Below are 53060 nucleotides of genomic sequence, written 5' to 3' on the forward strand. Positions count from 1 at the left end.
GGGGGCAAAGAATGTGGTGGTTTTTGTGCGATTTTTAGTTTTGAAAAAAATTATGTACACTGTAATGAAGATTATGTTGTGTAACACATGGTGCAAGTTACAATTTCAAAATATTACATATATTGCGTCCCAGTTGGTAGTCATTTTTCACCCCAAAAAATCAATTTTTTTAATCTTTATTTCACTATTACAGTCGTTATTTTTTACTTCTTCATTCACAAGTGAGATTCATTTTTCTCTTTAACGGTCAAAAAATCAATTCTTATAATCATTACTGAACGGATCCATTAACAAAATCAATCTTCGTAATTTATTAAATGTAGGATTTTTCAAATCCGCCGTACAAAAAATTACATAAACTACACATATCATAAAAAAAGTTATATACATGTCAAAAAATTACATTAGATACTATGTAATTTCTTTTGAGCGTGAATTTTTGTAGCAAATTCAAAACATTATTTAACAAAATTCTATGTTTTTCATTGCCAAACCCTATTTTTTCTGTACATGTAGCAGAATTCTCACTCTTTCAGCATTAACATCTACTTATGGAACATGTTTCACGTATGTTTGAAACGTAATTAGCACAGATTTATGTTAATTTGCATTTTGCAGTTCTACTTAAGAGTAGTATTCATAGTATGTAATTGCAGATAAGCAACTATGAGAAAGAAGTCGAGGAGATGAAACATATGACTGGATAAGAATTGGGGTGTGCTATTTGCACAGGGTCCTGCACAGGGTGTGCACAGGGTGTGAGATATGGGGGTGGACCCCACATGCACAGGACCCTGTGCATGTGGGGTCCACCCCCATATCTCACACCCTGTGCACAGGACCCTGTGCAAGGAGAAATATCCATAAGAATTTGTAGCCTCTATTTGAAGGCAAGAACAAAATATTATTTTTTAAATTACATTTTTCTACTCATTTATTTTCTTGAAAGTCAATCAAATTACCTTTTAGAAAAAGCTACTTTCTAGATGGGTGGGTGTACTCAAAGTAGATATTCCATGACCTTGCACTATGTCAAGTTGGAGCTTTAAGTGCTATAAAGATGAAGTTTCGTATGTTATAATGATGAAAAATTATAAGAAATTATCAAAATTAATTGTATTATACTTTTTTCTACCCCTACACATGTACACAAGTCGACTTCATTTTATAAGAGCCGACATATTTTGTTATAATGTAATTTTGTCTCAACATATTATGGTTCATGATATTGGGTTTCATCACTAATTCACAACAATCATGACGCCTTTTCGAATTTGAAAACATGAGTAATTATTTGAATTCTTTGAAGCAATATTTATATGCATAGGGAGATAAATCAAGAGTTGATGACAGAGTTGGCCCATGATTTTTGTTTGGTCCAACTATTTAGATATGATGGTTTGGCTTTTGTTTGGACATATCTAAATCAAAAGATGTTGTGTATTGAATTGTCCTATCATGAAAGACAAATTAAGAGGGATTTAAATATTTTGTAAAACTACTACTTAAGAGCTTGTTTGGTAAGAATTTTGATAATTAATTTTTTGACTGTTGGAGATGAAGTAGGTCCTATCTATGAGAGAAGAATTCAAAAATAACGACTGAAATAGTGAAATAACTATAAAAAAATTGATTTTAATTGACTTTTAATCTGTAACAAACGAACACTAAGAGCCCGTTTGAGCCACATTATTTGTAAAATGAGAATGAAAAATAGAGCCGTTATGAACCCCACACAAGAGATAGAAATTCAAAAATGATGGCTTGATGTGATAGATAACGGTCATATTTTTCATTTTAATGAGGTAAAAATGAGGCTCAAACAGGACCTAAATTTAAAATTTTGTAACCAAAATAACAAAAAAATAGAAAGTGGAAAGTCTTGATGGTGTAACCCTTCAAAGACCACACATTTTCTAGATGGGACATTGTGTTATGGATTAAATGTCTAATCTTGCACTATCGAAAGCAATATATGATGACAAGAATAAAAGAATCAAATGCGAGTAAAATATAAATAATCTAGTTTCCGTTTGACAGGTGTATAGTATAAATGATTTATAAAAATGAATAATTGTGGGTCTCACAAAATATTTGAATAATAATGAGTAATATTTATGAATATGAGGTTGAAATTAATATATGAACTGAAATTAAAAATCACTTATAAATTTGTATTTAAATAGACACTAAATATAATTCATTCTTAACGTGAGAGTTATGTGCATTTGCTGGAATATCGCTACAAGAAAGAAGATTACTATTCGTGTCTTTTTCTTCTTCTTTTTTTTTCCTTTTAACACAAAAAGATTTGTCCTAAGAAAAGAGGAAATTTAGACCCACCACATGTACTAATTACTCGATATATTTTTATAATAATAAATAGGATTAATAGTAGAAAACTCCAAAAAAATGTTTTCATGTACAATATACAATCCTATTTATTGAAAATCACATAAACTCCTCTGTTTGAAACCTTTTGTGCGAAAATATTCCTATCATAAAAATATTTCAGATTTGCTGTTAAATCCTAGGAAAAGGGGAAAATGAATAAATTAAAAGGGACAAATGCATCATTTCTTATTTCTCTCTTTAATAAAACCCACCAAAAACTAGTAGGAAGTTTTGTGGAAGACATGTATGACATACATTCTGCAGACAATGGTTTATGATAGACAGTGAGCATTTTTCTTTATCCCTACTATATAAAAAGGCGAATGAGGGAACACTGTAGAAAGTAACAGTGTTTTGATCCATCTTTACTGTAGCATTTTTTTTTTCAATTGGGGGCCAAAAACGACGCCGTTTGCTTGATATATATTTTATTTTATTATACACTACCTCCAAATTTATTGCAACACGCAATTTCCATTCCTCCCCCACTCCGATATAAATATATATAGTAGGGATATAAGAAAAAATCACTTTTATATAAAAAAAAAAAGAAAAAGAAAAGATAGAGATATAATATGCGACAGAAATTTTTTTACAACATATTACTTGTAAGTAAAAAATTTGAAAAAAAAAGAATTAAAGAAAATTTTAAATTGAAAAAAAAATTATAACGTAAAATTACACAGTAAAAAAAATAAAAAATTAATCTCTCCGCGCACGGAGCAAAAGCCTTTGTGCACGGTGACATTAGTCTCCATGCACGGAGACATTGTCTTCGTGCACGAAGGAGGAAAAAAAAAGGAAGGTAGGACTCCGTGCACGGAGGCCCAAAGGCTCCATGCACGGAGACCATGGCTCTCCGTGCAAGGAGACCTTTTGGTCTCCGTGCACGGAGAAAGAAATAATTTTATTTTATTTTTACTTATGTTTTTGTATTCATTTTCAGGTTCATTACGAGATATTAAACGAAGTCGAAATATTACATTCTTAATATCGTTTTGAAATACTCGCGGCATAGTATTGCACGTTGTTAACGGTGCATGAAACGATCAATCATAATAAATGTTATGGGACGTCAAAGTAGGCATTTTCAAACTATATTTCAAAATTTTCGATAACAAGCTAACTTTAAAAATTTATCGACGATTGTACGATAGTCGAATATATAAATGTTTTACATTCTCTCGAAACTCATTTTGAGAACTATATCGTAGAGATATCGAATGATCTAAATAGATATCAAAAATAGTTAAACGGACGTATGTGTTAAAAAATACGCATAAGTCGTTTTTCTTTAAAAAATCAATTATTTTATTACTATGCTAACTTTAAAAATTCATCGACGATTGTACGATAGTCGAATCGATAAATGTTTTACATTCTCTCGAAACTCATTTTGAGAACTATATCATAGAGATATCAGATGATCTAAATAAATATCGAAAATAGTTAAATAGAGATTAAACTTATGTGTTAAAAATACGTATACGTCGTTTTTTCTTAAAAAAATCAATTATTTTATTATTATTTATTTTTTTTCGCAAAAATTTTCTCAATGCATCATTTTGCTCAAAAAAAATTATGTGGTATGACAGAAATTTTTTTCTCCATGCACGGAGTGAATATGTTTTTTTTTCATCATTTATATATTGAATTATTACTAGAAAACTAAATTTTATCTTAAACTATTAAAAAATACTGATTAATAATAAAAAATTTGAAGAAAAAAATTAAAAAGAATTCTAAATTGAAAAAACTATTATTTATAACGTAAAACTACACAGAAAAAAAATTCTCAAATCTAAGTTTCTATTTGGAATTATTAAGAGAAAAGAATTATAAATTGAAAAAAAAAATATTATAATGTGAACAACAAAAATTAAAATTCTTTTTAATTCTTTTTTCTTGAAATTTTTTTACTTAAAAGTAACTTTTTGTAAAATATTTTTTTATTTTTCTTATATAAAAGTAATTTTTTTCTTATATCCCTACTATATATATCTATATAAGAGTGGTTGAGTATGGAGTAGTGGGAGGTATAAAAATTACGTGTTGTAGCAGTTTTTCTTACAGTATAATAAAATTTTTTAAAGTAAAATTTTTTTTATATATTTTATTACTATAAAATTAAATATTATCTGAAATTATTAAAAAATAAAAATACTAATATAAGATAGAAAATATTTTGAAGATGTAAAAAGTTACTTGTGAGTAAAAAAATTAAAGAGAAAGAAATTTAAAAAGAATTTTAAGTTGAAAAGAAAAATTATTTATAATACAAATCAAAACAAGTTTCTGTTTGGAATTATGAAAAGAAAAGAATTTTAAATTGAAAAAAAAATTTATAATGTAAACAACACAAATATTTTAAAAAAAATAAAAAATAGTTAAACGGATATTAAACATATGTGTTAAAAAATGCGCATAGTCATTTTTTCTTAAAAAATCAATTATTTTATTATTATTTTGAAATTTTCGATAACAAGCTAACTTTAAAAATTCGTCGACGATTGTACGAATCATAAATGTTTTACATTTTCTCGAAACTCATTTTGAGAACTATATCGTGATCTAAATAAATATCGAAAATAGTTAAACGGACATTAAATGTATGTGTTAAAAAAATAATTTATTACTATTTATTATTTTTTCGCAACATTTTTCTCAATACATCATTTTGTTGAAAAAAAATTATGCGGTATGACGTAAATTTTTTTTCAATTATTTCAAATTTCATTTTTTCTAAGTGGGGAGCAAAAACGACGTGTTCCTTCGTGCACGGAGGATTATTCAATTTTTTTTTTTGTACTTTTTCGTTCTCTATTTTCATATGCTATGGCCACGCCTTTTCAAATCAACTCATTTGCTTATATTATTATATTATATATATAGTGTAAGAGAGGCAATGTGAATCTATGTAACACGCAACTTTCCATACCTCCCGCCTTACTCCGTGCTGACCACTTTTATAAGTAAAAAAAAAAAATCACTTTTAGTAAAAAAAATTTAAAATAAACATATTAATAAAAAATATTTCTAATATATGTAAAAATTACTTATATAAGTAAAAAAATTCGTTTAAAATTATTTAGAAGTAAAAAATAAAATAAAGTTTTGAAAATTAAATGAAGAATATATAAATATTATTTAATTAAGCTTGAAAAATTTACTTTATAAATAATTGGTTTTTTTTATCAATTTATTTAAATTTCTTTTTAATTCTTTTCTCTTTCAAAAAAAAATTATTAATTTTTTTTTAAAATTCTTTTACCCTACCAACCTTGGAGTGACTGTTGTATTATCCGAAGAATAGGCATGCTGTTAGGATTCTAATTCTTACACCAACAAGGGAGTTGGCTATCCAATAAGTGCCACTTCAAGTTATTTTACGTGCGAACCTGAGTTTGTTATTTAAATGTTTGTGTGTGGATATTCTCTTTCAATTTACAACTGCATGGGTTATTTTTGAACTACAAGTATAGTGTCTCGAATCGAAATTGCTAAAGAAAAGCATTTTACAAAATTCAATTTACACCTTATTTGCAATATCAGAAAAAAAATATCTTCATCTACATTAAACAAAAAATACAAAAAATAATTAAAAATAAATTATCGTTGACATATATACAATCACAACATTCATTATACTTATTTATAAGAATAAAAATAAATTATCGTGACATAAAATATACAGTCGACCAAAAGATGAGAATCAAACAAACATTTTTTATTTCCAAATACTTTTTGTACAATCTATAAATTTTACGCTAATAAAACCAAAATAAATACAAAATTCGTGTAACGCACGAGACGTGGACTAGTAATACGAATAAAGCTGAACATAGACGGTGGGTTCGCCAGGTAGTTTACAAATATTAATTGCTGACGTGACATCAATGAAATAAAGAAAGGAAAATGCTGAAGAAATAGCTATAGTCCTGAATGTTATAATATTAAGGTGGTAAATGTAGGAGCTATGGAGGCTCGACCAATTTAAGATTATAAAAGCCCAAGCCTGAGGTTATTTAGAAGTCTAAAAATTTAAGACATTAAGCCTCAATTTTGTGCGGATTTTTCAAGTCAAAAAATTAATTTTCTGATCGTTATTTAACATAGTCAATCGTCTTTTTTGACCTCTTCACTCACAAGCGCGACCCACCTTTCAAACTAACGGTCAAAAAATTAATTTTCAAAATAGCATCAAACAGCCTATAAGTTTAAATGAATTTTATTACAAAAATAAAATGAATAACTGGATTGTCACAGTGGTCATATATATGGTATTTCACAAATGTTCATTTTACACATTAAAAACAATTATATCAAATTAATTGGATGGAATAATTATTTATTAGTGGACATTCATAGAGATAGGTTACAAATCATATAAATAGTTTATTTCCCTGTATTTTTCATTACGTAAATATTTTATAAAACTTTTTATACGAATTATTTTTTTATGAGTTTAAAACTTTTTAAATTCCTAGTTAAATATTTAAGTTTAACAAGTTTATTAATAATATAACTTTCCAATTTAATTTTTTACTAAAAATGGAGGTTACAAGAAGAGAAAAGTTACTTTTTTACTATACATATCCACGAATCCTAATTTGCTTTTATTTTCAAGATTATATTTTATGTTATGTTAAGTTTAAATGAATAGCAAGAACGTGAAGGACAAAAGTTTTTACACATTTTGTTCTTTTATATTTCAAGAAAATCAATGTAGGTGGTGCTAAGTATATACTCCTTTTGTTCATTGTGTGTGTGTGTGTCTATAGTCTTGTGATGTGTGTTAGAAGTTTTGAAGTTATGAACAAAGAAGTTTATATATGATCATAATCGGGTTCTTCAACCCAAGGGATTCTTCGAAATCACGAATTTGTTGGTATTCATCTGCGTGAAATGTTAAATTCTTTTTTATCGCTCGTATATATGTTTATGATCAAAAGGGTACATCATGTGATATTAGTTTTATTGAGCTTAAAACTCACACCTTCTATGCTAACACACTTTTCAATTTAATGGATGGTTGAGGAAGTGGGACATAAGTGGATTACGGAGGATCTAAAAGGAGAAATGTGCCTCATTTGTGTAATTAGTCCCATTTGAAGAGTTTTTAGTTCTTACTAGTTATGTAACTTATGTTTAATTTCTAAAATATATTAGTTTATATTTTATTTTATTTTAATTTTTTAAAATATAGTTCTTTTTCTTGTTGTAAATAGTTATATTGTTATTTGGTTTAAGTATGCATATAATTAAAGTCGTTAAAGAAGTTAAAATTAAACATTAGACTTGTAAACAAAAATTTTCAGCTTACTGCTTAAACTTCGTTGCATCATCTCGAACAGAATTTTTTGAATTTTTGGACAAGACTAGTGGGGATTGATAACCCTAGCTTTTGGAATCAAGTCAATTGAGGGTTAATAGGATAAGTTATGCCCTTTTTCGTGTGTTGTGTTCAGTGTACCAAAGAATAGTTTTTCTTTTTAAGTGTATATTTGAGTCCTTAAATGATATTAGGAAATTCTGAAATTTTACTATATTGTACTCGAACGAGTTTAAAAAATACTGTAAAAATTTCATAAAATTATGAATTCGATAAATGATCCAACTAAGATTGATAGTTGGGTAATGCGTTGCTAAATTTAACTTCGTTAATACATGCTAACATTCATTTTAATCCTCTATTTTAGTTTTGTTGGTGTCAAAACTCACAAAATTAGCTTGGGTTTACCTTAATTTAAGAATGAGAGCCTATGAATATTCAGTAGTCACGTCAAAGAGGATGGGCAAAAAGATCACCAAGTCATTTCGACCTATGAGCTCTACCAATTCAGGCCAGCTCTCCAAGTTAGGTCAGCTCGGCCAGTAACATGTCAGCTTGGTCTATGAAAAGGTGCGCTCTCCATGTTAGGCCAACTCGATTTAGGACAGGGTCTGCTTTTCAAGTTAGTTCAGATGGGCCAGAAATATGTTAGCTCGGTTTATGACGGGTCCGTTCTCCATGTTAGGTCAGTTCGACTAGTAACATGTCAGCTCGACCTATGACTGTAACACAGCTCGACCTATAACAGGTCAGCTCGGCCATACTGCTGTCATTTAGAAAACACCATCATTGCTTTACGACACTTGTGCCTTATCCATGACATCATTGCCTCCTATACAACTATTCTCATAACAACACGTGGCACTCATGATAATTTTGCCTTACTTTCAACCGATCAAAAGCTTGTAATGATTACTCACCACCCCAACATCATTATGAGCTGAGCATACCGACCTCAAAGGACCAATCAAGAGCTAAGGAAGGCATGGACAATGGCACGCAAATCAAGGAATTCATTGTAGATAACCTATTTTTGGAGTCCAATTGGCTGCTTTGGGAGCCTATAAATATAACCAAATGGTTTCCCAATGGAAGAGGGAAGGACATACAATACACATTCTATAAGCTTTCTTTTTTATACAAATCTCTCTCTTTTTTCTACTATTTCAACAATTTACCTCATACAAATCATTAATTAAATTGACAAAAATTAATTTGATAATTTTTTGACGTCAACAAGTTTCATTATTTAACAAATCAAAGTTATCCACTTTAAATCATTTGTTTCCAATAAAGTTTTAAAATTAGTAATAGAACACAATGGTAATTACGAAGTTAACAGAAATTTAAAAAAATTTCAGTTTAACACGAATTTTTGAAAGAAAAAGAACATTGTTATTTATGTTCTAATTTCAAATTTCAAGATTTAGATTGTTACAAAAGCGATTAGAGAGAAATAAAATTAGAAACACGGTTTTGGAGACAAATTGAACCCCAAATTGTTGAATACTCAATTTCTTCAATCATGAAATCTGACAATTACTTTGCCTCTCACCCAGGCAACTTCTCTACCTTTGGGTATTTCCCACGCGAGCCATATTTCCAACAACGGTGTTGGGAATTTTACGCCAATTCCCTTTATTTCTATTTATCCGCAGGACCTTTTGTTGTTCAGAAAAATATTAGAAAATAGAAAAATAACAAACGTTAAAACTTTTCACTATATGAAAATTGTTACAACCATATAGAATTTCACTCACCAACCCAATTTTCAAGTATCACAAAGAAAAAAATAAACTCGAACTTTAACACATCTACTTTTCTACCCTTTGTATGAAAAGTCTCAAGATGCTAGGCTCACAATATTTTTCTCTCAGATCAATTCGCTGGCCACACCCAAAATAATGAAATACATCCACTATTTATAAGATAAATAATCAAGTAGAAGAGTTTAATTTAAACTCAAATAACACTCATTTAACTCAACAAGAATTTCTTCATGTGCAAAACTCCAAAATCGACTGTAAATTGGAGACCAAATTCTGTAAGGATTCTGCTCTCAACTTTAATTAGAAGTCTTTCATACGATAATTATATTTTATTATTCACAATAGAAGTCTTTCAACTTTTGACTTTTGAGGCAATTATCCAACAATCTCCACCTCGCTGAAAACGAATCAAAATCTTGTCATCTCTTCTACAACTTTTAATCACAATACTTGAAAAAAATAGATAAGCCTTTGACATATTTTAACGGTCTCATATTCCACAATATGAGTATAACCACTCAGAATTATTCGAGAACTTCGAGCATTTTATCTGCTACATGTCGAAACAACCCTGCTGAAAGTTATGGTGCAACTCTCCCACTGACTTTCCCAAAAAGCTCATCAGCCATCGACATCACAACACTACCACATACCTACACATCTTGCATCAAATGTTCAGTTAATGTTATGTGCAGATATGTTGACCGCGCCAGTAAGAACACATCTTCTATCATGGCAATTGGCGACATGTCATGAGGATGTTCTCATCTTACTTTACAACACCACATCTACGTCCTCCTCCGCCAAGAGAGACGCATTGTTATTTCCCAAGTAGCTAGCCAACCCTGCTCCACCTTTTAGACAATTTCTCTTCATGTAGCCAGTTTAATCACAGTTTTAACAAGTTGTTTTTTCCTCATAGAGCTACCTTTCTTCCCCTTTTCAGTTACATGCACTGCATCGTCAAATGGAATATTCTATCCCCCTAATCTTCTTTATTCAGAGATCAAGTTGCTTGTTACTTCTGCGAAACTCACGATTTCTTTCCCATATATCAAGATTGGCTTGATACATTCATAGATAGATGGAAGAGACCAAATAAGTCGTAGTGCCTTACCCTCATCATCTATCTTCTCTCCAATAGACTCCAATTCTGAAACAATCTTGTTGAGAACACTCAGATGGTCTAAGATTTTCGTACATGCCTCCATGCGCATGAATGAAATTGCTCTTTCAGGTATAACTGATTTGAGAGACTCTTCATTTGATATAGTTCTTCTAACTTCTCCCCTAGTTCCTTTGCAACAAATATTTCATGAATATTTGTAAGATTTTTTAGCTAGACAAAGATGTATTATGCTTCCGGCCTTCAAATCCAATCTTCCCAATCCTTATTGCACATACTGGATTCAACTTCCTTGCCAAAACTCTTGGTTGATTTTCCTTTCAAAGCCTTGTACAATCTAGCTTGAATAAATAAATCCCTAATTTGTACTTTCTACAAGCCAACATTGATTCTCCCGTGAAATTTCTTCACGTCATATTTTTCTGTTGCTCCAATACTCCAAACCACCTGACGCTCTGATATCACTTGATGAAAATCTTACGTCCATTCCCTTTATTTCTATTTATCCTCAGGATATTTTGTTATTCAGAAGAATATTAACAAATAGGAAAAATAAAGAACATAATGCACAAATTAAACAGATCGTCAAAACTTTTTACTGTATGAAAATTGTTATAACTATATAAAATTTCACTTACCAACCCAATTCCCAAGTACTACAAAGAAAAATAAACCCAAATTTCACCACACCTATTTCTCTACTCTTTGTACGAAAAGTCTCAAGATGCTAGGCTCACAATATTTTCCTCTCAGATCAACTCGTTGGCCACACCCAAAATAATGAAATACATCCATTATTTATAGGATCAATAACCAAGTAGAAGAGTTTAATTTAAATTCAAACAAGACTCCTTTAATTCAACAAGGATTCTTTTGTGTGCAAAACTCCAAAATCAGCTATAAATTGGAGACCAAATTCTACAAGGATTCTGCTCTTGACTTCCATTAGAAGTCTTCCATACAATAACTACATTTTATTATTTGCAATAAGTCTTCTAATTTTTGACTTTTGAGACAATTACCCAACAAATGGCTCATTGCAAAGAAGAAGAAGAAAGATCGACTTTTTTCGAAAGGCAAAAACCCCTCTAAGCTGTGACTATGCTCCTTCTTTTCAATCCATATTTCCCATCTTCTCGCTATAAGTCGTGAGTTAGTTCGAAAGGCAAAAAACCATCAAAGAAGAGTTTGCCTGTGTTTTGTTCTTGTTATGAAGTGAAGGGAAGAGATCGTTTTTGAGAGGATTTCAAGGGTTTTAGAGAGTGGGAAACAGTGGATTACTTTGATACCAAATTGAAAGAGAATGGGGGTCGAGATACCTAATTGTTTTGTGAAAACACTGCTTATGATTAGATTATTCATGTGATTTTGCTGTTGAAAACGAAAGAGAAATTGGGAATTGAACCCTTGCTTGTCTTGTATAGAACCCCCTACAGATTTTGGGAGGGTTTTATTAAAGAGGAAATTTAACAAAATGTCCATTTTTACCTAATCATTTGTAAAAATGTCCACAATTACAAAAATGTCTAATTTGGAAGAATTTAGACCAAAATACCCTTATTAACAATTTATAATTCCATAGTAAGACAAAAAAATGGATATTTTTGCAATATTGTTATTAGCCAATAAAATCTTGACACATATCCTGTCCTATTTATTTCAAAAAGTATACATGTCGAATCACAATAAATGCTATGTTTTTCATTGATTTATAAATGTCGAGACGATATTTTTAAATGTGGAGAAATGTCATGTTCAAAATGAAATGTCATTCTAGACAAATGAAACAGTGTTTAAATGTCGAGAAACATTATTTTAATGTAACTTCTCATGGAAGCCGCTTCTCAAAATTGGTGACAAATTGATAAAAAAATCAAATGTGATAATATCATTTCAAAATATAGCTTTTCATTAAGGGAATAATAGACAAATTAGTACTAAATTCAAATGAGTTGACACTTTTCAATTATACCCTTAAAATTGGACATTCTTAAAAATGCCTCTTTATTAAAAAGAGAAATAAGAAATGATGTATTTGCTTTTTCTAATTTATCAATTTTCTCCATTTTTATTGGGATTTAACAGCAAATTTGATGGATCTTAACGATAGGGATTTTTCTCACAAAAATGTTTTCATGATTTTAAATAGGTACAGTGGTATAATGCATATGAAAACATTTATAGGGAATTTTTTTTTATTAATTCTAATAAGAGGGTGTTTGACATCAATTTTTACGGGAGAATAAATTTTAGAATAGTAGATTTATGGAGGATGTGCGGATGAAAAATAAGGAATTTTTTTATTTATGTGTAATATTATTTTAATGAAGAATTTGTGGTTAAAAAAAAGAAAAATATATTTTGATAAAAATGAGAATCAAATGGAGTCTAAGCCGATGTTTGAGCCCCATTTTTTTGAAAAAATATATTCTTAAACAGTATTTTGACATCATTTCAACACACATTCTTCAATAAAATAATATTACAGGAAAATCTAAAAATTTTTCTTATTTTTTAACCACATATTTCACATCATTACACTATTCAAAAACACATTTTCTTGACAAAAATGGAGCTCAAACAAGGGCTAAAGAATATAAATAAGCTCGACCCGGTTCAACCGCTTGTCCGGTTTTGCAAGAGCTCGTCCATGAATCCACGTGCAAAGTGACAACAGGAGCAGTTCACTGCTGCAGCCTGCTTCTGCCATGTCAGCTCTTCTCCTTGGTAACGTAAAATATATAATAATTTAACCCGGTTTCGAATACCACCAATCGCAACGGTCAGATACGTTCCATCCCTTAATCTCTGCCGTCCGATTCCTTAACCACAATGTCAAAAACTCATAACAGAGAGATACATACTCAAACCAAATACTAATGCCTGTATAATAGAGAGAGAATCGAGGGTGCACCAATGCAGTGACACAGCTGTGGAATTTTCAGAGAGAGAGAGAGTTTTTGATTTTTGAATGTAACCGTTAATACATACATAGACGTACATTTTATGCCAGTATAATATTCTAGAGAGAGAGAGAGAGAGAGAGAGAGTTATGCCAGTATAATATTCTAGAGAGAGAGAGAGAGAGAATAATATTGACTAGTGAGACAGGTCTGACATACATTTTCTTCCTTCAGAGAGTAAAGGGAAAGCGTTTTGATTTTTGAATGTAACAGAGTGTTCTCTCTTTCTAACCATTGTCTCGTTGTGTTAAAGCTCGAACACTTTCCAATGGTAAGCTATTTTGAAATTTTTGAAAATCACTAGTCTACTCCAGATTCTTCTCTGTTCTATTTACTGGGATACGTTTGTTACCCGGGGGTTTACAGCTCCACAAGTCAAAATTCTGGGCTTGCAGTTTTCAGCAAGATTTTTCGAAGCTCAATTCTTCAAGTGAAGTGTAACCTATGTTAGCAAAGATTTTTAGAAGTTTAAATCTTTAAAGTAACCCTTTTTAGTGGAATTTTTTGAGCTTCAAGTCTATATTAGGTTGCTTTATCGGAGAAAACATGGTTTTACCTTCTTGTTTCTGAGTCTTTAAGGTTGGTTATAAATAAGAATTTATATTGTTTCATCTCAAAAATTTTTGTGATAGAATTCCAATAGAAGTCTTGTTTACTCATTAATAGAATATAGTTGTTTGTGATTGTGATTTTTTGCTTGCGCAATGCTGAAGCACTAGTGGTGTGTAGTGCTGGCTGATAAAGTTCAATTTTTGAGTGCTTTGAATGATAGGCAAAAGACAAACAGAAGAGACTTGAGGCATTTATTTTTCTTTCTTTTGATTTTTTGGGCATTTTATATTTGGAATATTCTTTGTTGGGTTTTCGGTCCCACATCAGAAATTTGAATACACTCCATTTGTGTACAGCTGGAGATGGAGACCCCATCTTCTCTTCAAAGCAAAGTCTTTTTTCCCCTAATACACTGTATCCACAAGGATGAATGGATGATGATCAAATTGGATTTTGAATTTTTTTTTTTTTTTTTTTTTTTTCAAAAATGAGATTTGTGGGCCAGATGCAAACAATCGTTTTGATAAATTTGGGACTGAATATTGAGTTTTTTCGTGCTCCGACCCCCCAGCAGGTAATTTAAGTGTTGATATTCTGAGAGGGTCAATGAAATTGTTAGGCACTCAGAAATGGCTACTAAACCGATTTTCACCATGTTGATAACTAGTTGGAATGCCTATTGAAGCAAAAATGAAAGTTTAGTGACTAATTCCACCTATGAATTTAGCCTCTCCATGTCACCAATCCTAATTAAAAAAGAGTAATGCTATATGTACAAATTGAGGATCATTCCCATGTGATGTGTCAAGTGCGTGAGGATGAAATGATAAGACCAATTAAATGTGTGAATATGAGACTCACTTTATTGACCTTATTATTTAATGTTGATATGGCATTACTTTTTAGAAAAATGAAGGAATTATCTTCAAGGAATGTGCAATTCACAGGTTGGATAGTAAGTTATCTGGTTTTTTCTTGTTTGATCATTCTACCCCCTAAATTTGTCTCATTGACTTTTTTAACTTGTAACATTTGCATACAACTATTTGATTTTCCATTATGTACGAAGGGTATCCTGGCCATATTACAAATATTTGACACTAGCTTTTACTGGACGGTGCTAATGGCTGTTAGGAAAGTTCCTTCTTTCACTTTCATCAGCTGTCATTTACAGCTTCATCTTTTACCTTTTTAATAAGTTCACTTAAGCAGTAATTAAATATGAACTCTGCATTTTTATGATCTCATGATATAAAGCTTTCGGTCGACTCACGGGGGCTTCATTAGTTACTTGTATTTATCCGTTGGCTCTCGTTTTATTTTTACCAGCATTTTGTGATCATACAAGATTCTCAGACACCTTAATCTTATCCCCTCCTTGGCTTTATTTATTTGTTGTAGTTCTTTAATGCCTGTATTTTTGTGTTTGATGATTGTAACTGGTCCACGGCTTTAATTTTTTACTATTACAAAATCTGATAGGTATTTTTAAACTTTCCACACCCGGTCCACCACTTGGAAGGTTGGTCATTCCTCTTACGTCCACTTCTCTGCTGACGGATTTACCATTTTATGTAAGCTAATCTATTCTGTCTGCAAAAGTTATTTATTACATGGATAGTTCTCGAATTGAAATCATTGCAATAAATTGGTATTTTGATCCACACACTCGGGTGGATAAAGAGCAGGGTGTAGAAATTTTTTTAAGGGGGGTTAAATATAAATATATATGTAGGGGAAAAATCGTAAATTATCTTTTTAATATGGAAAATCTGGATATTTACTGTTGTTCTCATCCAGTTTATTGTATAAAGTTTTGGTTTCCCTATATTGCAGTTTTTGCTGGATCTTTGATCCTTCCCTATACTGAAATCATGGTCGAAGACGGTGGACTTGATGCTACTATTGATGCCCTTTCGACTGAAGAATGGCTTTCTTGTGCAAAGAGGCTTGTTCCGATTGCTTTGGAGAAGGCAAAGGAGGCTAAAGGGTTCCGTGGGAAGTGGAAGATGATAATATTAAAATTGGAACAAATGCCCTCACAGTTGTCAGATTTGGCTAGCCATCCTTGCTTCTCAAAGAGTGTGCTTTGTAAGGAGCAATTGCAAGCTGTCTCAAAAACATTGAACGATGCAATTTGTCTAGCCAGGTTGTGTGTGAAGGAGAAATATGAGCGGAAGCTTCAAATGCAAAGTGATCTAGATGCTTTGTTGGGGAAACTTGATTTGAATTTGCGTGATTGTGGTCTCTTGACCAAAACTGGAGTGCTCGGTGAGGTTACTTTGCCGTCAGCAGTAGCAAGAACTTTGCCCGAACTGGAGTCGGGAATTCATGGCAATATAAGAGAGTTGCTTGCCCGTCTTCAGATTGGACATTTAGAGGCTAAACAAAAGGCTCTTGATAATCTCTTAGAAGTCATGAAAGAGGATGACAAGCATATCTTGGCCTTTTTGGGAAGAAGCAATGTCGCGGCTTTAGTACAATTGCTTACGGCTACTTCTCCTCGAATAAGAGAAAAAACAGTTACCGTTATCTGCTTGCTTGTAGAATCTGGAAGTTGTGAGAATTGGCTTGTTTCAGAAGGCGTGCTTCCACCCCTAATAAGACTTGTGGAATCTGGTAGTGCCTTGGGTAAAGAGAAGGCCATGATTTCTCTCCAAAGGTTGTCCACATCAGCGGAAACAGCTCGTTCAATAGTCGTGCATGGTGGGGTCCAGCCTCTGATTGACATCTGTCGAACTGGTGATTCCGTTTCACAAGTAGCTGCAGCTTGTACCTTAAAGAATATATCTGCTGTGCCCGAGGTTCATCAAGCACTTGCTGACGAAGGAATTGTAAAGGTAACTATTGATCTTCTTGAATCCGGAACTCTGCTGGGATCGAAGGAGCATGCAGCTGAATGCTTGCAAAATCTCACTTCAAGTAACAAGAATCTTCGGAGGTCTGTTATTTCTGAAGGTGGCGTAAAAAGCCTGCTCGCGTATTTGGATGGTCCGTTGCCTCAAGAATCTGCAGTCGGGGCATTGAAAAATTTGATTGGCTCGATCTCAATGGACGTTTTGATTGCACTAGGTCTTCTCCCAAGGTTGGTTCGCGTGCTTAAATCAGGCTCGCTTGGTACGCAGCAGGCTGCGGCATCAGCAATCTGTCAAATCTGCACTTCTACTGAAATGAAAAGATTAGTCGGTGAATCTGGATGCATTCCTCTTCTCATTAAGATGTTGGAGGCTAAATTGAATAACACTAGGGAGGCTGCTGCACAAGCAATTTATAGCTTGATGACCGAATCCCAGAATTGTCAAGAAGTTAAAAAAGACGACAAAAGTGTGCCGAATTTGGTAGCTTTGCTCGATCCAAGTCCTCAAAACACGGCAAAAAAATATGCTGTTTCCTGTCTTATGTTGCTCTCCTCGAGCAAAAAATGTAAGAAGCTGATGATTTCATACGGTGCCATTGGCTATCTCAAGAAGCTGACAGACATGGAGATTCCGGGCGCCAAGAAACTGCTTGAGCGTTTGGAAAGAGGTGTGTTGAAAAGCTTGTTCAGCAAAAAGTAGGAGGAGAACAGAATGTTTAAAGTACAATGTTGGTATAATTTTATGACATTGTCTAAATAAATCAAAATAGTGATCAATGCTATCATCTCTGATGCATAACCTTGCACGTCTATGTAATCCACGTCTCATTTCGTACTCTGAAAAGATCAATATATGTGTTCTACAAGTAGAATACTACTAGTTTTATGATCATATATGTAAATTATTATGGTTAAATCTTTGCAAAGCATGATAAATCCCATCGTGTATTCGCAGCAGCGGAGCCAGGGGAAGACTTTTTTTTTGTTAGCTATAAGGGAAAAAATTCTATAATGGCGTGGGAATTTGGGGAAACTAATCGAGTGTCTTCATTTAAAACGAAGATACATTCGAAGAACGAATTTAATTGAGGAGTCAGAATCAAGAAAAATAATTGCATTGATCATCAAGTTAGAGTCAAGAAAAAGAATCGAGTCGATCAAGCTTGATGACCGAGAAAAGAACAATAAATAATCAAATTACAAAACGAGTGAACTCTTAATAGAGACTTGTTATATCATGTTGCTTATAAGTATGTTGTAATCTTTGCTAAAGATAAATTATTACAAAAAGTGAAATTACACAACATGTGACTTTTCTTCTGAAAAAGTGACGCGTCATCACTCAATAATACAAAAAATAAAAATAAAAAAATAAATGAAATTGCTATGTAGCATCGCTAATGCTTATCTAGTCTAAATGACAGGTTCAAGATTATTGTACTAAAATATACTGGGATTATGTTGTTCAAAACTAATAACAATAAATAAATAACTAAATAAATAAATAATAAATAATTGGTCCATGCTTGCATGGCATGAGTGAACCATGTGACGACAGTATGGTACAAAATTTTGACTTTTTTGACCCTTTTTTATCATTGCAAATTTGAACTTGGCGACTTTTCATTTGATTTTTGGCATCTTTTCGTACTTCTGATCGATGACTATGTATAGGAGTCATATTTGAGGGAAAGATGTTAGAAAAATATCTTGCAATCCATACTTTGTTCTAAGAACAATCAAATTTCGATTAACATTCATATCTTCGTGTTCTTCAAGTTTTGAAAAATTTCATCTTGTGATTTGATGAAATTCTTTATAAGACTTGTTATAATCCTTCAAATCATTTGTCGGAATACCTTTAAACATCTCGAAAACACCAGAGAAGGGGCAAATAATGTTTGAGGACAGTGATCCCGCGTTCAAACTTTCACATTTGTTGATACAAATTTTGTTTTGATCCATCTTGTTGCCATATTCTCTTGTGGTCTTCTTTTTCTCCATCTCTTAATTTATTTCTAACAATCTCAAACGTTATTTTCCTTCCAATGGAGAACGAGACTATAATGACAACCATCAAACTTATGAATGAAGACTTGGTGCGGTTGGATCGATTCAATGGTACAAATTTCATGCGGTGGCAAGACAAGTTGAAATTTCTATTTACTGAATTGAAGATCTTCTATATTTTGAACCCAGAATTGGTGCCACTACCGGAACCAACAAATGGAGAGACCAAGGCAGTCAAGGCTGAAAGAAGAAACGACAAGAAGATGAATTGATATGCCGCGGTCACATACTAAATGCATTGTCAGACCGTTTATATGACTTATACACAAACATAACTTCTGCAAAGGAAATCTGGGAAACATTGGAGAGTAACTACAAAGCGGTAGAGGAAGGTACCAAGAAGTTTTTGATTTCTAAATACTTCGACTTTAAATTCCTTGATAATATCCCTCTTCTTCCCCAAGTACACGAATTGCAAATCATTGTCAACAAACTAAAGGCGGTAAAGATTGAAATCCCGGAGACTTTTCAAGTGGGAGCCATAATTGCTAAACTCCCAGGGGCTTGGAAATGATACCGGAAGAAGATCATGCATAGTTCCAAAGAACAAAAAATGATATCGGAAGAAGATCATGCACAGTTCCAAAGATTATTCTTTGGAACAATTGCAAAAGTATCTTTGGATTGAGGAAGAATCCAGATTGCGTGACAAGAATGAAAACTCCTTTGAGGGAACTTCCAAAGCCAATGCTGTTGAAAAATCTGAACCACCGGCAAAATTCAATAAGAGGAAGCCTTCGAGGAACATTAACAAGTCCAAGAAGAAGACCAAAGAAGGGTGTTTTGTGTGTGAAAAATCTGGACAATATGCAAAAGATTGTAGATACCGAAAACAAAATAACTTCAAGGGCAAAGTGAACTCCACCCAAGAGGATAAGATCGTGGCCACTGTAAGTGAAATAAATGCAATCAAAGGAAAGGTTCTCGGGTGGTGGTATGATACTTGTGTTACTGTACATGTATCATATGATGAAACTGTATTCAAAACATATCATGAGGTGGATGGAGACCAAGAGATTCAAATGGGCAACGAAGTTCGATCCAAGGTTATTGGAAAGGGAAATGTTGATATCATCTTCACTTTTGAGAAAACCATTACCCTTACCAATGTACTACTACATGTTCCGGATATGAATAGAAATTTAGTAAGTGGTAATCTCTTAGAAAAATTGGGTATCAAATGTGTGTATAAATTCTGTAAGCTTGTACTCTCCCTTAATAGAAGATTTGTTAGAAAGGCTATTCTAGTGAAGGAATGGTCAAACTTTGTACCGTTGACAAGAAAATGAATAAAACTAATTTTGTTTAAGTTGTTGATTTATTTTTATTATGGCATGCTAGATTAGGACATATTGGTAAAATTACTATGAAACGTATGAAAAAATGTGAGTTGATTTCATATGATGAAAATAATGAACATAAATATAAAACATGTGTGGAATAAAAAATGGCTAAAAAGCCATATTAAAATGTGAAAAGGAGAAAAAAGACCTCTAATACTTGGAATTAAATTATACAGATATATGTGAATTAAATGACATGTTAACTAGATATTGAAATAGACACTTCATTACTTTTATTGATGATTTTTCTAGATATACATATGTGTATTTGATGAAACATAAATATGAAGTTTTTGACATATTTAAGGTGTATAAAAATGAAGTTAAAAATCATTTAGGAAAGAAAATAAAGATCCTAAGAAGTGATAGAGGTGATGAATACTTTTTTAGTGAATTTAATTTATATTGTGAATAATATGGCATAATTCACCAATGTTCTGTAGAACCTTAGTAGAAACGATTAATGACATGCTTATATATGCTAAATTTCTATTTAATTTATGAGGCGAAACTTTATTAAGTGCATGTAGGATACTTAATAGGATTCCTTTTAAACGTACAAAGGTTTCTCCTTATAAATTGTGGAAATGAAGAAAACTAAACATTGGATACTTTAAAGGGTGGGGGTGTCTTACTTATTGTAAGAACACAAATCCTAATAGGACCAAATTGGGTCTAAGAGGCATTAAATGTGCTTTTGTTGGATATGCTAATAATAGTAAATCTTACAGATTGCTAAACTTGGAGACCAGTGTGATTATCGAATCAAGTGATGTACAGTTCTTTGAAGATTTGTTATCATCGGATAATGAATTGAAGGAAAATACTGGAAACATCCCTAACTTAAGTGGAACACATAATGAAATGTCTTCTAAAGATGTTGATGATCTAGTAAACCACGAAGAAGTAAGAGAATTCAAGTCGAGAAGTCTTTGCGACCGGATGAAATTGATTCTCAACTTATCTCCTTTTACTCAGTAAAAGGAAATGAGTTGAATGTGTAAGAACGATTCCTTTTATTTTACAAGTGGAAACCGACCCTAAAACATATAAAGAAGCTATGGCTTCTCGTGATAGTATTTTTTGGAAAGATGCAATTAAAGATGAAATGAATTTGATAATGTCTAATAAAACATGAAAATTTGTCGATTTACCACCAGGATCCAAATCTATTTGATGTAAATGAGTATTTAGGATGAAATATAATGCTGATGGCTCTCTAAATTCTTTCAGGGCTAAATTAGTAGTTAAAGGATATCGACAAAAGAAGGGAATAGACTATTTTGACACTTATGCACCGGTAGCTAGAATAACATCGATTATGATATTATTTGCATTGACTTCAATAGATGACTTGTATGTTCATCAAATGGATGTTAAGATGACATTCTTAAATGAGGATCTCGATGAAGAGGTCTATATGGAGCAACCCGAAGAGTTCATTCTACCTGAAAATGAACATAAGGTATGCAAGTTAGTAAAATCATTATATGATTTGAAGCAGACACCTGAGAAATGGCATGAAAAGTTTGACTTAGCAATTATATCATTCAGATTTAAACATAATAGTATAGATAAATGTTTATATACTAAAATGTGTGATGATTACGTAACATTTATATGCTTGTATGTTGACGATATGTTGATTATAAGTAATCACATGGACGGTATAAAAGAAACGAAGAGCTTTCTATCTTTCACATTCAAAATGAAGGATCTTGGACAGGTGGATACCATTTTAGGTATCAAAGTCACAAAGACTAGTGAGGGTTGTGACCTAAGTCAATCACATTACATCGTGATTATGATAAACAAGTTCAAACACTTGAACGTAAAAGAATATAGTACTCCAATTGATCCAAGTTCAAAACTCGTAAAGAATGATGGGAGGGTGATTGATCAATTGGATTATGCTAGTGCTATTGGAAGTTTTATGTATGCAGTTCAGTACACAAAATCGGATATAGCATATGCTATTAGTAAACTTAGTAGATTTATTAGCAATCCAAGCAAAAATCATTGGAGGGTCATTGAGAGAGTTCTTGGATATTTAAAGAAAACTAAGAACTTAGGCCTGCAATATACTAAATTCCCCGCATTATTGGAAGAATTTACTGATGCTAGTTGGATATCTAGCACGGGTGAAAATAAATCCACCCCATGTTGGGTGTTAACTCTAGAAGGATGTGCTGTTTCTTGGAAATCAACGAAACAAACATGCAAAACACAATCGACTATGGAATCAAAATTCGTAGCCCTATCGGATACCGAGAAAGAAGTTGAGTGGCTTAAGGATATCTTCTATGAGATACCTTTGGGATCGAAGAATATTTCTTCAATACCTATTATGTGTGATAGTCAAGCCACATTAACAAAAGCATACAACGAGGTATACAACGAAAAGTCTAGACATATGAGTCTTAGACATGACTATATAAGGAAATTAATCAAGGATGAAATAATATTCTTAAATTATGTAAGGTCAATTGAGAATTTGGCGAATCATTTGACTAAACCTCTAAATAGAGATTTAGTAGCATCTATTTCGAGTAGGATTGTGTTGAAACTCCTTAACTAAAAGGTTTATCAATGACAGCAACCCTACCCGTCGTTACTCAAAAGGTAATTTACGGGTTCAAAAGATAACAACAAGTGATTCGATATGTGGATAGTTGTAGTATTATTAAAATTCACAATAATCCTATCATAATTAAAATAATGCTAGTTGTTACTAAAATGAGGGATGGGCTTTTTAAGCTTTGAATGAAGTTCAGTGCTAAAACACAAGTACCTCTAAAAGTAACAAAGGTACTGAAAGAATTTCACCTAAACAATTTTCAAGGTGGTGCCTCCTTAATAGAGAGTTGGAGTTTCTCTCTTAAAAGATTGTTGAAAAGGATAAGCGCAAGGCCATAAAAGCGCTTAGCGAGTTATGAGGAACTTGAGAACACGTGCTACTCGTGTGTATGTTGTTATCGGTATTGTCATATGGAATAACTTGTTCAAAACTACACACTACCTTTGATTCCGACTATATTTTGTTTGAATTATACTATGATTAGATTCAAATCGAAAAATATCTTCTAAGAACAATCAAATCCAGATTTACATTCATATCTTTGTGTTTTTCAAGTTTTGGAGAATTTCATCTTGTGTTTTAGTGAAATTCTTTACAAAGTTTGTTATAATCCTTCAAACCATTTATCGGAATACCTTTAAACATCTTGAAAACATTGGAGAAGGGGCAAATAACGTTTGAGGACAGTAATCCCGCGTTCAAGCCTTCACATTTGTTGATACAAATTTTGTTTTGATCCATCTTGTTGTCATATTCTCTTGTGATTTTCTTTTTCTCCATCTCTCAATTTATTTCCAACAAAATATTGAATAATACTATGTAACCCCATTGGCGTTATAACTCCAATTATGTAGTATTAGGTGATATGTTAAATTAAAAGTGAAATTAAATTACTTATTTAATTGTATTTATCATTTAATATTACATTAATGCTATATAGACTGGGGTTATAATTCTAATGAGGTTAAATAGTATTACTCTAAAATATTATCTTTGTATTTTAAATTTTAAAAGAAAAATCCTTTGAAACACGACTGATGCTTAGTTGCAAATTAGGTGATAATAGCTCTTACTACTTCATTGTCTAATAAATTAATTGGATAATGAATTATGATTTTCTCCGTCGCTCAATCTAATGCAAAGCATTAGTGTTACTTCCCAGATAAATCAAGAGATCCAAATAAAAGTCTAACTCGCACTCTGAACCGTTGGATCAACTTCAGTGGGGGCCCATAATGAATATGTCAAAGGCCCTTCGCTGACGTCCGAAGCCTATCATAAACTGCACCGTTTATTAAATCCAATGATTGGAGAGACATTGCATCATCGGTCCTCAATTTATTGCCAGTGTAATAAATTTATCTCTAATCTTTTAAAATAAGCAAATTTGTCTTCAACCCAACATTATAGATGTATAGTATGCCCTTGTTTGAGCCCCATTATTTTGGGAAGAATGAATTTTTGAATAGTGTATTGATGAAAAATGTGTGGTTAAAAAATAAGAAATTTTTTTGAATTTGTGTGTAATATTATTTTATTGAAAAATGTGTGATTGAAATGATATTAAAATACTGTTGAAAAATGTATTTTTTCAGAAGAATGGGGTTCAAACAGGGGCTATATATAATTACAAAAACCATCCAAGTCTTTGAAAAATGTTACTTGATCTTCATCTATTCAACGTTTGAAGTGAAGTTTTGTTCCCAAATTGAATTCGTAGTCCTAAATTTGAAACTGGGATATGTTTTAGGAAGTTATATTTGACAAATATGGTTTTTACCATTTGATGGCACTTGTCAAAAGAGAACTACACCAATTATAGGATAGAAATTGAGAAACAATTTAACTATTAGGCAAAAATTTGAAAGCTAGTAAACTGCCACCAAATTTTGCAGTTTACTTCCGAAACCAAAAAATTTACTCATTTAACTTTTAAATTTTAATATTTTATCACTAGTTCAATACCTATTTGACTCATTTAATCCTTTATCAATTCTTTTTTTAGGTCAATACATAAATTGACTTTAAAATGTTGGTTATTGGAGGCTAGTTGTGCAATTTTATTGAGATATTGAGAATCATTTTGTTATTAATTGAAGATGGAGGACCAATTTACTACTTAAACAATAAGTGCAGACCAACTCCGCAATATATCTTTAATTGAAGTCAAATTTCGCCAATTAATATTATATTTTCCCCCTTTTTCTTTCAGAAATATCAAAAATGAAAAATAGAAAAAGCCTTTATCACTCGGCCTCTATCTTTAATGTTCATCGAACAACATTGATAAATATATTTGAGAGTGAGAGAGAAAATCGGGAAGTTCGAGACAATAGCCCCGGCATAGTCCCCGGTAATAACCACTATTACTATTTATAGATGTTAATTCACACTCGTGTATTTGGTTTAATTTGTGTAAAACCGTAGATTTTTCTCCGAATCCTTATAGATCTATTCAGGTACGAAAATGGTTGTTTTGTCGATTCTTATTGTTTAATTTTGTATTGGGAATGATGGAATTATTTTGGTGATTTTGGCTTTGAGCTGAACTTAATTGTCGCGACTGAGGATTTTACAAAAAAAAAAAAAAAAAAAAAAAAAATTTTGCAATGAAATGTTATAGAGAGAGTTTAAAAGCTATGTTTCTGATTATTAATATATCATGTTAGTTGATACTAAATAGATGTGATTACAAGTTAACAAGTTAATTGAAAGAACTCTTGCTAAATTTTACGTGAAACCTATTAGTGGTATAGAAGGATAACAAAAGGCCGTGTTGAATGAATCTAAGACACTATTAGATTTGCCACTTCATATAATATTGGCAGCTTCTGCTCAATGTTTCACGTTACAAGCAAATATATGATTGACACCGGAGACATCAAACCGTGATCCTTTAGGTTTTTTATTATTATTATTTTTAAAGTTCAGGTTATGCTTCTCTTATCTATTTGCTTTACTATAACTTCTTTACCTGATCAAAATGCTTCCAAATCCTACCATACTGCACGTGGCTGTAACTGATAAGGAAAGGAAAAACTGAGAAAAGATAATAAAATATAAAAAAGTTAGTATGAGTCGCTGCCGAGGAGAAATCGAAAATCTTAAATTAACTAATATAAATTTATAATGCTGAGTTTTTGCCTCAAGAATGGAGTCATCAAAACAAATTTTGACGAGTGGAGTATTTAAAGGGATGTGGATTGCTGTCAAAACTCTGGTTATATGGAAGAGGAAAAGCAGAAGTTTAATTTGAACATGTCATGGATCCTTTGATATTGGTGTAGAATTGATTGAAAATCAGGTATAATGTAGGGTTAGGTGAAAATTTTAATTGTGCACCGTGGGTGAAAGCAATATAATCCTTCTACCAATATCGCATTATTTGATCCTCCATTAGAGAAAAGTTCACTCCACTGAAGGCACTTAATCCGTATTCTAATGGTCTATGGCATCATCCTTGCAATCTGATTTGGTAATGCCTTTCTCGTGTTCCTGCTTTGCTGACATCTTTCACATCGGTGTTGGGGGGGTTTCGGAGTTTGATAGCTGATAGTTTGCAGCTCTAAGTCCTGCATAAAATGTTTAATTCCTCGCACTTGGTTTTGTGCTCAGATATGAATTGCTGTAGCATCATAGTCCACAATATAATCTGTAACCCTAGATATGTTGCAGGTGGCCTCATTCATAAAGCCTATTACATTATTCTTACTCTTTGAGGTACAATTGGGTTTGGTCATAACGATTCATTTATTGTTTGCGAAATCGTGCAGATATATTGTTTCTTTTATGTTGAAATTATCTGCCTGGGGGTGAAATGTTCAGTTCAGCTGAATGAAATCAGTTCGTTTCTTGACCTTTCAGGTTGACCAAGATAAAATATGAGTACATTGGATGTAGCTAGAACAGAGCTTGCTCTTGCGGTTTTGTATCTGAACAAAGCCGAAGCGAGGGACAAGATATGCAGGGCAATCCAATATGGTTCAAAATTTGTAAGTAATGGAGAGCCAGGCACAGCCCAAAATGTTGACAAATCCACCAGCTTGGCACGAAAAGTGTTCCGTCTGTTCAAGGTAAACTCTACTTGTATGTTTCCAGTTGTTGTTGTGATGCGTGTCTGTTTTACATGGTATGTTCTTGTGGTTTCTGAAGGTATTTTATGCTTCATATCAAATTTCTTCCCATCCTTGCCTTTTTATGTGTATTCATGTGTGAAGAATAGAGCTTTTATATGCTGTACCATGGAATACAAGGAGCTGTTATTATCATCTATATGTTCTTGACAAGTTTTCATCTTTGTTCATTTTACAGTTTGTAAATGATCTGCATGCTCTCATTAGTCCTACTGCTCCAGGAACTCCACTTCCTCTGGTTTTGTTGGGAAAGGTATTCACATCTTAATTGTGGAATTCTACCCATTCCTCCTCTCTCTCTCTCTCTTTATTGGTCTTAACGTGTTCTGCTGGTGTTTGTTTCAGTCTAAAAATGCATTATTGTCCACGTTCTTGTTTCTTGATCAAATTGTGTGGCTTGGCAGGACTGGCATATACAAGGTATGCTTTGAATTTCTCTTCTCTAGTTTGACAATAGTTTGGAAAATGATTATACAATAAATATAAGCTAGAGAGCTCTAAATCAACCTTTTTATGCAGAACAAAGAAAAAACAGAACTAATTGGAAGGATATCCCTTTTCTGTTGGATGGGCTCTTCAATTTGTACCACTCTTGTTGAGGTATGATGGACTGTCCTTGTCCAGCCTTGTGGCTTTGACATAATTTTACTGTAATCAGTGCTTACAAGTTAAAACCATGGACTTAATGTCTGGTGTACTTCATCATGTGTGACGGCAGATTGCGGAACTTGGGAGGCTTTCAGCTTCAATGAAGAAGTTAGAGAAGGAACTTAAGAACACGAATAAATACAAGGTCTTCTCGTTGTTGACCTGCTGAACTAATTGGCAGTTCTTACCCTTTATGTAATCTGGATGATATAGTCTATATGGTGGGTTTATTTTTGTTGCATTTCCATTGCAGAATGATCAGTACCGCAGTAAGCTTCAAAAGTCAAATGAGAGATCTCTAGCCTTTGTTAAAGCAGTCATGGATATTGTTGTTGCTGCTGGGTTGCTTCAACTGGCACCCAAGAAGGTCACTCCTCGTGTAACAGGTGCCTTCGGATTTGGTAGCTCGCTCATCTCTTGTTATCAGGTACCCACCAATTTCTTTTTAATGTTTTGTCGTCATTTTGAAGTAAATGACCGAGGTCATGTTTGGCTATGTTTAAAAAGTTTACTTATAACTGAATAAGTTTTTTTCAAAATAAAGATTTTTTTAATCGATCAAAGTATTTTGATGGTCAAGTCAAGAGTACTTTCAAAATGAGTTTTTTTTTTTTTTTTTTTTTTTTTGGGGGTAATTCGAGTAGGAAAAAGGTAACTTACCCAATTGTATTTGGAAACGCATTTCACTTTTTAAAGATTAGCCAGACACGCTCAAATGCCAAATCACCATCTTATGAGGACCAATTGCTTTCAAAACATGAAAACTTCAAAGTTCAAAATTAGCATGCCATTTTAATTAATTTTCAGGCTAGTTAGAACGAAGATTACTGATAACTAGGAAGTTTTTTGGGGGCAGATAGAATGTAGTAATATTTTCAGGAACATTTATAATAAATTCATGTATACAAGTTCACAACTTACATGATTGGATGACAAAAGTCTCAGGGAGGTTTATCTGCCACCTTGCAAGTTGCAATAGTATGTTTGCTTACAGTTGCTCTGAGTTTTGATAACGAAATACTTTTCTTGCAGTTGCTTCCATCACCAGTGAAGGCCAAGACACCCTGAAGGATATACCTGCTCAACAAGCCTTAGTGTTGCTAAATTAATTATTTACACAAGAAAGCTATGTGATTTTGAGCAATATGCCGACAAGTTCGGTATGGTTTAAGATTTCACTTTGTTTTAACCCCACTGTCATTGTTCATTTTGCCTCCTATTACTCTATAATAATATGTGGCATCTCATTTTAGCTATGTGTTCATCAGTTGCATTTCTTGCTGATTTACACACCACAGTGTGATCCCACCCCGCCCACCAAATTCCTAGCTCTCTTCCATTGTGAAACTGTCCTATTCTTACCATGGGATTATCTTTCTTTCTTCTTTTTTTCATATCTATACTTCGGGATATAAAAGCGGATGGTATCATAGAGATTGTTGACATACCTTGGGTTTGCTAGATTTGACACAAATTGCTAAGATTTGTTGGGTGAGTTTGTCGTGAGTGAAAATCTTTATATTGGTCGACTAGTGTTTATTGGTCTTTATAGGCATTGCGTTAGCGTCCCATTTCATATACCCTTACACCCTGTCGCACTTGAGAAGCTCAAAGAATAGCTAAATCCTGAAGTTCTCAAATTCATGAAGAGATGGTATTACCTTAGCAATTGGGGTTTTTGGACTTTCAGTTTGTGGGATGGGATATCCGTAGTCGAGAAGAAAACCACCTATTTGCCTACCAATAAACTTCTACCTCGTATTATAGCGTGCACTTTTGGGACTGCACACTTGCAGGAAGGAAGTGCGAGCTTGATGTAAATAGGTACAATATGTCTTGCTTTATAGTTTGAGAAAGCAAGGATTGGAGCAGGTTAGAGATGTGACCACATGGTTATAATTTGTTTTCTCCACAATGGTTAAATAGGTTTATGAATGACTTCATGTTTAAGATTGCTTATCTCACCACTAAGAGCGTCTCTAATGTAACCGTGGATTGATTAAAAAATTGTCATGCAAGTAAAAATAGATGGTTGTCAAGAAGATCCTTCTCTTTAATGGAAGCTGACGACGACTTTGTCAAACTTACGTGTGATAGAAAATAAAATTAATATTTTCTTTTGAGATTTAAAATATTTAGTTGTGATTATGTTTCTATTAAGAAAATAAAGGACAATACATAGGATTCATTTTCAATTAATTTTTAATTTAAGTGTCTACTTATTGACTTTAATGTTAGTGTATCTTAAGTCTTTCAACTTTCATGTCACAATGTGTTGGTGATAAAATATAATATCACAAAGCTAATGGTCGTTAGCCCTATGGTTGATCGAAAGTCCTGTGCCACTTTCACTCCAATCTATCTGACATTCAATCCATCTTTGTCGAGCCAGTTCATAACAAAATGTTAGACCAAGGCTGACACAACCGAATTCTTATGGCATCATATAATTTTCTGGTCGATGAAAATTAATCCGTCAATTTAAGAAAACTCAACATTCATTGACAACACATCCTCCTAATTCGCACTGGGCCAAACGAAGCGCTCATGTTTTTCTAATTAACATTAGGTCCTTGATTGGTTTAGCTTAAAACTTGAATTAAAATTTAAGTTAAAATAAAAAATAATTTATAGAATAATATTATAAGCACAAATGGTGCTAAAGAACCAGTTTATGTGACTACACTAGATAGATTGAATTAATTGAATCACATGACATTATATTTAAATAAATTTATCATTGGATGTAATGCAATTTTCACCTAAATTGATGCTTGATACTAGTTATGCTGAGTAATTAAAATCACATATTTCATGGGATATGTATATTTTTAACCACATATTATATCATTTTTTAAAATATGCTAAAAATTAAATTTTTATCTAAATTAAACTGGGGTGCATAGAAAGGATTATTCTATATGTACACCTGGGTGTAACCTAAGTGACAATTCATCATTGATTATTTTATATGTATATCAGGATTTACAAGCATAAACTAGATAGAAAAATGTCTACAAATGACCAAAAGGAAAAAGGTAGGTACCATTTTGTCCAAAATTTACTATTCTAAACTAGTTGATGGTAACCATTTAAAATTTAAAATAAAATAATTAGAAAAGGTAATTTATAAAATATTTACTTTTTTTCTTTCTCCTTTTTCGTAGCTCTTTCACCCTCCATGTTTCTTTGCTTGTTAGTCGTTCCTTATTTGCCTTTTTACCTTTCCTGCCTTGTTTGGCTTGGAAAACTTTTATGGCATGATTCGTTTTTATTTCCTCTTCGCCGGCTCGATCTCTCCTTTCACTTTTCTCTTGGCCCGGCCGTAATTAAGAATTTGATCTTAATTCCCAATATAAAAAGAAGTAACAATGAATATGTATAAAATGAAGATGATGGATGGCATCAAATTTATTATCATCTCATTTTATTATTATTATTTTTTATTATCAATTTTGTCACTTCTATTAAATGCTTTCTAGTAGAGGTTTTTTCAATAATCTTAAGAGGATAGGGAATAGGGGCCAATTGACAATTAGGTTTTCACTCTATTAAAGCTATATGGCTGCAGTGTTATTCTTTTGACTTTGTTTTAATAAAAATTAACATATTGTGATTTGTGAGAATTTTCTTGATTGAAATGGTATTCATGAGCGAATTAATATTTTGTGATTACGTCTTATTAATTTTGTTCGATTTTGTCTGAGCCACAATGAAACGAACTCACTAGGTTCAGAGAATTACGACTCAACTGAGCATAGTGGTGCAAAAGAACGACCTCAACACGATTCAATATTGTATGAATTGTTATCGGTAATCGTTAATAGATAATCATTTATTCTATTTAAATTTTTTATGTTTATTATTGAAAATCCTATTAGAATTTATTTATTTTTTTTTTGAAGAACTACGATTTACTTGAATTGTCTTTCATCACTAGTTTATCCGAGGAAATAAATACCAATATTTAAACAAATCCTTGTAATTGTGATACTAATTTCTTATAATATTATTCAACGGCTAGTTGTATTCTGAAAAATATACCTGGGAAACTGTGTGCTTATAAACTACTGAATCACAGAGAACATAGATACAGGGGACAACGAGGGTCAAAAAGGGGACAACGACAAATTATATATAGCCGTTGCACCCACAATATTGTATTATTTAATTTACCACCCGTTTGACCACATATTTGAAAATGAAAATGAGTAAAATAATATTTTTTTTTAAAAATGAGTGATCGAAAGAGAAGGAAAAGTTTTTGATTTGCGTGTAATATTATTTTATGGAAGATTGTGTGATTGAAAATATGAGAGAAAAAAAATGAAATGAAATTTAATAAGTTGTTAAGTAAATAGTAGTCTATTTGAAGAAAATGTTTGTTTAGAGGGAAAAATTAAAAATCGATAACGTGTAAAGTGCGAATATTTTATCAAGCCTTTATTGGGAAACAACCATGGGATAACAGATTTGAGGGAGTAATGCTATTTATCATCGGTGATAATCATCGTCGATTTGAAAAGCACTTGATTCATTATCGAATGAACTTGTATTGCACTTTCACGAGAGAATGGAAAAGATCAATTTCAAATTCATTCCATGGAATACAGCTTGCATTCTATTTGACAAACAGATAAAAAGACTTTCAGATCACATAATATTAATGTCTAATGAATAGATGTTTAGGTTCAAGTTTCGTATTCAATGTATTTGATCTATTATTTGAATTCTTCTAATAGGATCACTTTGACGGAGTCACAACCAACTTTCAATGAAAATGAATTATGTAAACACCGTGTATTTTTCCTGTGTTGCACAATTTTCTGCAATTCATGATTGTAACGAATATGCTACTAAGGATTAACAATCACGTAGACTGTCGATAATCATTAATGATAAATAACAATATTCGACTCAAAATCACATTTTAATAATAAAGATAAATTTATGGGATAATTATTGTTGACTTTTTATTTATACTTATATAAATTTTATTCAATCTAAAAGAATGTATATTCTACTGAGGCTGTAACTTCTATTGAAACGAGTCATTAGTTATCTTTAAGTTTTTTCTCTTATTCTCTCGTCTCTTTTTCCATAGTTTTATAGCAAAATTTTGTTACTTATGTATCCTTTACGTTTCAATATTGTTCAACCTCCAAAAATAGAATAGTCCGAGTAATCAGTAAAACTTGAATTCTGTCTGCACGAAAAATCGTCTCTATTTCTCTCTCCTTTCTCCTCCACCTTCCTCCCCACCTCTATATATACCCACACCGCCCTTATCAGTCATCTCCATTCTCTACCATTAAAACCTTCCAAAAATCAGTACATACACACACACGCCCACACGCACACATACAGGATCAAGATATGGAAAAATCCTCATCAAGAATGATAGAAATCACTGTAATTTCCGGCGAAGACCTGCGCGTAAACCGGAGGCAACTAGTGAAGAAAAACGCTTTTGTGATCGTTCAAACCGGTTCATCAAGAACGACAAAAATGGATAAAGATGGTGGAAGCTACCCAATATGGAATGAAAAGCTTGTTATGGAATTACCCATGCATGCACGTTTTATTAATGTGGAAGTTCAATGTAAGGCCTTGTCCGGTGGAAATAAACTCATCGGAACTGCGAGAATTCCGGTTTCGGATTTTTCTGGAGGGTATCTTCCGGAGAATTATCTGAGCTTTTTAAGTTATAGGTTGAGGGATAGGAATGGGGAGAGGAACGGAATTATTAATCTTTCTGTGAAGGTGATAGGGCCGGAAAATAAGAGCCGGGTCGCCAGTTGTCCGAGGCCGAGGACGGAGGTTCCGGTGGATAACAAGGTTTCCGGTGGAATCGTGGTGGGTATTCCAGTGCCATATAGTTATTGAGAGATTGAATTTTCTTTGCCTTTTTTAACTTTTGGGTGAAGAATGTTAATAGCTTTTTTCCCCCTTTTTTTTTTTTTTTTTTTTTTTTGTCTAAACGATTGACTAATTGACTTATTCATGATAAAATTATGAATTAATCTAATTGTACAATCATATTTGACAATATTTCTTGTGGCAAAATCTAGAAAGTTGATATAAAAACCTATTTTTAAAAGTTATTGAAATGAATGAATGTGATGATAATTGTCGACAAACACTATCAATCATCATTATACATATAGCATGATTGTAAAATTATACTATTGCATAGTTATCAACAATTAAACAAGTAAATTATATATATATACATGACCCTGTCTGGCCACCTGTTTTATCTAAACCAATTGGTTCGTAAAATTTAAAACTTGATTGTCTATCTATCTTTTCTTCATCTAAACTCACTTAAGACTTGTAAAAACTTGAACTTGACCTTTCCGTGTGATTTAATTTTACACGTATCAATTAATTATACTAGGTTAATTACTTCATATCATTTATAATGACGATTGCTTGAACACTTATGAATAATGCTATTTGCAATAAATCACTATCGTAATTGCTTTACGTAACATATATGTGACGGTTAATAATATAATGCACGAGACAATAAAAAATTATCACGTTAATGCATTCAATCACTAACCGTCACATGTATGCCACGACTGTGTTAGCGTACGATTGCAAATAATATACTTTAGTTGAACCCACTCTTGATTATCATACCAGAAACCCTTTCATATTCCAATAAATTCTGGTTTGCCTTGTAAAGCCATCCTCCACCGTGTTCAACCACCACCGACCCCGTTCAGTTCCTCCAATATTTTACCATTACAAAACAGGGAAAATCTACGGCAACCCATAGCGCCATATGACACTTTGAAACCAAAATAATAATAATAACAACAACAACAAGAAGATGCACCAATTGTAGTTTCTTATTGAATTGAAAATTATTGACTATACATACTTTTTAAGACATTGAAATGTGTAGCAAAACCTCACATGCATCAAATACACTACAAGAAGCGAAAGATGGACTTAAAAGAAGAAAAGGAACTATGTACTGATATACTAATTTAAGTACACACAAAAAACAATTGTACTTCAGGGAGAATTATTCTACTTTGCCATATGATTGTTGACATCCTCCTTGACAGATGTGTAAGTGGATGAAAATGATTGAATGGAAATGATGATGGTGTTTAAAACAGTCCATTGATGGCATTATGTCAACCAATCTGTCAAGGAGGTGGGCAATGTAGCATGATTGTTGCAGGGAAGTATGGATGATGACATCCACCAGTCAGAGATGTGAAGGACCCGATTATACTTCTTCATTACCACTTTGATTGCCATTTTTAAGAATGTCGAACTTGCATAGAGGACACGTGGGGTTCATGTAGAGCCATTTATCTATACAGGCAGAGTGAAAATGGTGACGACAAGGGAGTTCACGCAGTTCAGTTCCATCGTCATAGGCACAGAGGCAAATACAGCATTCCTGAAATCCAATGCAGAGATGATTATCAAGAAACTTCATTTGATTGGTAATGAGAAAACTTGACCAACTGTTCTTAAACATTGATGTTTTTGATGAATTCATGTTAGCAAGTTAAAGATTCATAACTGGGTAAGACGTAACCCCAATAAACACTTAAATCAAGCTCCCAGGGCCCGAGTTAGATCATGTTTGATAAGTAAATAAGTTTGCTTTCAAATAAATAAATTTTTTTGATGGGCTAAAGTTGGAAACAAAATAAGCTATTTTACTTATTTTGCAAATAAGATAAAGAGTTATTTTCAAAAGAAGTAACTTAATTTATTTAAACATAACAAAAAAGTACATATCAAAACATGTTTGGAACAAAACTTTACTCCATAATCTCCCATAAAATCACATCCCCCTACCAACCAATGCTTTATTGATAATTAACACAACCAATAAGCATAAAACAGGTATATCTAATCTCACACCAATTGTGCAGTTGTAAAGAACAGTATGAAGAAAGAAAAGAAATCTTAAATGAATTCGCAATGTTTCTATACACGTGAAGTATCAAAACTATAATTGAACATACCACATTCTCTAGAGAAAGAACGTGTTCAACAGGTGAATCAGTGTCACATTCGGTCATTATTCCTCCAAATGATTCTTGAATCTCACCACTTTGTTTGTCAAAATCACCAAATCTTCGGAATTTGTATTTAGGCAGTCTTTCAATGTCATCCTTAGTCGCTCCTTCCTATTAGCACAAAGAAACAAGTGCCAAATTAGTAAATTAATACTGGAGCACCAAGAGGAAAATGCTGTGCCAAATTAGCAAATTCATACAGAGAGTAATTAATACATGACTCAACCTCCAACACAGAATCACGGAATACAGACACAGTCCAGACCTTTTGTTTATTTCTTAAAATATGACTATATGTCTCATTATCAGAAAAGCATAATTAGAACATTTTATTGAAGATAAACATGAAAATATAATCAATGTCATAAAGAACTATTGTCATATGGAAGTAATAATCCAACTTACACGTTAATAATCAAGATAACTCAGAGAGAACACATGCAACTTTTATTTAGTACCACTTTTTGATCGGTGAACTCAGATTCTAATAGCATGTATGTCATGGACCATAAGGAATTTCCAGGACTTCTTTTATAAATCATATAGTACAGACAGATTCACTTGTTATTTAGGAAGAAGTGGAAGTAAGTGATGTCAGAAGAGAGAGAGAGCGAGGTTCTCTCTTTCATTTGAACATGGTGCGTGGCGGAAGTAGGACCAAAGGGAAAGAGGAAGAAAAAGTAACCTAAAACAATAGTTTCATCCACTATCATAACTTTAACATCATCATGTATCTACAATAATTCTACAGCGTCAGGGGTTTGTATACATTAAATATAATTAAAATTATTTGATAAATACGTCAATAAAAAAGAGATGCGATAAAACATAAATAAACTTCACAAAAAGTCTTAAAAAACCATATAAAATGCTAAATTTTAGTTCTTTACCATTGGGGCCAGCTCACTACTGTTTGATTTAGATAAAATAGACTTCTAGTAGATTTTGATAAAAACTGATAGAATGTTTGATGAACAGTTGTGAGCCCCATGCAATGTGTGGTAATTGTTGACTTTTGACTTAGATTTTAAAAAGCTTTTTTATGTGAATCAAACAAGGACTAGATTTCAAAGTGAAACACACAAGAGACATGGATGTGAGTTATATAAATTTAACAAAGAAACAGATATAAAACAAAGGGAGAAGTTTTTCCACATTTGATCCTTGAAGAATAGAAATTAATTTTTTATTTTTTCCCATGTGCTTGAAAGATCCCATATTCTCAAAATTTCATTAGTAAAGTGCCCAAAAATATGACTTAATGTCACAATAATTCAACTACTTAAAAAGGATGAAGAAGAGAGGAAGCTATCTGCATTATCCATACTAACTCTCATATTGCTTGTTACAGGAACCGATATCTACCCACCCCACAAAAATATCCATTGCATATATACATGCACATTAATAGAAAGATCAATATAGGAAGTTGCTCCACGCAATTGGTATCATCAAGCAGCATGGCGTGCTCTGCTTTTTTACTTCATGAAAGATCAAGATAGGTATATAAATTATGTCCCCAATCCCCTCCCCCCGGCACAGGGAAAAGGGACAAGAAAATCCCAGGAGGTTCATGTTGAAATATAGGAACAAGGGAAATTTAAGATGCTAGAGGGTAATAAATCTAGATGTCTTTGTCACAGCTAACCTGAACATATCAAGATCATTATTATTTAATGAACACTAGTACAACCTGAGCTTAAGGTGCAAATGCACCTGAACTGCACTCTGGGCACTTCAGCAAAGAAGTTCAACAACCACTCACAGAGAAAATAATGCATTTCATTTTTGTTGGCAAATTACAGGTATAGGTAAGAGATTTTAAAATTAGAGCTACCTGATCTGCTACTGCATATAAGATTGCAATTATACACGGTAGACAGCAGCACACAGCAATTCCAATGACACATGCCACAGCAATGCATATAACAACAAAGAACACATCGAAAGCCAGAAATGTAATACAAAGCCTGCAAAACAAAACCCCATTCATGGATAGTAAACAAAGGAGAGGAAAAACATATAGATATTGAGGCCTCAACGGAGAAGGATATGTTTGGACAAACCAGTAAAGTTGTGGTGAATCATGAGTCAAACTTTGGCCACCAGCAGTTACCCAGTAGAAACCAATTATCCACCAAATAAATGAGAACATTGTATTTGCAGACTCCAGATGTTTAGCAACGCTGCAATAGGAAGAGGTCATTAATTATCTATTTTGTCAGCTCAGATCTGTGATATAAGACCTTCATAGTTTAATGCTTGCCCCATCATATGCAAAATGGAAAGATATCGGAAACGCATAACATATCAGAGATGTTGAATTCTAAGAGGGGAAGTCAAGGCCAAAGAACAAAAGACTAAGCAGAAGACAAATCTATGACTCAGACTTGGTGACCAATTATGCAAGCTAGACACCACCATAAAGGTCATTCTGTGTCGACACAGATTTATCACTCAGTCCAGCAGGTGGAGACAAGAAAAAGAAATAATACATTCTTCAGAACATTATAAATAAATTTATGTTAGCTCAGAAAGGTATTATATCATTTAAATGCCCAAAGAAAAAATAGTCTTTCGGAAGCAGAGCTGCATTTCATTTGGCACGTTATGTTGGCGTCCATCCATGCCTTCCATAACTATTAAAAGATTCAACTAGTAATCTCTATGGTAAGTTGTTTTCAGAAATATAGTGTTCTTCATGTCTTCACAAGAATTTTGAGACACAACTAGTTTTGCTTTCTCCTATTGGAATTTGTTATACTTCAAGTGAACAATAATTAGTTTACATTTATATAATATAAAAGAGATAAGTCATTACACCCAAAATTTCTCTTCCATTTGGCTGCATCAACAAGTCAGAAATCAATGCACCTATATAAAATCCAACAGGCATATAGGAATTCATCAACCACTTAATAACATCAAACGTCAAATACCATGATATTCCCAAGCATCTAATTAAAATGTGTTTTCTGTCTGCCAATTATACCCATTTTATTGCTACAGACAAAATTATTTAAAATAGCTAAAAAGAATGACTTTGATCACAAAAGTCAATACCACATTCTGTCTACCAATATGAATGCTAATTCGAGAAAAATACAAAGAATATAGATGTATGTGTGCATACCTAGTTTCATCATCATTTTGGTGGTCCTCGGAAGCATAATCACCAGACTCCACCTCATCGCTTCCTGAACTCGAATTCGAGTAATTCCTACTGTACCTAACGCTACCCCTTGAGCTCCCCTCCAAATCTCGCTGTGAATACCTCTTCTTATACTCCATCCAGACGCACGCCATGTGAAAAACGCACTGAAGATCATATCCCAAAATCCAGAGCCTCAAAGGCATTGAAGGAGACTCGTTCCGGCTCATGATCATCACAGCAATCGATACAATCACAAACGCCAGGTTCCAAAATAGGTCCAGTATCACTATCGGCTTCGAGTAGGCCCAGTCGCTCTGCCGCTCCTCGATTTGCTCGGCCGCAGCCTCGCGCACTCTAACGGACGGCTCCCGCATCACGCGACTGCGGCTGCTGGCTTGGCGAATAAAGCGAGACGCGCCGCGGAGGCTCGGCGGGCGGCGCATGAAGCGGGGGCCCGTCCGGAAGAAATGGTGGCCTAATAACGGCGTCGTGTCAACGGCTGCATTGGAATTGGAAATGTTATTGTCAGACGACATCGTCTCGGCCGAGAATTGATTTGAACAGTTAATTGCCTTTTCCGATGAGAGAGATGTCTATGTATTGGTGAAGGTTTGACCAGACGGTGGAAGTTGAAGATTTGGTGAGGATGAGTTACACCACATGTGGTTATTGTCTCAGTATGCTTGTCCGAAGGTAGGTACTCTTGAGTTTGGTTTATGTTTGGCTAAGCTTAGGTTATGAAGTAAGCAATCTCTTTTAGCTAAAAATAAGACTGTTTGGTGAAAATTAAAACTAAAATTTTAGCAGATTTTGATAATAATTGATGAAATATATAGCTGAAAAATTGTAGATTCTGTAAAATATGTGATTAACTTTAAATCCCTATTTGTAAATTCCGTAAAATATGTGATTAACATTAAACCCTGTTTGGGATCCATTTCAATGTGATTTTGAAAGAAAATATATTTTAAAATAATGATTTTTAAAGAATGTGAAAGTTAAAAGATAAATAAATGTTTTGAATTTACATGTAAAATTATTTTATAAAATAATATGTATTTGAAAATAAATTTTGAAAAAATTAATTTAAAAATAATGGAACCCAAATAAACGCTAATTGTTGATTTTGATTTAAATTACAAACTTTATTTTAATTTCCATCAAATAGAAACTACATCCTGGTTTGACGGCTTTTTTTTGTAAAGAATAATTTTTGAAAAATATGTAATTAAAAAGTAGGAAAATGTTTTAAGTTTATTTGAAAAATATTTTATACTGAAAATTTTTTATTTTATTTTATTTTTATTTTTTTGAAAGAATAATTATCAAACAGAGCTAAATTTTGATAAAAATTAATGAAATATATAATTAATAAAAGTTATATATCCTAGTTAAGCAAGTCAAATTTCAATGTCTCTCTCTCTCGTTGAAATTTGATTAGAAGTGTAAAATAGATTACATTATGATCGTTAGTGCCCAAGAAAAATTGCAATAACTATATCATACCATCAAAAGTAAAACAAAATATAATAAAATTAAGAACACTTTAATCAGAATAATTAATGCTAACGCCGCGAAAGAAATGTCACGAGCATTATTATCATAAAATACACTATTTTTCCTCGGTCATTCTATTCGATCCAAATAATTGTCTACAATAAACAAAAGATATGGCACTATGATGCAATTTTTACAGAATTTTACTGTAAATATCACGTGTCTTTCCATCTTTCTACGTATTTGTCCTCATTCTATCACAGCTACCTCTTTTAAGTAAGTAAAACAAAAACGAACGAGATAGAAAACTGTCCCATTTGATGCATGAAATTCCAGTTTACTATGTATTAGCCAATTAAAGATTGAAGGGTACCTATAGCTTCCAGAAGTTCTTTCTTGCTACAAGAATTTTCTCATTTCCATGCGACTCGGATTCCTTCCTGTGTATAGAAGCTTTCCATCTTATGGCACGAGCAATTCGATCTATTTTGGCAACCACTTTGGGTGTATCTCGAATCACAACTGTGCCTTCAGGACGCAACATTCGATCAATTTCCACCATCACATCCACAAGGTTACACCTGAAATCACATTGGGTGGGAGATTACAGTTAGTCTATGGCAGCAGCAGTCGTTCACTCCAACTCCAAAAACTAAAAAAATATGCTACTCATATCAAAGGCTATCTAAGTAATTAAATATGTTGCAGAATATATTTTATTTAAATATATAAATGTCTTCCTCTCTAATTCGTTCGGCACGACATCAAAACAAGCAAATCTCTTTAGGTGCAAGTCTTGCTGCCACACATTTATGAAAATTGTGCATGTCATAGACCTTTTATTAAAAAAGAAATGAATCTTGACTGAGAGAGTTTATTAAAGACATTAAATATACAAATACGTTCGCTCTATCACAACTTAAACATTTAGATAAAATAGTTCAATAAGGTATAATGCCAAAAATAACGCGGTACAATAAGATATGTGAATAAGTACAGAGATACAGATGAATATACAAGAAATGTTTTGTTTAGGACGAATAACCTTAAAACGACCTTCACCTTCTTCAAATAAAGACATGGTCTTAGAGAGAGAAGCTGTGCAGTGAAGCAGATATCAAAGAACAGTAAAAAACAATTGGTTGGGCAAATTATGCATGAATGACCAAGCATATTAGCACCCTAAACAGAGAATCATTGCAACCGTCTTGAATCTTATACAGTGAGATCAATTGGCTCCAAATCATAATGAGAAAAACCATATTTTTGTAGGAAGAATGCAGGCGAAAAAGGTAACGAAGAAAATAATGAACTATTCCTCCATGTAATGGAAGTCGTGTGCTAAATGGATGAAGAAAGTAATGAAAATATCATTTTTACAAGAGTAAGTTTCAGTAAAAAGCAAAATGCACAGGCATTCATGTGGCATAATCAGTTATTCACCATATGAATAGTGATTGGAGGTATTATTCAGGTGGTGAAGAAGCTCAATAAGTAAAGAAATCATAGAAAAAATACAATCATACCTGCTCTTTCCAGAGACGGGATCCTTTATTAGAGATTCCATAGCAGCTACATGAATCAAATCGTACGTCCGAGGATATGTAGAGAAAGGCTCGCACCTGAAAGCATCATCATACACATATTTCAGCCGTTAAAATAAAATTGCCTAATAATTTTTCGGTTTTATACATAGGTCATTCACATCACATAAATGAACACAACAATACATAAAATCTGCAGAAGGTTCATATATATTGCACACTACAGTCAATTGAGTTCATTGCGGAAAGGGAAATTGAAACTACATTGGTGATTCAAGAGAAGGTTTATATAGAGTGCCTGTCAGATTATTCGAGGAAACCAAATAACAACTGTATGGAGGCATGTTGAANCAAATGAAGATATGTTGTAGTATAATTACTTACCAGTCATGGTAAATTCCTATGAGGCCTCTATCATAAATAACGTCAAGTGTATACGGCTTGTGAGCAGGGACAACGTTCATCACCCAAACAGGATCAGAAAATAGTGCAGCAGCAAAACCTCCAAAGAATGCATTCATGTCCATGATATTTCGTATGGAGGAAGTTCCTAATTTTATGTTTAATGAATTTTTATAGTAAGCAACTGTCTTCGCCCATCTCCGGTTGTCAGATTCAAACTCGTTAATTCCATTTATCATCACACCAGCCCTTGAAGGAGCTTTAGTCAACCGTTCTGGCCATTTTGGAATTGTCCCAACAGCATATTGTCCCTTGGCAGAAGGCATTCTGCTCACACATTTCTTCAACTTGAAGTACCTGTAAAACCATATAGTTCAAATCAACAAAATAAATTGTTTGAGGCAAGCTTTTATGAAGGATGTGATTTTCAAGGCAAGAGTTGTTGTTCAATGACGGGGTTCAATTTACTCTGATTGTTGCAATAACTAGCATGCAGAAGTTGTTAGAATAATGAAAGAAAAAGGGCAAATCCAAACTCCAAATATTGTGAATATTGTGTTACCAGGCAACACTAGGGTTGTCGGATTCATCGCACAAGCTAAGGTTGAAGTCATTTTGACTAGGATGACATGAATCCCCGTTTCGCTTTTTCCAGATGGCAGTGTTCCCATCCACAACAATGAGTTTATAACACAATGATTTGGCCACTGCCTGAAGCTCAGCCCATTCCTTATCTTGTTTTTGCCACTGTACAGGGGGACCAGAGATGACTAGGTAGCCTCCTGGGCGAAGTAACCGATCAACTTCAAGAAAATATGTTGTATCTACAAAGTGCCAAGTTCTCTGTTATGAATAAATGTAGTAGATAACAGAATCTAAGGTAAGAAGGACCTGTGAAATATCAAGAACTCACTATATGCAGTGAAAGGGATCAAGCATCGAGAACAGTGCACCAAATCAAAAGAGAAACCAGGAAATGGAAGCCTGCGAGTGCCGAGCATAGCAACCAAAGCTGGTATTCCCCTTTCCAAAGCAAACTGTATTTGTGATTTGTGTGAATCCCTTGGAGCAAAAGAAAGAGTTAAAATGTCTTCTGCGAGCATGTACCCACCAAAGCTGGCAACCTACAACCACAATGAAAAATATGATATACAGCCAAATATGATAATCAATAGAAGTTGGAAAGAAGGAACAAAATTTATACCCCGCATCCCATATCAAGGGCCGTTCTCAAAATCCCACCAGCTATCGGTATATACTGTTTGAGTTTCTCAATATATTGGACTGCTCCATCCGGGAACATTGTACCACCACCAGGAAATATGAAGTATCGGCCTTCCTTTTTCATCCATCCCTGATGGCCTTTCCTATCAGCTATTTTGTTATAAGGCATGTTATCATGCCATATCTGAACATAAACAACGTAAATGGTCAACTCAAACAACCTGGCAGTGTTAACATAAAGCCCATGTTTGAGCCCCATTTTTACAATAATGCATTTTTCAATTCTCATTTTCAACCACACATTCTTCCATAAAATAATGATACACGTATTTCAAAAACTTTTTTCTTACTTTTTGACCATATTCTCCAAAAAATCAGTATTCCATAACACATTTTTCTCCAAAAATAGGGGTCAAACAGGGATAAAATAAATTGTAGATAAAAGCATGAAATAAAAGTGAACTCGTTAAGTTGCTAAATGCAAATTGAGAAAAAACTTGAGAACAGTTTGTTGAAGGCACTGCCAACTAACGTAAGAATCTGAATGAAGGTGACAAGTATTGTAGCAGAATTTCTTCACTACCTAGTTTCTAGAAATGATCTGTTTCCACTTCCCCTCTTAGGTAATATGAAACAAGCATCCTGTCTAGCGAGTCTGCCATCAATTCATTAGGTGACGACAGACGCAAACAAACAAGAACCAGAATTTTAGAGAATGGGAAGAAGAGATAGAAAAAGGAGAAATGAGAGAAAAAGGGGAAGAAGAGAGGGAGAAGGGGGAGAAGAAAGAGAGTGGGAGAGATAACGATCGAAAAAGAGAAGAAAATTAGAGGGGAAATATCTTGTATTCAATAATTAAAGTCTGTCTTACAATAAAAAAAATCCTATTGCTGCCTATAGATGAATTTGCTAGTAATCAAGGAAATAAAATAAAAGAATACTAGAAAATCATTTTTAGCCCACCAAAAAAATAAATAAATAAATAAAATTCTCTAATTGCTTTTCCTAAAATAAATATCCAAACTTGGCAACGATTCCATTAGAATCTTTGCCTCTATTTGGGAAGAATTTATAAAAATTTATATATTTTTCCAAACAGAGGCTTCACTGATCTCCAACGTTCTCCCGACTGAGGGAACTGACTTTTGAGAGATAAACTGCAACTTTCTTTCAAACCAAGTGTCGACACATAAGAGCACTAATTCATGTGTGACTTTATTAATAAGGTCTAATAAAAGTGTAATCACGAGAGGGGACACACTATGGACTCACAACTCTCACCCACCCCCGCTAACAGCAATAATGTCATCCTCTTCCTAAACTCGAGTATCAAAATTGACTTCCTGGACAAAGAATATGTTGTGGACACGCAAACTCTACAATTTCATTGAAATGACAATGAGGACATAAACTTTGGGTACGAAGGTGGTGGCGAGTGGTAGTTGTGGATGGGTTTGGTGTTGGTGGTTGTACACAACGCCAGGGGGATGGTGGTTATGGTGTGGGTATTATGCTGATTTGTGGGGTAGAGGGAGTTGGGTCTGGTTTTTTTGGTCATGAAAGAGTGAAAGAACTTATAAATAACTTAGTAGCCTAATAATCAAATCAACCGAGTCTTTTTTACCCACGCAGTGAGCTGGAGTCAAGCTCACTGGCTTAATCTGATATTTTATTTTTTATTTCTTGATTCGGTACCTTGCAAACATGTTATATAAAATTACAACCTAACCAATGGAAAATCATTTATTCTCTAATCTTCTATGTTATCCAAATATCACAATCAAGATGAAGGATCGAGCCTGTTTTAGATTACAATGACATTGTTGACATTCCATAATTTTATCGACTATCAAATATATTGAACATAAACAAACATATGAAAGAAATTTTAAGTTTTAATTTAGAGCACAAATGCCTATTTAACGCCATTCCAGGAATTGGATCAATGCATACAGACAATTCTGCACTTGCAACCAACCTACAGACTTTTAACATTGCCATCCAAACAAACAAAATATGATCTCAGAAACAATAGCATGTTGCTTCATAACAAACCAAGTAAAGAAAAATGAAGTAAACTACTTTGAACTAATGGACTAAAAAAATGAAACCATAAAAAAGGGTAACCGTTTCCTATTGAAAGATTCCATTTTTCATGACAAAGGGGGCTTACCCTCAACAACTCAGTTGACAGCAGGGTCTTTGCTATCAATATAATTAAGTCTATAAGCAATTCCTAGTTAAATATTATTTCCTCAGCATTAATGCTGATGACAAACTTATGAAAAGCTAAAAAAATAATGCTATCTAGCACCACTAGTGCTACAACATTGGTGTAGGTAACACAAAATAATAGGTTCAATGAATTAAATGATTTATTTAATTCATTGAATTAAATGATTTATTTAATTACACCTCTCATTTAATGTCAAATTAGCACCACGCACACTGGTGTTTCAACGCCATTGGTGCTAAATAGCATTACTCAAACTAAAAATTGTGGATTTGGCATAATAAGCAGAATACAAATTCACTCTCTCACCACACATTTAGCATTAGACTCACTAAACAAGTGAATCAAATGAGTAAATAACAAAGTCATTCAGGATCAAAGTATTTTTTGAAATTTTAAATGAACTGGCACAACGTACAAAAACAAAAACCAGTTGCAAAATTTACCACCATTAGTACTAAAAGACCTCTAACTTAATTACCAACTATCAGATTTCATTTCTTATGTTTCGGCTCCAAAATGCACTCAGGATACTGAAAATGGTCGAGAAATTATACCAAACTCCCAACTAACTAATTCTACGGAGTAAGTAGCAGTAACTTAACATAGTCACTGATAAGATTTAAACGGATAGATATGGACTCTCCAACAGCTTAAGCTTTTAACGCACCTTATACAAACTTTCCGGCCAGTGGACAGGAATGCGATACCCTTTGGTCGGCGGGATCAAGCAGAGCGGCATTTCTTCCGGCTTTGGGCAATGCCTTTCCCTGTAGTAATTCATTTCCCTGCTAAGCTGACTATTAAGTCTCGGATCTTCACAGGGCATATGATCCACCATATCCGCCGGACAAGATTCAATTTCCACCGCCGCCGTCTGACTCTCCGACTCCAGAAGCGTCACCACCCTCGCCCGTTGCGTAGGATTGTACCCGGAACCGGATGTCCGCGCCCGCCCCGAGCCGCCCAGTGGTGTGAAAACTAACAGGAAAAAGAGCAGCACCGCCGCTAAGAGAGCGGCAGAGAGTATGTCCAGCAAACGCCACTGCTTCGGATTCCGCTTCGAAGATGCCAAATTGAAGCGACCCATTTTTATCTGGAATCTAATTTCGATAATAACGATTTAAGATCTCATTTCACTGATACAAATATCTCTACATATATGTTTACATGTGGGATAATTTGAAGATCTGAAGCTTGGGGACCTTGGGCTTTGTGGCGCGCATATGGAGCAGAGCTGAGTTATTTTTCGTTTTTCTCTTTACAGCGCACATGGCATCGCATGGGCCATGTGTGAAGTGGAATATGTTATACTTAGTGCTTCGGTAGATGTACCATGCTATTGCAATGGTAATGTTAAGAACCGCGAGACGCATTAGTTTCGGTTATGAAGAGAAATTGATCGAACCTAACAAAATACTAATAGAAGCTTCAAATCACGCCAAGTATGCACAATGATAAGTTTGAAATAATCATCTCCGTGTTAATGCGTCTTTTTGTCGATTTAATTCCAATAATTGATACAGAACATATTGATATCAATATTGTACAGTAATTAGGAGTCTCGTGTTATGATAAAATACAAATGGATGGTCGCGATCATTGTCAACCTTGTCAAGAGATGGGGCACGCTCTAGTTAGCACCTTTTAGCAGTGCATTGGTGAACAATAATGCTATTCATCACGCTAGTTTAAGCAATAGTGAACTCTTGATTCATTATTTAATGAATTAAAATGCATTACAACCCTATTGAACAATGAATTAAACGACCACCTAAACTAGCGACGTAGAGCTACATGGAACATATAACGGTCACGGATTCCAAAGATTTTCTGAATTCCTTTGTTATTTTTTTTTTTTTTTTTTTTTTTTTTTTTACAAGGTGTCCGGGCTTGCGTCCAACTAGATCCTTGTCCCTGAACCTCCGGCCCCTCAGCTGCTCAGAGAGGTAAATCGCAGGATGTGCCCTTGTTGGCTCCCAGGTTCCCACAACTCATTTGGACTCCTTCCGCAAAGAGAGCTCTCCTCACTGGGCGTTTGTTCACACCAATGGCTTCCTCTCCATATGGCTCCCAGTGTTAACTCCAGGAATCGAACTCCCCACCCTTGCTTCCAGCGTCCCAGCGAAATGATTGTTCAACCAACTCGGATGTGCCCTGGGGGGCTCCTTTGTTATTGTTGTTATTGTGTGTGTGTGTGTTTTTTTTTTTTTTTTTCCCCCACAATTCTCTCCAACATTTTTAAGTTTTTCATTCTACTCCTCTTTCTGCTTAATTTGCTTTAAGAATTGGTTCTAGTGACGCTAACCCGTCCATTAGGGATCACGAAAGAATTGGAATAAAATAAGATCAATTCTTAAAAAAAGAAATGGATTATCATCCATACTGTTAGCAAATAAGGATTCCAAGAATCTTGAGTAGTACCAATTGTAGTTACCCCCATATTCTCTACACATGGAAGGCAAATAAGAAACCAGAGGATGTAGATGTTGTCCCCTATACCCTCGCAACATGAATTTTTCAATAAAAATGCCATTGACGACCAAATTGATCCATCTCTCCATAAGGGGCAGAGATTCCTCTTTGTGACCAGAAAATAAATTGTTGGTAGTTCAGAGAGTTCGCTCACCATGAGTCCAGACAATTTCATTCGAAATATCCCACCAACAGAATGCTTTTACCTGAGATCATGGATGTCAAATTCTTCACCCGCTGTTCTACATAGATATGCTTCAATGCCATTTGTTCACTTCCACGCCAAATTGGCAACACCTCCACCACCAATTTTTGGAACAAGTTCTGTTCAAAACCCTCTCTTAGTATATCCTCAAAATCTGCATAATCCCCTCTTAAATCCAGTAAGACACTGCATAATCCTTGATGCTTGCAATGTTCCAAAACTGAAATCAGACTTATTTTATCAAAAACTACGGTCTCAATTCCTTTTTGACTTGTTTCTGGCTCTACATTCATCTCTTTCTCGGTGAAGATTATGACTTTAGACGTGGCATCATCAGCAGGATTGGAAGTGTGAATTTGGGAATTTGGATTTCTTGATAACAAAATCTGAAGAGGTTGATTGGCCCCAGGTTCCTTAGATGCAGGAAATGAAGACGTAGAAGAAAGAATGATTGCATCATGTTCTTGCAACAACTTTGAATAGTATCCACCACGCTCTGTGACTTCTTCACCAAGCTGATCGAGAGGATGACCATTGACTGCAATTGAGTACCTATAACGCAATCCTGTATTCAGCTAAACATAGTCTCATGTAGTCTAATAGAAGAAACACAAAACTGGCAAGATAATCAAGCTATCAACAGAGTTCAATGAAAAGGCGATAGTTGGTAGATGGATCAAAATGTAAATGGAAATATTAACAAAGAAGAAGAAATCTAAGCCACCTTTCGGTACAAATTCTTTAAAACTCATTTTCAAAACACTCTTTCAATAAAATAGTTTTGCACATGGACCCACAACTTTTCCCAACTATTTAACGATAGATTCTCCCCCAAAAAAAATCACATTTCTTTCTTCTTAAAAAAATCTACATCAAATAGGCCATAACTCTTATTTATTATGTTGTCCAGTCATGTCTAGGACTATAGGGCAAAGATGCACTAATCACTAATGGTATGTATCTAATATGGGTTGAATAGTTAGCTATAGTATTAAGAAACAAAAAGAAGTTAAGATCTAGTCTATTCTAGTACCGTGAACCAAACATTTCTTCAGAGAGTTGCCATTAGAGATAAGTACCTCAGAGTAACAAAAGGCTTCCCTGTCAGCATTTGATGGATATAGGCTTCATTAAGCTTTCTGCACAGTTCTTCCTCAACTCCCACGGTCACTTCAATTCCTGCATCTCGTAGTTTCCTAATTCCCTTTGAATCTACAATGGCATTGGGATCCACCATACCAATCACCACCTTTTTCACTCTGGCCTTGATTAGTGCTTCGGTGCATGGTGGAGTTCTCCCATAATGGTTACATGGTTCCAAACACACATATGTTGTCCCATTTTCTGCCAAATCCCCAGCATCTCTTAGTGCAAAAACCTGCAGTTTTCTTAGTAAAAATATTTGAAAGCATCTTTGTAAATATATTTGTATGAAAATTAATCTAATTTAATATATTGATTTAGGATTTATGTATAACAGCAACAACTTTCAGATTGGACATCTGTTGCTAAACATCGAATTAGAACTAATATAAGAAAACCATTATTCTTTAATCTTTCAACAATTTGGATCAAACTAATCAAATCTATGATGGAATCAACATTTCATGGTAGCATCTCATTTATATAACTGGGAAAATCCCAACATATCTGAAAGAATAAAAGATATTTAACTCCACCTACAGTTTTCATAGCCGACCCGGTAAAGGAGGAGGCTTGTTGTAGGTTAATGGCCAGTATAAACCTTTCTTAAATTTTATCACGAATTCCTACATAAATTTTGTCGAGGAATCATCTAAATATCTAGTTGGATCTCATTTAGATATAGCAACGAAATACAGCCGATTTCATATTACTTAACGTAGTATCTATAGCAAAAAACATTTGAAATTGAAACAGGTATTCACCCCTTATATACAAGCCAAAGCACAGATGAGTGACATTGCCCACAGGTCCTAAGTAGAATACAATGTCACCAGCTAAAAGCATTTAGCTTCTTACTCAAAACCCCCAAACCATAAAGGTAAAATATATTGCTCTTAACATATATGACAAAATGACAGAATAATAAGTGTACGTTACCTCAGCATGAGGTTGGCCAGCTTTAGGGTGAAACCCTTCACCAACAATTTTCCCATCTTTCACAATCACACACCCCACCATAGGATTAGGGCTGGTGTACCCAATTGCAGTTCTAGCAAGCTCCACACACCTCCTAATATAATACCGATCATCTGGTTCTTGCTCCATCTGTGCTCCTCCTCCACACCTGACCCCACCCAATTTAGAATAATTTCTCAAACTGATTCTTGATTCGAACACCCTTTTGGCTGAATTACAAAACCCAGGTCTCAATTTCGGAGGAAACAAATTTTCACCTCGATTTGCCAGTGGATTGTACAGTACATGTTTTGTTAATGGAAGGGTTTGAGCATACATGCTGAAAGAACGACTGTAAAATAAAATAATGTTATTCTTCGAATTAGAAGAGTTGGTTTAGGGCAGAGGGAAATTTTTCCTAGCCAGCCGCCAGATAATGATTTGTCACAGAAAAATGTGAAAAAAGTGATCGGTTTCTGCTTTCAATTTTCTTACCTTTCATTAGAAGGAGTTAATCCCCCTTTTTGTTTTCGAGTCATTTTCCATTTTTCATTTTTTAAAATATGGAAAACACGTTTGGCAAGTTATTTTCGAAAACGCATTTTTGAAAATAAGAGAAAAATTTTCAAAGAAAACACAAAACGATTTTTTGATATTTTGAGTGTTTTCAGTGCAAATGGCCCAAAACATAGAAAACACTCAAAACACGGTAATTCCTCTTCCACTGTTCAAACTTCAGAAATTTCCCCTCCTCATTATTCCTCTCTCGGCTCTCTCCTTCTACTCACTCTTTCGGCCGCCAAACCACCACCTTCTGGTTGCCAAACCGCCGGGTGCAACTACCATTAGCCTCGCCTCCTTCCCCTCTACAATCTCCAACCAACCACCAGCCACAAATCAACACGAAGCAACCGAAAATCTAGCCTAAAAAATGAATGTCGCAACCTCTTTTCTACCGAAATATCCATCTCTGATGACGCCCACGATCGCGCACCACCAACACTGGATAGCCCTCATCCAGGCGATCAATACCATGTCCTAACATCAATCAATAATGCACTAATTCGTTCTAATGTGTTTCAGTGCAAAGACGACAGTCGCGAACCAACCTGCCAGCTTCGATTCAAGTCCTGGCGATTAGCATCAGTCAAGTATTAATCATGTCCCTACAACAATGGGTAACACTTCAATTTCATCAATTGATGCAGAAATTGTTGCTGGAACGGGAGTTTTCGACCATTCTTTTCATTTGCGAATGGCCTCTTTTGAGCAGAAATTCCGGCCTAATCGGCTGGAGTTAGGGCCAGCTATTGGGTCGGGGTTGTAGATGACATTGCGGGCTTCAAGTTCGTGCTATGATCTGGTGGCCATGGTAGTCGGAAATTGGCGTTTTGGAGGTGGCAATATTGAGATTGAAAGAGAGAACTGTACAAATGTTTTCAAACTTTTTTAAACCAAATATGTTTTCTAATTTTTTGTTTTGAGAAATCATTTTTCAAAATGATAAACCAAACGTGTTTTTTACAATCTCAAAATAAGGCCTCGAAACAGAAAATAGAAAACGAATTCAAAACAGAAAATGGAAAAAAGAAACGCAAAGCTAACGCCCTTAATATCTTAGTAAAACAAAGGTATCATCTGGATTATTATCATTCCATGTATTCACTATTCTTCTAATAATTCTTAATCAACAGATGCCATCAAGATAATTTACAGCTTGTTTGGGAGCGATTTTTTGCCCTAAAAAATTGATTTTTTGACCGTTATTTCACTATTTTAGCCGTCGTATTTGACTTCTTCCCTTACAGATGGACCTTACTTTTCTCCTAACGGTTAAAAAATCAATTCTCAAAATTACTCCCAAACAGACTCTTTAAAAGGTGCTCGATTAGTGCACACTAAGAAAACCAATAACCTGATCCTAATAAAAGTAAAATTCCTATCAACTAAAAAGTATTAAATATCCTACAAATCACCCTCTTTGTCATTAGTGTTTGCGGATTCATTTCCCACTCTTAAGATCAAGGATTGAAGAACGATTTAATAAAAATATATATTTTGATTAATAATCTCTCTTAAATAGTAATTTTTAAAAAAAATTCCGACAGTGTTATTTTGCTAACATTTTACGTTGGAGATTTATTGGAGGATGTCACATCTTGGATGAAGAGAATTAAAAATCCACGAAATTTGCTCTTGGCTTGAAGTGCGTTCGTCATTGTCCGACACCATGTGGGGTAGTTTTCTTCCTTGAGCAGGCAAGTTACTAAAGTTGTCCCTGGATTATCAGATGCAAGAAGGACGTTGGGTGATGAAGTATCATAGTTGGATTGGCTGGTGCTTGAGTTGTTGCTTGAGGCATTGGAAGCCATGGGAAAAGGGCTCTCTTCGGCCATAGATGAAG

The 53060-nt window shown here is 33.7% G+C and overlaps 6 protein-coding genes across 9 annotated transcripts; 3 read left to right on the top strand and 3 right to left on the bottom strand.

The window, feature by feature from the left end:
- Positions 1 to 13696: 13696 nt before the first annotated feature.
- Positions 13697 to 17887, top strand: LOC111391372 (protein CELLULOSE SYNTHASE INTERACTIVE 1-like). Of its 4 annotated transcripts, none has more exons than XM_023016579.1 (3): positions 13697 to 13855; positions 15619 to 15658; positions 15973 to 17887. In XM_023016579.1, the coding sequence occupies exons 1-3, from the start codon at positions 13853 to 13855 to the stop codon at positions 17691 to 17693; spliced, it is 1764 nt and encodes a 587-aa protein (XP_022872347.1). In that variant the 5' UTR covers positions 13697 to 13852; the 3' UTR covers positions 17694 to 17887. The 4 variants fall into 4 exon arrangements, with proteins under 4 accessions (XP_022872347.1, XP_022872349.1, XP_022872350.1 ...); XM_023016581.1 differs by having other exon boundaries at positions 13699 to 13855; positions 15619 to 15710; XM_023016582.1 differs by having other exon boundaries at positions 13716 to 13790; positions 15619 to 15710.
- Positions 17888 to 25199: 7312 nt separating this feature from the next.
- On the top strand, positions 25200 to 29021 carry LOC111391376 (peroxisomal membrane protein 11D-like). Its single transcript, XM_023016589.1, has 8 exons — positions 25200 to 25337; positions 26849 to 27057; positions 27296 to 27370; positions 27463 to 27537; positions 27637 to 27717; positions 27836 to 27910; positions 28019 to 28192; positions 28798 to 29021. Exons 2-8 carry the CDS (start codon positions 26866 to 26868, stop codon positions 28831 to 28833), a joined length of 708 nt encoding a protein of 235 aa, XP_022872357.1. The 5' UTR covers positions 25200 to 25337; positions 26849 to 26865; the 3' UTR covers positions 28834 to 29021.
- A 4120-nt stretch (positions 29022 to 33141) lies between these two features.
- Positions 33142 to 35005, top strand: LOC111391389 (BON1-associated protein 2-like). The gene is made up of 5 exons (XM_023016607.1): positions 33142 to 33643; positions 34460 to 34541; positions 34682 to 34750; positions 34848 to 34851; positions 34967 to 35005. Exons 1-5 carry the CDS (start codon positions 33142 to 33144, stop codon positions 35003 to 35005), a joined length of 696 nt encoding a protein of 231 aa, XP_022872375.1.
- LOC111391373 (E3 ubiquitin-protein ligase At1g12760-like) lies at positions 34735 to 39716 on the bottom strand. The gene is made up of 5 exons (XM_023016583.1): positions 38956 to 39716; positions 37889 to 38008; positions 37660 to 37792; positions 35769 to 35933; positions 34735 to 35191 (listed from the first exon to the last, which is right to left on the bottom strand). Exons 1-5 carry the CDS (start codon positions 39510 to 39512, stop codon positions 35015 to 35017), a joined length of 1152 nt encoding a protein of 383 aa, XP_022872351.1. The 5' UTR covers positions 39513 to 39716; the 3' UTR covers positions 34735 to 35014.
- Positions 39717 to 40503: 787 nt separating this feature from the next.
- LOC111391385 (probable methyltransferase PMT13) lies at positions 40504 to 47737 on the bottom strand. Its single transcript, XM_023016602.1, has 7 exons — positions 46547 to 47737; positions 43624 to 43827; positions 43333 to 43543; positions 42982 to 43243; positions 42402 to 42776; positions 42000 to 42095; positions 40504 to 41054 (listed from the first exon to the last, which is right to left on the bottom strand). Exons 1-7 carry the CDS (start codon positions 46964 to 46966, stop codon positions 40847 to 40849), a joined length of 1776 nt encoding a protein of 591 aa, XP_022872370.1. The 5' UTR covers positions 46967 to 47737; the 3' UTR covers positions 40504 to 40846.
- A 454-nt stretch (positions 47738 to 48191) lies between these two features.
- Positions 48192 to 51130, bottom strand: LOC111391386 (riboflavin biosynthesis protein PYRD, chloroplastic-like). Its single transcript, XM_023016603.1, has 3 exons — positions 50639 to 51130; positions 49636 to 49934; positions 48192 to 49108 (listed from the first exon to the last, which is right to left on the bottom strand). The coding sequence occupies exons 1-3, from the start codon at positions 50993 to 50995 to the stop codon at positions 48523 to 48525; spliced, it is 1242 nt and encodes a 413-aa protein (XP_022872371.1). The 5' UTR covers positions 50996 to 51130; the 3' UTR covers positions 48192 to 48522.
- Positions 51131 to 53060: the final 1930 nt, after the last annotated feature.

The sequence above is a fragment of the Olea europaea genome, unplaced genomic scaffold (genome assembly GCF_002742605.1).
Source record: "Olea europaea var. sylvestris unplaced genomic scaffold, O_europaea_v1 scaffold786, whole genome shotgun sequence".
NCBI classification, from domain to species: Eukaryota; Viridiplantae; Streptophyta; class Magnoliopsida; order Lamiales; family Oleaceae; genus Olea; species Olea europaea.

What these genes read in the sequence shown, in the direction of transcription:
- LOC111391372 (XM_023016579.1), top strand. An exon ending in CCCGGTCCACCACTTGGAAG is followed by an intron (nt 15,659 to 15,972) that starts GTTGGTCATTCC and finishes CCTATATTGCAG; the next exon opens with TTTTTGCTGGATCTTTGATC.
- LOC111391376 (XM_023016589.1), top strand. Translation starts at nt 26,866, where the DNA reads ATGAGTACATTGGATGTAGCTAGAACAGAGCTTGCTCTTGCGGTTTTG. An exon ending in GCAGGACTGGCATATACAAG is followed by an intron (nt 27,538 to 27,636) that starts GTATGCTTTGAA and finishes CTTTTTATGCAG; the next exon opens with AACAAAGAAAAAACAGAACT. An exon ending in CGCTCATCTCTTGTTATCAG is followed by an intron (nt 28,193 to 28,797) that starts GTACCCACCAAT and finishes CTTTTCTTGCAG; the next exon opens with TTGCTTCCATCACCAGTGAA.
- LOC111391389 (XM_023016607.1), top strand. Translation starts at nt 33,142, where the DNA reads ATGGAAAAATCCTCATCAAGAATGATAGAAATCACTGTAATTTCCGGC. An exon ending in GGGTATTCCAGTGCCATATA is followed by an intron (nt 33,644 to 34,459) that starts GTTATTGAGAGA and finishes TGCCTTGTAAAG; the next exon opens with CCATCCTCCACCGTGTTCAA. An exon ending in CAAAACAGGGAAAATCTACG is followed by an intron (nt 34,542 to 34,681) that starts GCAACCCATAGC and finishes TGAAATGTGTAG; the next exon opens with CAAAACCTCACATGCATCAA.
- LOC111391373 (XM_023016583.1), bottom strand. Translation starts at nt 39,512, where the DNA reads ATGTCGTCTGACAATAACATTTCCAATTCCAATGCAGCCGTTGACACG. An exon ending in CAAAATGATGATGAAACTAG is followed by an intron (nt 38,009 to 38,955) that starts GTATGCACACAT and finishes TTCCTATTGCAG; the next exon opens with CGTTGCTAAACATCTGGAGT. An exon ending in TTCTTTCTCTAGAGAATGTG is followed by an intron (nt 35,192 to 35,768) that starts GTATGTTCAATT and finishes ATTGGATTTCAG; the next exon opens with GAATGCTGTATTTGCCTCTG.
- LOC111391385 (XM_023016602.1), bottom strand. Translation starts at nt 46,966, where the DNA reads ATGGGTCGCTTCAATTTGGCATCTTCGAAGCGGAATCCGAAGCAGTGG. An exon ending in GATCCCTTTCACTGCATATA is followed by an intron (nt 43,244 to 43,332) that starts GTGAGTTCTTGA and finishes GGCACTTTGTAG; the next exon opens with ATACAACATATTTTCTTGAA. An exon ending in GACAACCCTAGTGTTGCCTG is followed by an intron (nt 42,777 to 42,981) that starts GTAACACAATAT and finishes ATGGTTTTACAG; the next exon opens with GTACTTCAAGTTGAAGAAAT.
- LOC111391386 (XM_023016603.1), bottom strand. Translation starts at nt 50,995, where the DNA reads ATGTATGCTCAAACCCTTCCATTAACAAAACATGTACTGTACAATCCA. An exon ending in CTGGCCAACCTCATGCTGAG is followed by an intron (nt 49,935 to 50,638) that starts GTAACGTACACT and finishes AGAAAACTGCAG; the next exon opens with GTTTTTGCACTAAGAGATGC. An exon ending in AAGCCTTTTGTTACTCTGAG is followed by an intron (nt 49,109 to 49,635) that starts GTACTTATCTCT and finishes ATTGCGTTATAG; the next exon opens with GTACTCAATTGCAGTCAATG.